Source organism: Ochlerotatus camptorhynchus, unplaced genomic scaffold (assembly GCF_037179485.1).
Source record: "Ochlerotatus camptorhynchus isolate MF236.1 unplaced genomic scaffold, CSIRO-AGI_Acam_v1.1 ptg000434l, whole genome shotgun sequence".
NCBI classification, from domain to species: domain Eukaryota; kingdom Metazoa; phylum Arthropoda; class Insecta; order Diptera; family Culicidae; genus Ochlerotatus; species Ochlerotatus camptorhynchus.
In genome coordinates, this window is record NW_027040920.1 from 7,939,242 (window position 1) to 8,011,330 (window position 72,089).

Here is a 72,089-nt window from a genome sequence, read left to right on the forward strand (position 1 = left end):
ACACAAGGCGCACTACATAACGTACTCATAAATCAGCATTTATTGGAAAACCACGATATCGGAAAAATCGACAACAGAACATTGCTGAACCGTAGGCAAATTCAACACGTTTATTTGAAGCAATACAACAATGAAATTTGGAGATGGAGCCTATTTGGAGGACTATCCGTAACTACAACGATGCTGATAATCTTAATTGCATTCCTTATTCTTTCTTATAGACGTTCAATAGATCATAGGACTTCGAGAGCACACCATACGAAAATCAACAATAACAAGGCTAGTTCGAACCCCGAAAACCCTGTTTGCTCAAGTGCCGAGGACGACACTTTTTCACCCCCCGGAGGAGTTATGTGCGCAGTTATCACCGAGTAAGCAGATTGCTGCAGCTCCGCCACGCTGGCGTATCGCACCACACCGGTCTTGCAGCGTCAGCAGAATAATATGATAAATAACCCCTACGACCACATGTTGCTCTCTCTTGGATTCTAGCAGTGATAGGAGAACGTAGTAATTAGTTAATTGAGTAGTGTTAATGTTCAATTTTTAATGTTCAAATGATTTATTTGTAATAAATAGTTGTTTAAAACTCGCTCTCGCAAACCGTATACATAATTATATATTCAGAACCTTCACGTTTCTTGCGCAAGAACAGCAGTATACCACAGAAGTGATAGGGTTCTGTACCGCTGTGAAAATATTGTGCCGTTACGTTATGTCCACAATAGAACTACAAACAACCATAGAAAACTAGGATGACGGGATGAAAGAAAATTGGGGAGAAGAACGGCCATTGCCCAAAATCAGCCTCTTTTAATATCAGGCGTCCGTGTGCGATGACGCAATTTAATTAGCTAAGTGCAGTGGTTGGTGTTTTAGAACGTGAACCAAGACTCCCCCTAGCATAAGCTAGGTACGCTAGGGCAAGCTAACGTTCAGGTAACTAAATACCTTGCACCAAAACCGTAAATTAATAACGTATTCGTCCGATAGGACCTCTTTTTTATATTGGACCTTAAAAAGGTCATCCGTCAGCACACGGCCGGCTCGAGAAATATTGGAAACAGTTTCCGAGCCTAATTGTTAAGGACCAAAACACTACTATCTAGCCCAACGTAGGCTATAATCGCTAAGGAGTTTTCCCTTCTCGGCTTGACCAAGGTGGCCTTGCCACGGTCGGCCGATCATCCGCTCGCTTCGCCAATCTGGCGAGAGTTCCGGCCGCACAGTAGGACAGGAGTCACTGTGTCGGCCATCCCGATTCACTATCAACGGCAGCAGCGGTATGTACCGGTACAGCGAACAACGCGATTAGGCTACACGACACATATTACACGAAACTATGAACACAGAACAACACGCACATAATACAGAAAGTGGCGAATAAATGCGTTTAAAGAAAAGTGAAAGTTCTTCGTTTTTGTATCGCGAAACCCTCTGATTACCCGGTAGCTAGCCGACCCTGGGTGTTCCGGAGCGTGCTCTTGTCGCCTGAGTCGACCGGGTGCTGTATGTTTGATCTCCGAGTAGGTAGTTGGTGAGTGCTGAGTTCTTACATCAGTTATGCTTGGCGCCCAACTAAAAGTCCGCGAAAGGTAATCAAGGATCCGTCGTAGCATACCAAAATCTAAGGATTTTTCCGACGGGAGGTGGCAGAGATCCGTGATTGCACGTATGTTTGTCTCCACTTCACTTTTTTGCACTTTGATGAAATTTTTGCGAAACTCTTTTTTTTTTTTACTTTAAATGATCTTTATTTCAGTTTAACTTGGATGATTGCCATATACATTTTTCTAAGTGATTTAATTGCTTTCTTCATCTTTAGGTATGGGCAAAATTCAAAATTTGTTTTACAGAATTATTTATAGACTTAAAACACGGTCGACCACCTTGGTGGGATTGGTTCGTTTTGTTTTTAGAATTTGAAGAGAAGCTACTTAATACTACTATTTACAGCTTAAAACTAACCTGCTCTACTATCTACTGTTAACCTACTATGTACAAATTGATTATTAAAGCATGTTAAGAAAGATTGCATTTTTGAATAAATTTGGTTGTCATATCCTCAATTTTGGAATCTACTTTGGGAATTTCTGCCTCTTGATGGAGGTCTGCTATTCTTGTGTCGAATGGACGATCTAGGATCATCCTCAACACTCTATTCTGTGCAACCTGGATTTTGTTCCTGTGGGTCTGAGCGCACGATTCCCACACCGGGGCGGCATAGAAGATCGCGGGGGCTATGATCTGTTTGTAGACAGCCAGTTTGTTTTGCCTTGAGAGGCGGGATCTGCGGCAAATGAGCGGATACAAACACCTAACCAGGGCGGAGCACTTAACTAGAGTTTTCTCTATGTGCGAGCGGAACAGGAGCTTCTCATCGAACAACATCCCGAGATAAGTAACATCAGCGGACCACTCGACCCTTGTACCATCCATTATTACGGTACAGGAGGGAGACGGTTTAAGTTTTAATGATTGTCTGTGAAGGAACATGATCGCTTGGGTTTTCGAGGCGTTGATTTTGATTTTCCACGTGGTGGCATAATCAGTAAAGGTGTCAAGGCATCGTTGGAGCTTGTTCGTAATTTCACGAGGCATCCTACCCTTGACGGCTATCGCGGTGTCATCTGTGAACAGGAAGAACACGCAACCGTCTCCTAGAGGAGAGATGTCTGACGTGTAGATGCTGTAAAGCAGTGGTCCCAGCAGACTCCCAAGCGGAACACCTGCTGGGATCGGAAATTGTTCCGAAAGGGAACTATTCAACGACACCCTGAATGACCTTTGCTGGAGGTAGTTACGGGTGATTTTCACAAGGTATGGTGGAAAGTTGGAGTTACTTCGGATGTTATTCATCACCCGCACTAGCTGATGATTGGTGGAATGCCCCTTGCGGAACCCGAACTGTTCCGGAAGAAGAATGTCATGTTCCTCCACAAACTTGTTCAGTCGGCTGAGGATCAATTTTTCGAACAGCTTGCTCAGCGCTGAAAGCAGGCTAATCGGTCTGTAGCTTGACGGTAGTGAAGGGTCTTTCCCAGGTTTGCGAATCGGGATGATTTTTGCCAGCTTCCAGATGCTTGGAAAGTAGTGCAGCTCCAAGCATCTGTTGAGGATGGCAGCCAGCAGCGAGTGCACCCTCGGGCTGAGATTTTTTAACGCTAGGTTGAGTATTCCGTCAAACCCGGGAGCCTTCATGTTCTTACTGTATTTCAGCGCTGAACAAATTTGTTCCTCTGTAATCCGTTCTTCTGGAGGGACGCACTGCGCAACCTGGTTCTCGAGTGGACTTGGGATTGTGGAGTCAAGCAAATGCGACTGGGCAATGTGCTCCCCAATCGCATTGGCCTTCTCTTCGTTGGTGATAAGCCGTTCGTCATTGACTGTAAGTGGTGGAATGGGCTTGGGGTGAGACTTCAGCACCTTGGCAACCTTCCAGAATGGTCTGGAACGGTCGTCCAGGTTCTGAACGAGCCGCCCGAAACTCTCGTTCCCGATTGAGACCATTCTGGAAGCGATCTGGCGATTCGGCCGATTCAGATCGACCATTTTGTATTTACGCTGTAGATCACCAGTCCGCTGAAACTGGCGTCTAGGAACATTTCTGAGCCGAATCAAGAGTTTGGTGTGGGAATCAATTGCTTGAAACTTACCCCTCACAGGAACTCGTCGAACGCACTCTTCGTCAGCCACGGATATGGCTTGATGGAGACCCTCCAGGGCCCGGTCGATGTCCTCCACGGTGTCGAGCGGTGGGTTGTCGTCGATCCAGTTGACTCGATGGTAGTCCTTCCGCAGGCACGGTGCAGGGGCCACGTTGCAGCCCAGCTCGGTCAGCACCGGTTGGTGGTCCGAACTCAGGTCGTTGACGGCAACCGGCTTGGCTAATCCAGTGTTTGCCAAGAACAGGTCCAGTGTCGGTTCGTCCGGAAACCAGACGGAATAGAGACCATGCTGGGAATGGTCGAATAGTAGGCGGCCGTTCTGGTTCTGCTGGCAGTTCCGCCAGGCCTCGTGCCGGGCGTTCAGGTCCCCTCCGATTACTAAGCGGGCATTGGTGCGGGTTATGATGGCAAGGTCGTTCTTGAACTGCTGTGCTGTACCATTGCTAACGGTACTTTGCCGGGGACAGTAGGCGGCGATGAACCTGACGTTTCCGGTAGATGTTTCCCCCTCTACGCCGACGCACAGTGGGACGAATTCAAAAAAAGTGGGACATGGCTATTTGCGACGAAACTATTGAGTATAGCTTTTTGTTGTCGTCTAGAATGTTTTCTTTATTTTTTATGTACTTTATTTAAGTAGTGAAAATTTTTGGTTAAGGAGGGTAAAAAAAATAACTTTTTTATGTATTGTTAAATTCGATGAACACCTATGAAAACATTGAAGATGAAGTCTTTTTAAGAAACTTTGTCCAAAGTGTAAACTTTCTATCTCTCAAGTGGACGAAGTTATAGGGTGAAAATGGACTATAAACGGTAGTTCCCCCTTAAAAAAAGTTTTCTCACCATAACTTTTTTCTTTGAATTTTTGACTCCAGTGTACACACTTCGGAAAATATACAAACAAATACGTACGTACGCTGAAACTAAAATACCTTAATAAAAAATACTCAAAAATACCTTGAAAATACTTTGTACACGAAAAATAAATTTCATAATGAATTTAGTACACCTTAATACAAAAATACACAAAACATAAAAATACGTAAATATGAAAAACTACAAAATACACATTTTCAAGTCGGGTAGATGAATCGAAAATACACAAGTTGACAGTAGACTGATGCAAATTTTGACATTTTCGCTCCACAGTGCTCAAACCGTTTCAAATGGGGTCCTGATAAGTCTCCCAAAATTTGAACTCATTTGATAAGAAACTGACTTGGCACAAACCATTTGAAGTTTATATGGAAATTACTATAGGAAAACCAAATGTTTTGTTCATATCCATCTAACAATTAACCATATCGCTCTGCTTTAAAAAATGACAACAGAGCTCGTAGAAAATTTTCTCAGCTACAACTTTGTGCTGAACCACTTTTCAATATAATGTAAGCATCAAAAGCTATCAATAATTCAAGCAACTAATGTCTTACGATTATGCTCAATCAACTGTTCAGCAGGCAACATTGGTGTTTCTGGCGCTTGGAATACAGCACAAAAATCATGGCTACTTTGTCACACTGCAAGATACAGTGTTGCTCACAAAACAGCTGCTGGATCATGCCATAAGATCATCAATCTCTTAAACAATTAATAACTATTTTATTTGACGTTTGGCTCAACAACTATATTCTGCTAAGTTGAAGCTGAGAAAATTTTCCATAAGTATATCTTTTGAATTTTTGAACAGTGCAGTATGGAAAAAGGTAAGAAGACAATGAACAAAAAGTTTGGATTTTCCATAGTAATTTCCATATAAATTTCAAATGGTTTGTGCCAAGTCAGTTTCTTTTCAAATGAGTTCAAATTTTGGGAGACTTATCAGGACCTGATTTGAAACCTTTTGAGCACTGTGGAGCGAAAATGTCAACATTTGCATCAGTCTAGTTGACAGCCCCTCGCTTTCAATGGACCAGCTTTAGCCCTTGATTTTATACGAGTTTAAAAAATAACATACCTCCAATTTTTTATATTATTGAGAATAACATACGCCCTCTCAAATGCTACAAAAAAACTTTTTTTTTTAGCCCGACCAGAGATATTAACATTTGAAAAGTGCATATTTTTAGTATACAAACGTCAATCAATCTTGATGGGCGAAACATATTGACGAGCTTTGTGTAGCAAAAATTTGCGCCTTCTTAAGATCTAAAAGTTATCGCAAGACACCTTTGCTGAGAAATTCGTAATAAGACAAATAGAGCAAAAAACTGTTTTTTAAGAGCCACCCTAAATCAATTGAAGAAAATAGCTCTAAATCGGCCAATTTAAGAGATACAAAAAAGTTATTTTTAACAAAGTTGCTTAAATTAGCTCAGCTATAACTTTGCCGAAGAATGTATACCTTAATTTATTCAAACAAAAAAGTTAGATTTTTGATTTTAATGATAACAGGAACCACCCTAGAATGCATGGTCTAGAATGAGGGCCTAACTATAAGAACAACTTTGTAGAAGAGGCTTTTAGTCTAAAGTTTCAATTTCAGGCTCAAAACATATCATTCCACCTAAATCTGCATTCTGGACCACTGTGCAATGGTCTATTCCATAACATCCAAGCCTGTTTTTCAAAGGACGGAGCCAAAATCCAGCTTGGCTAATCAAGAAACCCAAATTTCTATAAAAATACGTACTTTTGTGGATGTAAACCCAGTTTTCTCAACAATTGTGCTTGCTTTAAAAAAAATCTACCATCAGGTATGAACACACGAAGGTCCATTCTTTAAAATCTCAGGCTAATTTTCAAACGATGTGAATCTCACAAGAACGAGGAAGGCATCTAAGGGAGTGGAATCTACGTTAAAAGTTAGGTAAATCACTTCAGGAAAGCTCAGACTAACATTCAATATAATTCAATCACTCAACAGAAAAGTTTGGACTCCCTAAGCAAGGTTTTGAACCACTTCAGAAAAGGTTGGACACCATTTGGAAAATTTAAGCTAAAAAAATTGTCGGTTCACTTCGGAAAACTTTCTACACTTTCACTAAGCAAGACTGTGTCCTTGCCAAATGCCAAAGCAGGTAACAAAAATCTGGAGCTCACTTAGGAAAATATCAAACCCGTTCTGACTAGTTTGGTTTTAGTTCCGAAAAACTTAAATCAATGCAGGAAATCTTGGATTCATTTAGAAAAAGGATTAATCAGCTAATGTTGCCTCACTTCAGAAAATGGGAAACCAATTCTTTAAAGATTGGATTTGGAATATGTATGTTCACGTCAGAAAAGTTTTGACAACTTTAAAAAGGATTGAATAACATAACAGAAAAGTTTAGACTCAGTTAGAAAAATATTGATGACTTATTCGAAAGCTTGAACTCACTTCAAAAAAGTTCAGACTCTGTTTTGAATCTGCTTTGAAAAGTGTCACCTCGGTTAGGAATTTACTGAATCGTTTCTGATTTGGTCTCACTTCTAAAAATTTTAAACCAATTTTGAAAAGATTGGATTTAGCTCGGAAATTGTTGAAGAAGTGAATCATTAAGTATCATTGCAGAAGGTTTGTAAGTTAAGAAATGTAGATCGAATGCAAAAATCTGGTGACTACGGTGGGCTGGGCACATCGTAATAATGTCGGATAACGACCCACTGAAAATTGTTCTTTGTAGTGATCCGACTGGGACAAGACGAAGATGTACGCAACGAACAAGAGGGATCGATCAGATTGAAAGTGGCTTACCTAGTGAGTTGCCAAACAAGATTAGGAATGATATTCGATAAAATCCGTTTTCAACAACTGAAACCGGCTGATCCGATTTCAAGGACCTGTCATGCCGTACTGGTCAAGTACCAATTTATGTGAAAATTCTTTAAAAGAACAAGGTGATACAACAACAATAACAACAACAACCTAATAAAATCTAGCAAAGCGAGTATCCATACCCAAATGAAGATGCGAAAGTCTCAAGCAACGACGTCTGTCAAACTAAAAATACTTCTTTTACCCGATGACCGTGGCCGAACAATGCACACTAAGAATGGATTGCTAATCCCAAACCCCGTTCATTTGATTCTTTGTTCAAATTTCGCTGGATTTGGTCGATCACGGATGTCCATTCAATACCTGTTAATGAATCCGTTATGAAAAACAGCTATCAGCGTTTGTCAGCCAATCAATTTACACTGTTGATTGCTAGTAGAATCTCATGTTGGAACAAAATATGATATCTCGTGGTATCATCATATCTCCATCAACCGACTGCCTCTTAAAAAAAACATTAGTACTTTTGTTATGAAGTGAATTTTCATAAAAAAATCACCAAACCCATATCTTTTGCAATTCAATGACCCAAAAGTGCACCACCTGACAGGGTTGTATTCAAATTTAAACCAACAAAATATTCACTTTCTTACAAGATTTCATAAATCGTAAAATTGTTCAATTGATAAACTCCTTCGGTATCACCACTCTCAGTTAATTGCAATACACCCCTGGTTCTTATAGAAATGACTCAGCACTGATCTCGAACCCTCAAAGTATAAATATTCGCTCCCAATCGATTCCCATTCAATAGTCCTCTCAGCGTACAAGTTACCAGTAACGATGAAGGTCCCAGAAACATCGCTTGTGCTAGTCGTGCTGTTGGCGCTATCTGCAGGTGTATCCTGTCTTAGGTCTTCGTCGTCGTTTTCGGGGATTGCCAAACAGGTACTCGGTCAAGAAGAGTTGCCCATTGAGGACGATAATGAAGCGCAGGAATATCTGTCACAGCCAGGAAATGAAAGCAATGTAGAATGGGATCCAATGTGTCCCCTGGAAGGAAGCGGGGCTGTTTGCTTGGATTCCAGCCAGATCTCGGTTTGCTTGAGAGGAAAAGTGCTTCCGGCACGAGATTGTCCGAAGGATGCTCCTTATTGCGTGAATTCAGCGTTGGGAGGTTATTGCTCGGTGAAGCCGGACGAGGAACGGGAAGACGACCGAACTAATTTCCAGTGTTCGTCGGAGGGATACTTTCCAGGTAAGTCAAGGCTCTAAGCTATGGCGATGATTTCGGTTGATTTAACTGATTTGTACGTGAACAGATCCACACAACTGCAACTTCTTCTACCTGTGCGATTCGGATTTGAAGGCCACCAAGTACCACTGCATGTCTGGCTACATGTACGATATGGTGCAGAAGAATTGCCGTAGACAGACCTATGCGGAGGAATGCAAGAAACTGGACTGCGGGAAGTCCAACGGAGTATGGGTATATTACGAAAGCAACAAGCAGTACTACGGCTACTGCTACCAGACGGAGGCATCGGAAGAAGTAATACTGTTCAAGTGCACTGACGGGTCCGAGTTTGACGGGCAGCAGTGCCAGTTCAAGTGCAGAGCGGAGGGGAAGTTTGCCGATACGCAGGATTACACGAGATACTTCGAGTGCTACTACGTTGGATTTACACTGCACTCGCGAGTGAAGACTTGTGCCAAGGGAATGGTTTTCGATACCAGAGCCAAATTCTGTTTACCTTCTCGAGGAATGTTGCATCATTAACCCTTGTTCCCTATTTTAAATTGCCGCATCCTTTTCCTTTCTGATTTCTAAAATTTCAAATAATATTTAAAATAAATTGAGTGGACTTTCAGTTTACATTATCAGCCTTTTTTTGGAAGGGAGTATCTCTCGGGGGGAGGGGTTTATTGTAAAAGTATACCCATGAAGTGACATATTTTGGTGTTGGAGATCTTTATATCACGAGATTCCAACCATAAAGGGTTTTGCTTCCTTCTGCAAAGATATTAAAAAATGATCAAGTTGCACCATGTTAAATACATATTGCCGTCGACCCGTGGTGATAAGACCGTTTTTAATCTGAACACTATTTAATTTAAAACTCGCTAATCTGCACGCCGTGCAAACTAAAAATGGGTCAAACCTAAGAGGAAGAGAACCCAACAAACATTGCAAGCTGAGTAACAGCTTATTCAGGCACAAATATGCTTCTTAAGCTAAAAAATAGCTTATTCAGCTCAAATTGTTTGTTGGGAAGACAATACGGGGGCGAAAACGAACCACTTTTCTGTCAAACGCGAACCAGTTCGTTATTGGCCGATTTGAAGAGCGTAAGATAGAGATACAGATAAAAGAGTAAGAAGCTGTAGTATAAAGGTGCGATGAACGAATAAAATAAATCAATAAAATAAATTAGAAAATAATAATTGTACGAAACTTATTGTGATCGTAGCAACCCAGTAATTCGCGTCGCTATATGCACTTGTTATTAGTTGCTAAGTTTCTGAATAAAATTTTCATTCCTCTGTTCAACGTTAACCGATAAAGACGTGTTTCAATTACTCTCTACAATTGGTTATGGGCCCAGGATATCTAACCGGAAGACTCTAAAATTTCAAGACCAGAAGAAGTATGTCCACAGGCGGAAGTTTAGGATCCGGACAGCAAGGTCAAGGAGATGGAGGCGCCAACGGAAACGGCAGGACTGAAGCTGGAAGCGTTCACCAGAAGTTCCGTGGCACTGCCAGCCATTGACAAGCTAAGAGGCCGGGAGAACTACACGACGTGGGCATTTGCGATGCGGATGATCCTAATCCGTGAAGGAAGCTGGTCTGCCATCGACGGAGACGGAGAAGGTGTTCCTGAGGATTTGAAGTTGCAGGCTCTGGCTACGATTTGCTTAAGCCTCGAGAGCTACAATTACAGTCTGGTGCAGGATGCGGTTACAGCAAAGGAAGCCTGGACGAAGCTGCAATCTGCATTTCAGGACAGTGGACTAACCAGGAAGATTGGACTGCTCAGAAAATTTACGTCGGTACGGCTGATCAACTGTGCTAGCGTTGAGGCGTACGTGGACGAATTAATGAGCACAAGCCACAAGCTTGCATCCGTGGGCATTAAGGTGGACGATTCCTGGCTCGCGGCGATGTTGCTGATGGGTCTTCCTGATCAGTACGAGCCCATGATAATGGGACTCGAAGCCTCTGGAGCGGCTTTGACAGCGGATGCGGTGAAATCCAAAATTCTACAGGACGTTAAGCTGGATCGTGGTCCGGTCAGCAGCGGCGCGGAAGGTGCCCTGTACAGTAAAGCGAACCGGAAGAAGCCAAGCGAATCCAAGGACGGTAGCAAAGGCGAAAAGTTATGTTACACCTGCAAGAAGCCGGGTCATTTTGCTGCCAAGTGTCCGGAGAAGCAGCAGCAAGCGAAGACGAGCAAACACAAGGGTCTCTGTTCCATTTTTGCCATGGGAGACGTCAGCACCAGTGAATGGTATTTCGATTCGGGTGCCACTTGCCACATTACACGGCCGGATCAGAAATTTCTCGATGAAGTCAAGATGGACCACAACGTCGGAACGGCGAACAATGCCACTATGAAGGTCGTAGCGAAGGGTTCAGTCGTGTTGGACAGCAACGATGGTCGAATCGATGTCAGCGGTGTTCTGAAGATTCCCGACCTAGCCACCAACTTGTTATCCGTAAGTACGATCTGCAAAAAGGGCAAAGCTGTTATTTTCACCAAAGACAGATGCGAAGTTCGGGACGAAGACGGTGATCTGGTTGTCACCGGCGTCGAGGAAGGTGGCCTCTACAGAGTCAATTGGCCAGAGAAGACGTTTTTGGCAAGCGGCATGGAGCTCTGGCATCGACGTCTGGGGCATCTTCACGAAGGTGGTTTGAAGAAGCTCAAGCGAATCGCCAACGGAATAGATTTCCAAGATGGGTCGTTAGAAGAAGGCGCAACAATGTCTTGGCATCAGAATCACGAGGAAGCGTGAAGAAGGCAAGCTGTGGTTGGATCAACAAGCCTACATCGAAGACATCGCTTCGGTATGGCCGATGCCCACCCAGTTGCAACACCAGCAGATCCAAGCATCAAGTTGGACAAGTCGATGGCACCGAAGACGAAATCTGAAATGGAAGAAATGAAGTCAGTGCTATGGAAGCAGTCGGGTGTTTGTCGTTTGCAGCTCAAGTCACCCGACCGGATATTGCTTTTGCCGTCAACGTTGTGAGCCAGTACAGTGCCAACCCTGGCCGTCCTCACTGGGAAGCGGTGAAGAGGATAATCCGGTACCTGAAAGGTACAATAACCAAGAAGCTAGAGTACTCGACAAGCGGTCCAGCGGACATAGTTGGGTACAGCGATGCCGATTGGGGAGGAGATGCGGACGACCGGAAATCCACAACCGGTTATGAGTTCATGATGCAGGGAGGTGCGATCTCGTGGAACGTCAAGAAGCAGCCTACCGTAGCCCTTTCGTCCTGTGAAGCGGAATACATGGCCATGTCTCGCACGATCCAGGAAGCTATGTGGTGGAGTAATCTGCAGTCGCAGTTTTGCGAGGCCAAACCGATTTCCGTGTGCTGCGATAATCAATCGGCAATCAGCATCGCCAACAACGGTTCGTATAACCCCCGGACCAAGCACGTCAGTATACGGTACCATTTCGTGCATGATAGCCTGCAGCATGGTGTCGTCCAACTGAGCTACACGTCGACAACGGAACAGCCAGCCGATGGGTTCACGAAGCCGATGACCGTTCAGAAGCAGCAGAAGTTTCGGAAGCTAACTGGCGTTGCGGATTAGGGAGGAGTATTGTGATCGTAGCAACCCAGTAATTCGCGTCGCTATATGCACTTGTTATTAGTTGCTAAGTTTCTGAATAAAATTTTCATTCCACTGTTCAACGTCAACCGATAAAGACGTGTTTCAATTACTCTCTACAATTAAACTATTAACGAAGTCATGTTCCCATTAATCAACAGGTAACCAACATTACTAATTATAATAATTATAATAGTAATAAGAATATTTGAACTTCCCTGATAATAAAAATATTTGAACTTCCCTAATGCGATTGAATTCTCCTTCGCAATCTCTGATTGGTTGAAATGCAAAAACCTTCAGTTATTTAAATAGGGTGTACTGCCCATGTTGGTCATTCTCCATTCTGACGCTGAAAGGTAGCATCTACTTCGAAAGCAGGAAGGAACAGCAGCTAGATAACCAACCGACCAAACGACGGTAGCCAAGGCAACCCGACAGAACCAGCAAATCAACCAAGCAACTGCAGAAAACCGACCGAAGGACGAGCAAGCTAGCCCTCTCCTTCTTCTGGACGTGAGAGTCCCCAAGCGAGCCCTATGTCGACGGTAACCAAGGCAACCACCGAGTACCGATCACCAAAAACCAGCAGCCTACTACGATCGAGAACTTGGCACGGAAAGCCCTCTTATTTAAATAAGTAGCGCAATCCAGCCAAATTTCGAGTAGGATGATGCCCAGTTACGACAGAAGCCAGTTGTCTCCTCTTCCTCTTAGGGTCTAACTTATGGTCAACAGCTAATAATGCTACCAGAGACTACCTTTTCTGATGGTCATAGGGCTACTAGAAGTAAGGTGGCGCTAGTGTGACATTTATCTTTCATTGATTGCCCTAACTTATCATCTTGAGTAGATAGAAGTGCCCGTCTTGAGCAAAGTTGTTCAGATGGACAAGACCTATCCTAAGATAAAGAGTTCAGCTCATAATTTATTCACCAGGCAGTGCTAGGGTGACATTCATGTTTCTATGTTTGTCCTAACTTAACATATGGTTCCCGTCTTTGGTAAAGTTGTTCAGATGGACAAAAAATATCTTAGAGTAAAGAATTTAGATGAAAACTCACTCATTAGGTGGCGCTAGTGTGACATTCATTTTGAATTGTTTGCCCTAATTTAATATCCCGACTAGATAGAAGGTTTCCGTCTTCGGCAAAGATGTTCATACAAACAAGATCTATTCTACAGTAAAGAGTTCAGTTCAGAATTCACTCACCAGGCGGTGTCAGTATGACATTAATGTTTCATTGTTTGCCCAAGGTGTGGTCACTCTACACACTTATTTTGCGCCAAAATTTGTCTCAGTGTGCCTCAAGTGTGCCAGTCATCGAACTGACTTTGTTTGTGAACCTGGAGGATGAGGATAGGCCTCAGAATCTGACAACAGCGTGACTAGTACGGTGGACAATTTGTTTGGGCAGGTCATCAAGAATACTGCTACTGCGCAGCTAAGGCAAAGAGTTCAGCTCATAATTTATTCACCAGCCAGTGCTAGTGCGACATTCATGTTTCTATGTTTGTCCTAACTTAACATATGGTTCCCGTCTTTGGTAAAGTTGTTCAGATGGACAAAAACTATCCTAAAGTAAAGAGTTTAGATGAAAACTCACTCATTAGGTGGCGCTAGTGTGACATTCATTTTGAATTGTTTGCCCTTACTTAATATTCTGACTAGATAGAAGGTTGCCGTCTTGGGCAAAGATGTTCATACGAACAAGATCTATTTCATAGAAAATAGTTCAGTTCAGAATTCACTCACCAGGCGGTGCTAGTATGACATTATTTTTTCATTGTTTGCCAAAAGGGTGGTCACTCTACACATTCATTGCTCAATTTTTGAGCTTTTTAGAAAGTATTTTCGCTCGAGCTCTCGTTTCAATTTTGTGCTGTCGCGTTGCGCCGTGGAAGTGTCGCCACCTTCTCGCGTTATGGCAAGTTTACTTGAACTTGCAAACACGAAGCAAATGGTGCGTATACGTGCCAATGAGACAGCAGACTTCAAAGAAGGTGCTAATCAAGCCCAGCGCGTCGCAGGATGACGCCGGAAAACGGGTACTGCAATCCAACCAGTATGCACTACTCAGTTCCCATTGCTAGAAGAGAGCGAATTCCCCGACTTTTCACGCCGGCGAAGGATGTTGCCAAGCTGGGTGCCGAACTGGCAAAACACAAGCTGCTGCCTCGTTTCAAGCTTTGAACCAAAATCATGTGCTCCAGCCTGGAGGAGTACAAACAAATAGGATGTTTCCTGAAGGACAACAACGTGGACTTCCTCACGCATGATCTGCCATCGAGCAAGCCACTGAAGGTAGTTTTGCGTGGATTACCGTCGTTCGAGGCGGCTGCAGTGAAATCCGAACTGGGCTCAAGCTTGAGACAGTGTAACCGATGAACCGGCGTTCCAACCACAACACCAGCTTTCGTGACCAGTTGTTCCTGGCGCACTTCACGAAGGGATCCACCAGTCTTGCGGCTCTGAGATCCAAAATTCGGGACCTGTTTGAGGTCATCATCAGTTGGGAGCATTACAAACCCCAACATCGTGATGTTATGCAGTGTATGAACTGCCTCTCCTACGGCCATGGCACCAAAAACTGCCATATGAAGACAAACTGCGAAAAGTGTGGTGGAACTCACTCAACTGCGTCCTGTGGGCAAAATGATGACATCAGCTTCTTGTCCTCCATCTCGAAGCTGTTCAAAAAGTTGATACTCAGCCGTCTGCTGGTGTTTTCAAATGATAATAATATCTTTCTCAAAGAGCAATTCGGGTTTATGAAAGGCCACTCTACCATCCACCAACTCGCATGGGCTACTAACATCCACAAGCGGAACAAGTCTGTTTCCAATACATCTGCCATGGCATTGTTGGACGTCGAGAAGGCGTTCGACAATGTCTGGCATGATGGCCTAGTGTACAAGCTGCATCGATACAACTTTCCGATCAACCTCGTGAAGATCATCAACATTGTCGGGCAGATCATTCCAGGTCTACTTGAATAATGTCACCTCTGATACATTCAACGTTGATGCAGAGGTCCCGCAGTGTAGCCTGCTTGGACCTATCCTATTCATCATTTTCACGTCAGACGTTCCTCCCCAGCCGGGTGGTGGTATCGTGTCAATGTTCACAGATGACACCACCTGGTGAGGAAACTACAATCAGGCCTGGATGTTCTGTCCGACTATTTCAAGAGCTGGACGATCAATGCACAAACCATTCTGTTTCCACACTCGAATTCACCTCTGCTTATTCCACCTGCTAACGTCACGGTCCATCTTGATAGCACTCCCATTGAATGGTCTAGTGACCTTGGTCTCACCCTTGATAGCAAATTGCTATTCCGATCCCATGTGGACAAGATAGCCACCAAGTGTAACATCTTGATCTATGAAAATACCTTCTTTTGTGAATATTAACCAGGTTCGCCCTTCACGTATTCAGCAAGTTCCATTCTATAAAATCCAAGCACAAATTTCAAAAGATTGAACCGAAATCCAACCTGGCTTCAAAAAAATCTACCATCACGTATGAACTTACAATGGTCTATTCTAGAGTCGGTGTATAATGAGTCACGCCAAGAGAAAAACAGTTGAACTCGCATCACGGTTTTTGAAAGATTCCCTTTATTTTAACTTGGCAACAGAGGACTTCTGCATCAACTTCAAATGACTTCTAGCGAGGAAAAAAATTAACGGCTGTAGTAAATCATTATATCAGGGATTTTGTCGAATTATCTTAAAAAAAAATAGTTGAAATTGTCATTACTGATCATTACAAAACGTATCGCATGACAAACGTAATGCTCACTGCGTGTATATGATCATTTCTTCGATTATATTTTATATTTAATTGCAATACCTTTCGTGGACCTTTCATAGCATCGTAATGCTTGTTTACTTTGCACGATAGGTAGCCGGTTTGACAGTTCAATAGGTAGACTTGGCTTCACTCTTGGCGTGACTCATTATACACCGACTCTAGTCTATTCCATAACATCCAAGCCTGTTTTTCAAAGGACGGAGCCAAAATCCAACTTGGCTAATCAAGAAACCCAAATTTCTATAAAAATACGTACTTTTGTGGATGTAAACCCAGTTTTCTCAACAATTGTGCTTGCTTTTAAAAAATCCACCATCAGGTATGAACACAGGAAGGCCCATTATTTAAAAACTCAGGCTAATTTTCAAGCGATGTGAATCTCACAAGAATGAGGAAGGGATCTAAGGGAGCGGAATCTACGTTAAAAGTTAGGTAAATCACTTCAAGAAAGCTCAGACTAACATTCAATATAATTCATTCACTCAACAGAAAAGTTTGGACTCCCTAAGGAAGGTTTTGAACCACTTCAGAAAAGGTTGGACACCATTTGGAAAATTTAAGCTCAAAAAAATTGTCGGTTCACTTCGGAAAACTTTCTACACTTTCACTAAGCAAGATTGTGTCCCTGCCGAATGCCAAAGCAGTTAACAAAAATCTGGAGCTCACTTAGGAAAATATCAAACCCGTTCTGACTAGTTTGGTTTCAGTGAAGCGCCCAACTCCGTTGCGCATACATGTTTCACTCCCGTGCTGAAGCGCCCAACGTAGAGCAACAACTCGCGTGGATTTTCTTTCTCCGTAAAATGAAAGACAGTGCAATTCCAGTTCTACTGTATGGAAAAAGCTCTTTGATGAATCAGTTATCCTGAGGTTGGAACTGTGCTCGTCCGCACCTAGCAAACCTCGGATAATAAACTCATCAGAACAACTGCCCCGATTCTTTATTCTTCGAAACCTTTTATACATGAATTTGTTACTTAAACTCTACACAATAGTTTTTCTCCAGTATGTACATATAAAGCGAGACAGATAGTTTTTCTCTTGGAAAGTCGGTGTCTGTTTTTTTTTTAACACTCCGAATACGATGCCTCCGAAAAACGTGTAACGGCAAGTTTGCAGTGGCACAACTTAGCCATTTATTAATGAATTTCAAAAATTATGGTACCTTTAGAATTCCTAGGGTTTCTAAATTATTTTGATTGCAAAAAACTTGAAAATAGAGTCGTCTACTTTTTTAAAAAGCGAAAAGAGTTGTTACACGTTTTTTTAAAGGTGTGTTTGTAGGGTTTTGCAAGTGTCGCAAGATCTGTAATTTAGATTAATGGGCACAAATGTTCACAATTAGCCAGAATACAGTCATGGTTCCTATATATGGATCCTGGAGACAACGGAACGGTCCTCGAAAAATTCGGAACGTCCGTAAAAATGGTCAATCCATGATCCTGATCCTAGAGCTCTGCGGGTTTTTTTTTAAAACGTTAGGAACTGTGATACAAAAGAATATTTGGGGTCGTGACATAAACATGTACCTCGATGGCCATTGGACCGTCCTCCGGAAGATCCAGAACATCCGTAAAAGTGGACAATCCATGAAACTGATCCTAGACCTCCGTGTTTTTTTAACATTAGGATCTGTGAAATAAGAATGAATTTGGGTCATGGACCCAGATGGCCATGGCACCGTCCTCCGGAAGATCCGGAACATCCGTAAAAGTAGTAAATCCACGGTCCTGATCCTAAAGCTCCGCGATTTTTTTATAAACATTAGGAACTGTGATGATAGAAATAATTTGGGCTTGTGACATAAACATGAAACTGGATGTCCATAGGACCGTCCTCCGGCTGATCCGGAACATCTGTAAAAGTGATCAATCCATGAAACTGAACCTAGAGGTACGCGTTTTTTTTTAACATTAGGATCTGTGATATAAGAATGAATTTGGGTCATGGACCAAGATGGCCATCGGACCGTCCAGCGAAAGATCCGGAACATCCGCGAAAGTGGTAAATCCACTGGAACTGATCCTAGAGCTCCACGTTTTTTTATAAACATTAGGAACTGTGATGATAGAAAGAATTTGGGCTTGTGACATAAACATGAACCTGGATGTCCATAGGAACGTCCTGCGGAGGATCCGGAACATCTGTAAAAGTGGTAAATTTACGATCCTGATCCTAGAGCTCCGTGGTTTTCTTGAAAACATTAAGAACTGTGATGATAGAAATAATGTAGGCTTGTGACATAAACATGAACCTGGATGTCCATGGGACCGTCCTCGGAAAGATCCGAAACATTCGTGAAAGTGGAAAATCAACTAAACTCTAGGATCAGTTTAGTTGATTTTCCAGCTCCGTGGTTTGCTTGAAAACGTTAGGAACTGTGATATTAGAATGATTTTGAGATCGTGACATAAACATGGACCCAGATGGCCATCGGAACGTCCTCCGGAAGATCCGAAAAATCCGTAAAAGTGATCAATGTATGGAACTGATCCTAGAGCTGCACGGTTTTTTTCGAAAACACTTGGAACTGTCATATATAAATTAATGTGCAGTCGTGACATAAACATGTACCCAGAAGGCCATGGGACCGTCCTCCGCAAGATATAGAACATCTTTAAAAATGGTCAATCCTCGAAACTGATCCTAGAGTTCTACGGTTTTTTCGAAAGCATGTGGAACTGCGATATAAGAAATATTTTGAGGTCATGACATAAACATGGACCCAAATGGCCATGGGGCCATCCTATGGTAAGTCCAGAACATCCGTAAAAGAGGTTAATCAATGAAACTGATCCTAGAGCTCTGCAGTTTTTTTTCCAAAAACATTAGGAACTGTGATATAAGAATGAATTTGTGATCGTGACTTAAACATGATAGATAGCCATGGGACCGTCGTCCGGAAGATCAACAACATCCGTAAAATGGTCACTCCATAAAATTGAGAGGTGGAAGCATTACTATGACGAGCACCTCAACGGTGATGCAGCAGAAAACGAAGGTGGCACGGCAACAGACCTTGGAGCACGTGCAGAAGACGACAGGCTACTGGCCTCGATCTTCAAGAAGTTGAGGAGGAGATCGGTCGACTGAAGAACAACAAAGCAACTGGTGTAGATCAACAACCAAGTGAGCTATTAAAATACGGTGGTGAAGCACTGGCTAGAGCGCTGCACTGGGTAATTGCCAAGATTTGGGAGGAGGGGATATTACCGGAGAAGTGAAGCAAGGTGTTGTATGCCCAATATACAAAAATTAAAGGGTTGTGTCCTAGACACGACCGCAGTATGACGTAGAACCACACAAAATTGATTTATCTTAAAATTTTCAAGTATTTCAATGTTTCGGTTATGGTTGACTCAAAACAATTTACACATTTTTTTTGACAAATATCCATGTGAAATTCCACATGATTTTCATTTGACCACACATAAACAGAATCCACTCAAAAGTACACATGAAATTTACACGCAAATGAATAGTATGTGTGGTCACGCATGGTTTTTATATGTACATATATTAAGTATGTGGCCGACACATAGATATTGATTTGTTGATCACGTTGCAACAACTCATGTGTGGGACACATAAAAACAATATTTGAAATTTTGTTAGTGTTCAATGTTGGTTCAAGTATTTTTCCTGGAATGTAATAAATTATGAAAGTTCAAATGCATGGTCCTAAACAAGCCGTTACATATTTTGGCGTAGACACTGGTAACTGTTTGAATTTCCATTATATGCAATTAAGTTTTAAAATCAACTCTTTTAATTTTATTTGTGTTTTGGTGTGGGAAGACATTAAGGGAAAAACTTCCGTTTTTACTAATAATTGTGATTTAAAATTTATTATTATATTAATATATAGGGGAAATGACGGCTTCGGCATGCTAGACTATTTTCGGCAACCCAAATTGAAACATTATTTTCACTGGATTTTCCTACGAAAACACTTCGCTGAATGCATGCAAACGATTCTTCATGCTGAATTCAATTTGACTATATTTTTACCACTGAGAAAAAGCAATCTAGCAAGGTTTTCTTGAAATGAAACACACGCACTACAAATTGTAGCTGATTTCGAGTTGCCGATAATAGAACAGCAGATTTACATGCAGTTCGAATGGAACGGTTGCAGAAGAAAAACTGGTTGCCGACAATACTCGCTCTCACTAGAGAAGATTGGAGCTTTGTAAAAGCGTTTCAAAACAGTTTTTGACAATTCTTTCGACTGAAATTGTTAGAGCAGCTGGCAGCAAAAGATTGTAAACAAACCAATACTGCATATGTGTGCGTTCCTTAGAGAAAAAGGCTATAGAAAGAAGGTCGCTGCTTAGGTTGCCGAGAATACGTAAATTCCCCTAATAGAGATCGTCAAAGTCTATGTCTTTTTCAGATTATTGTTGAGGGGGGTTAGGAGAGGTTGTTGATGGGGGGGAGGGTAGGAAAGGTTGTTTTAGGGGAAGGGGGGTAGAAAAGGTTGTTGATGAATGGGGGGGGGCGGGTAGGAAAGGTTGTTGATGAATGGGGGGGCGGGTAGGAAAGGTTGTTGATGAATGTGGGCAGGGGGGGTACGAGAGGTTGTTGAGGGGGGAAGATTTTTGTGAAGGGGGGAGGGGGAGGGGTTAATGTGAAAGGGGGAGGGGGTTTACATATATTGCATTTCCTCATTGTGGTCACACCGTGATCCACCTTAAGCCGCTGATTTAGTCCTGCTTACTGCTGCTAGGACCAAGTGCCACGCCGTCCGAAGCGACAATGAGCAAAAGCATGACAGCAGCGCTGTTTTATATCTTTTCATGTTCAGAACCTGATAGAATTTCCCGCAGTTTTTTTATGAATGGGGCGGAGCAAAAAGTTTCTTTTGTGCAGAATATGTAATAAAGGATGGACTTTGTATGTTAATATAATTGCATATATAGAGGTACCAGATATGTTTTACAGTCAGTTGTTGGTAATTCATCGAGTGTAAAGGGTGATACGGTCAAAATTTGGTCAATATCAACTTGACGTATTTCTTTCAATTTTGCATTTAAAAAACCTGAACAACCCTCATTTTGAAGGTGTGTGTGTGTGTAGAATGTTGCTCCAATTTTGAATTTGGAATTCACTCTTCAGTTGTCAAAATGCCGTCCAAGCAAGAAGAGCAGCCAAAATTTTGCTCGCGCATCGCGAAAATCCGAGCTACTCGCACGCAAAGTTGGCAAAATCGCTAAAAGTTGCCAAATCAACCGTTACAAATGTAATTAAAGTGTTTGGGGAACGTTTGTCGACAGCCAGGAAGTCTGGATCGGGGGGAAATCGAAAACCGGAAGCCGCTGAGACAACAAAGAGAGTTGCCGGTAGTTTCAAGCGAAACCCTAACCTCTCTCTCCGAGATGCCGCAAATAAGCTGGGTGTATCGTCTACAACCGTGCATCGAGCCAAAAAACGAGCCGGACTATCGACTTACAAGAAGGTAGTGACTCCAAATCGCGATGATAAACAAAATACGACGGCCAAAGCGCGATCCCGGAGGCTGTACACGACGATGCTGACGAAGTTTGACTGCGTGGTAATGGACGACGAAACCTACGTCAAAGCCGACTACAAGCAGCTTCCGGGACAGGAGTTTTATACGGCAAAAGAAAGGGGAAAGGTAGCAGATGTTTTCAAGCACATGAAACTGTCAAAGTTTGCAAAGAAATATCTGGTTTGGCAAGCCATCTGTACCTGTGGCTTGAAAAGCAGCATTTTCATAGCTTCCGGGACTGTCAACCAAGAAATTTACGTGAAAGAGTGTTTGAATAAACGTCTGCTGCCTTTCCTGAAGAAACACGGTTGTTCCGTACTGTTTTGGCCGGATTTGGCATCTTGCCATTACGGTAAAAAAGCCATGGAGTGGTACGCCGCCAACAACGTGCAGGTGGTTCCCAAGGACAAGAACCCTCCCAACACGCCAGAGCTCCGCCCAATTGAGAAATACTGGGCTATTGTCAAGCGGAACCTAAAGAAGACCAAAAAAACTGCTAAGGGCGAGCAGCAGTTCAAGGCAAACTGGCTTTCTGCGGCGAAGAAGGTGGACAAGGTGGCTGTACAAAATCTGATGGTAGGGGTCAAGCGTAAGGCCCGGCAATTCGGATTTGGAAAAGCGGAAGCCTAACTGAATATTTTTCCTGAATTTTATACTAATTGAACTTGAAAAAGAAATTTAATTTGATTTTTTAAATAAACGATTTCACCGATTTACACGCGTTTTCCCTTGACCAAATTTTGACCGTATCACCCTTTAGTCTCCTATTAAGCAATTTTTTTTTTTTGAAAATGTTGGCTCTGCATGTAAAAAATTAATTGTTCATACATTATTGGGGTTTTGCTTAAAATTTATTTCTCGAAAAAAAATGATCGTCATACATAGTCCATGTCTTTTTCGGGTTATTGTAAAGGGGGAGGGGAGGGGGTTGTTAAGCGGGAGGGAGTTTTGCATGCACGTTTTTACACGTATCATTCATCATTGTGGTGGACACGCCGTGATCCACCTTTAACCGCTAACCTAGTCCTGCTTGATGCAGGACCTAGCGCCACGCCGTCCGAAGCGGTAATGAGCAGTGGCAGTTTTTTTTTTTTTTTTAGTTTAAATGATCTTTATTTCAGTTTAACTTGGACGATTACCATATAAATTTTTTTACTAAGTGATTTAATTGCTTTCTTCATCTTTAGGTATGGGCAAAATTCAAAATTTGTTTTACAGAATTAGTCCTAGACTTAGTACACGGTCGACCACCTTGGTGGGATTGGTTTGTTTTGTTTTTAGAATTTGAAGAGAAACTACTTAATACTACTATTGACAGCTTAAAACTAACCTACTCTACTATATACACTTAACCTACTATGTACAAATTGCTTATTAAAGCATGTTCAGAAAGATTGCATTTTTGAATAAATTTAGTTGTCATATCATCAATTTTGGAATCTACTTTGGGAATTTCTGCCTCTTGATGGAGGTCTGCTATTCTTGTGTCGAATGGACGATCTAGGATCATCCTCAACACTCTATTCTGTGCAACCTGGATTTTGTTCCTGTGGGTCTGAGCGCACGATTCCCACACCGGGGCGGCATAGAAGATCGCGGGGGCTATGATCTGTTTGTAAACAGCCAGTTTGTTTTGCCTTGAGAGGCGGGATCTGCGGCAAATGAGCGGATACAAACACCTAACCAGGGCGGAGCACTTAACTAGAGTTTTCTCTATGTGCGAGCGGAACAGGAGCTTCTCATCGAACAACATCCCGAGATAAGTAACATCAGTGGACCACTCGACCCTTGTACCATCCATTATTACGGTACAGGAGGGAGACGGTTTAAGTTTTAATGATTGTCTGTGAAGGAACATGATCGCTTGGGTTTTCGAGGCGTTGATTTTGATTTTCCACGTGGTGGCATAATCAGTAAAGGTGTCAAGGCATCGTTGGAGCTTGTTCGTAATTTCACGAGGCATCCTACCCTTGACGGCTATCGCGGTGTCATCTGCAAACAGAAAGAACACGCAACCGTCTCCTAGAGGAGGGATGTCCGACGTGTAGATGCTGTAAAGCAGTGGTCCCAGCAGACTCCCTTGCGGAACACCTGCTGGGATCGGAAATTGTCCCGAAAGGGAACTATTCAACGACACCCTGAACGACCTTTGCTGGAGATAGTTACGGGTGATTTTCACAAGGTATGGTGGAAAGTTGGAGTTACAAAGCTTGTATATAAGTCCGTCGTGCCAGACATTGTCAAACGCCTTTTCGACGTCTAACAAGGCCATGGCTGTGGACTTGGATACAGCTTTGTTACTCCGGATGTTATTCATCACCCGCACTAGCTGATGATTGGTGGAATGCCCCTTACGGAACCCGAACTGTTCCGGAAGAAGAATGTCATGTTCCTCCACAAACTTGTTTAGTCGGCTTAGGATCAATTTTTCGAACAGCTTGCTCAGCGCTGAGAGCAAGCTAATCGGTCTGTAGCTTGACGGTAGTGAAGGGTCTTTCCCAGGTTTGCGGATCGGGATGATTTTTGCCACCTTCCAGATGCTTGGAAAGTAGTGCAGCTCCAAGCATCTGTTGAGGATGGCAGCCAGCAGCGAGTGCACCCTCGCGCTGAGATTTTTCAACTCTAGGTTGAATATTCCGTCAAACCCGGGAGCCTTTATGTTCGTACTGTGTTTCAGCGCTGAGCAAATTTGTTCCTCTGTAATCCGTTCTTCTGGAGGGACGGCACAAGGGGAGGCATCTAACGTCTGGACGCACTGCACAACCTGGTTCTCGAGTGGACTTGGGATTGTAGAGCCAAGCAAATGCGACTGGGCAATGTGCTCCCCAATCGCATTGGCCTTCTCTTCGTTGGTGATAAGCCGTTCGTCATTGACTCTAAGTGGTGGAATGGGCTTGGGGTGAGACTTCAGCACCTTGGCAACCTTCCAGAATGGTCTGGAACGGTCGTCCAGGTTCTGAACGAGCCGCCCGAAACTCTCGTTCCGGATTGAGACCATTCTGGAAGCGATCTGCCGATTCAGATCGACCATTTCGTATTTACGCTGCAGATCCCCAGTCCGCTGAAACTGGCGTCTACGAACATTTCTGAGCCGAATCAAGAGTTTGGTGTGGGAATCAATTGCTTGAAACTTACCCCTCACAGGAACTCGTCGAACGCACTCTTCGTCAGCCACGGATATGGCTTGATGGAGACCCTCCAGGGCCCGGTCGATGTCCTCCACTGTGTCGAGCGGTGGGTTGTCGTCGATGTGGCGGTCGACCACGCGTCGAAACTGGACCCAGTTGACTCGATGGTAGTCCTTCCGCTGGCACGGTGCAGGGGCCACGTTGTAGCCCAGCTCGGTCAGCACCGGTTGGTGGTCCGAACTCAGGTCGTTGACGGCAACCGGCTTGGCTAATCTGGTGTTTGCCAAGAACAGGTCCAGCGTCGATGGGTTGCCCGTCGGTGATGTGAAGGTTGGTTCGTCCGGAAACCAGACGGAATAGAGACCATGCTGGGAATGGTCGAATAGCAGGCGGCCGTTCTGGTTCTGCTGGTAGTTCCGCCAGGCCTCGTGCCGGGCGTTCAGGTCCCCTCCGATTACAAAGCGGGCATTGGTGTGGGTTATGATGGCAAGGTCGTTCTTGAACTGCTGTGCTGTACCATTGCTAACGGTACATTGCCGGGGGCAGTAGACAACGATGAACCGGACGTTTCCGGTCGATGTTTCCACCTCAACGCCGACGGCCTCGATGATGGAAGTGCGGTAGTGGGGTAGGGTGCAGTACTTGATGCCTTTCTTGATGATGACCGCGACACCGCCCCCCCTGGAGCTGGTGCGATCAAGCCGGACAATGCTGTGGTCGGGCAGCCAGAAGGTGTCATCGGTCTTGAGGTGGGTCTCGGTGAGAAGGCCCACGTCGATGTCGTGCTTGCGGAGGAAGTCTGCAAGCTCAATGTTTTTCGCCCCTACGGAGCGAGCGTTCCAGTTGGCGATCTTTATGGGTTCACGGTCCATAATTAGCGACGAAGGAGATGATAGCTTGGAGCTGTTGTGTTCTTGTTGCGCAGGTGCGCTTGATGATGATGGCCTGGGCCAACAGTGTGACGATCTCATCCGTTGACAGCGGAGAATCGTCTGTAGCTTCACCGGTTGTACCGGCCAATCCCGGAGCAGGGGGATCCGTCGATGGGCCGGAGGCTTGACTGGGTACTGCAGCGGCAGCCGACTGGGCAGCAGCCAACTGTTGGTTGAGCGGGAGCGGCGCCAACACTGGAATTGGCCGTGGTTGGACCGGTGATAACGGAGGAAAGTTCTGCGCGTTGTTTTCCGGGACCTTCTTGCGACCGGGCTGGTTGTTGGACGAGGCCTTCTTCCGGATCTCGGCGTATTCGGCCCGCTTCGGACAGGCCTTACTCGTGGCCTTGTGGGCAGCACCGCAGTTGGCGCATGTGGGAGCGGCTTCCTCGATGCTGTCGCAGTCGTCGATCTTGTGGTTTTTGCCGCATTTGATGCAGCGGCTGGCCATGCGGCAGTTCCTGGTGCCGTGCCCGAACAATAGGCAGTTCGAGCACTGAGTGACGCCACGGTGGGTTGGCTTATACCACTCCCACTTCACTACGATGTGGAACAGTGTGCGTGTCGTATGGAGATCCTTCACGGTTGTGGAGTTCTTCTGCAGATGGACCAAGTAGAGCTGGTCACGATACTTGATGGCCTTGCTGCGGGTCATCTTGTGGATTTCGACCGGCTTGAGGCCGTTCGCCTTAATCTCGTCCATTAAGGTGGTGGTGTCCATGTCGTGGAGCCCGCGCAGCACCACTTTCAGCGGCTTGGTGGCCTCGACGTCGTGGGAGAAGTACTCCAGCTTCATCCTGTCCAAGAGGGCCTGGACTGCGTTGTAGTGATTTTCGGCCGAGACCATCAGTTTGTAGCCTTCCGTGCACCGTTGAATGGTGCAGCGAAGGCCCTGCTTAATGTAGAAATCCAGCTGCTCCCATAGCCCGGGAGGGAAGCCCTTCACATAGAAGGGTGGCAACTTAACTTTTTTAGGCACCGTCTCAGGGTCCGACTGCGGCTGGGCTCCGTTCTGCAGGGCGGAGAACGGATTGTTGCTCAGCAGCTTTTTTGCTGCCGATGCGGTGGCGCTGATGTCTTCAGGTCTGGGTCGTTTAGTTCCGGGAGGCCCCGGCTGCGGGTCCGCAACGCCTGTCGGGACGGGCAATGGGGTTTTCTTCTGCTTCTTCTGAGCTGGCTCGGTGGTCGCGCCGTCTCCTGGGAGAGTCTGTTTTCCCGGTAAGCCGGCACTCGCGTTACCGCGCGATTTCTTACCCATGGCTGGGTCAGCGAGAGCGTCACTATACAACGCGGAGCTAATTCGACTTGCGAACGCCCCCCGATTCTTTATTCTTCGAAACCTTTTATACATGAATTTGTTACTTAAACTCTACACAATAGTTTTTCTCCAGTATGTACATAAAAAGCGAGACAGATAGTTTTTCTCTTGGAAAGTCGGTGTCTGTTTTTTTTTTAATAAGAATTAATGCTCCTCGCGGTAGGAACATACGAACATAGCCGAAGATGTTTACTCATCAATGTTTACTTTGACCTTTCGCGAAGCACCGAGTTAAGCCAGCGCGCATCGCAGACGACGCGGTAGCAACTGTTTATAAACAACTGTCCCTGAAATGTGCGACATTGTCACTGCTGCTGTTAAGTTGTGTATTTTCTCCTACCGTATGGGGGTCTATTACTGGTTAATTTCTTACTCAGATTGATATTGGAATTTGAGGCCTTTGCATCAGTTCGGAAAAATTTAAATCAATGCAGAAAACCTTGGATTCATTTAGGAAGAGGATTAATCAACTAATGTTGCCTAACTTCAGAAAAAGCAAAATTAATTATTTTAAGCTTGGATTCGGAATATGTTGAATCACTTCAGGAAAGCTATTTGTTCCGGCCTTAATTGAAAAAAAAGCCTTCCCATGATAGATGTAGAGATGCGGAAGTCACAAGCAACGACGTCTGTCAAACTAAAAATACTTCCTTTACCCGAAGACCGGCCGAACAATGCACACTAATAGCGAATTCGTTTATTATCGGGGTTGGAACCAGTTCCAACCCAGTGCGAAACCGAACTTTTCGTCAGTGCGAACCTCAACCTGACCTAGGTTTTAAAAACAAACGAGCAAACTGACGTTTGTCAGAAAACAAGCAGACCCAATGTTGATACCCGATCCAGGTTGGAACTGAATAATAAACGAATTCGCTATAAGACTGGATTGCTAATCCAAAGCCCCGTTCATTCGGTTATCTGTGCAAATTTCGCTGGATTTGGTCGATCGCGGATGTCCATTCAATACCTGTAAATGAATCCGTTATGGGAAACAGCTATCAGCGTTTGTCAGCCAATCAATTTACACTGTTGATTGCTAGTAGAATCTCATGTTGGAACAAAATATGATATCTCGTGGTATCATCATATCTCCATCAACCGACTGCCTTCAAAGAAAAAAAAAACAGTAGTACTTTTGTTATGAAGTAACGTTTCATAAAAAATCACCAAACCCATATCTTTTGCAATTCAATGACCCAAAAGTGCACCACCTGACAGGGTCGTATTCAAATTTAAACCAACAAAATACTCACTTTCTTGCAAGCTGTCATAAATCGTAGAATTGTTCAATCGATAAACTCCTTCGGTATATCCACTTTCAGTCAATTGCAATACACCCCTGGTTCTTATCGAAATGACTCTGCACTGATCTCGAACCCTCAAAGTATAAATATTCGCTCCCAATCGTTTCCCATTCAATAGTCCTCTCAGCGGACAAGTTACCAGTAACGATGAAGTTCCCAGAAACATCGCTTGTTCTAGTCGTGCTGTTGGCGCTATCTGCAGGTGTATCCTGTCTTAGGTCTTCGTTGTCGTTTTCGGGGATTGCCAAACAGGTACTCGGTGAAGAAGAGTTGCCCATTGAGGACGATAATGGCGCGCAGGAATATCTGTCACAGCCAGGAAATGAAAGCAATGTAGAATGGGATCCAATGTGTCCCCTGGAAGGAAGCGGGGCTGTTTGCTTGGATTCCAGCCAGATCTCGGTTTGCTTGAGAGGAAAAGTGCTTCCGGCACGAGATTGTCCGAAGGATGCTCCTTATTGCGTGAATTCAGCGTTGGGAGGTTATTGCTCGGTGAAGCCGGACGAGGAACGGGAAGACGACCGAACTAATTTCCAGTGTTCGTCGGAGGGATACTTTCCTGGTAAGTCAAGGCTCTAAGCTATGGCGATGATTTCGGTTGATTTAACTGATTTGTACGTGAACAGATCCACACAACTGCAACTTCTTCCACCTGTGCGATTCGGATTTGAAGGCCACCAAGTACCACTGCATGTCTGGCTACATGTACGATATGGTGCAGAAGAATTGCCGTAGACAGAGCTATGGGGAGGAATGCAAGAAACTGGACTGCGGGAAGTCCAACGGAGTATGGGTATATTACGAAAGCAACAAGCAGTACTACGGCTACTGCTACCAGACGGAGGCATCGGAAGAAGTAATACTGTTCAAGTGCACTGACGGGTCCGAGTTTGACGGGCAGCAGTGCCAGTTCAAGTGCAGAGCGGAGGGGAAGTTTGCCGATACGCAGGATTACACGAGATACTTCGAGTGCTACTACGTTGGATTAACACTGCACTCGCGAGTGAAGACTTGTACCAAGGGAATGGTTTTCGATACCAGAGCCAAATTCTGTTTACCTTCTCGAGGAATGTTGCATCATTAACCCTTGTTCCCTAATTTAAATTGCCGCATCCTTTTCCTTTCCGATTTCTAAAATTACAAATAATATTTAAAATAAATTGAGTGGACTTTCAGTTTACATTATCAGCCTTTTTTTGGAAGGGAGTATCTCTCGGGGGGAGGGGTTTATTGTAAAAATATACCCATGAAGTGACATATTTTGGTGTTAGAGATCTTTATATCACGAGATTCCAGCCATAAAGGGTTTCGCTTCCTTCTGCAAAGATATTCAGAAATGATCAAGTTGCACCATGTTAAATACATATTGCCGTCGACCCGTGGTGATAAGACCGTTTTTAATCTGTGTGCAAACTAAAAATGGGTCAAACCTAAGAGGAAGAGAAGACAATACGGGGGCGAAAACGAACCACCCGAATAGAAATTGTAATGTAGGAAACATCAGCAGACATCTTCAATACATTAAATTTTAACGTGTATTGCTGTAATCTTAATGTATTCAGACGTCAGTGTGACGTCCAAGTACATAAAAATACATTAGCCTCAAACGTTACATCAGAATCAAACGTCTTGACGATGTAAAATTTGACATCAGAATACATCCAATGACAACAGAACCTAACGTTACATTAGAATCAAACATCATCACGATGTAATTTGTTGCACGCATAAAACATCAGAATACATCCAATGACAACAGAACCTAACGTTACATTAGAATCAAACTTCATCACGATGTAATTTGTTGCACGCATAAAACATCAGAATACATCCAATGACAACAGAACCTAACGTTACATTAGAATCAAACATCATCACGATGTAATTTGTTGCACGCATAAAACATCAGAATACATCCAATGACAACAGAACCTAACGTTACATTAGAATCAAACATCATCACGATGTAATTTGTTGCACGCATAAAACATCAGAATACATCCAATGACAACCGAAGCTAACGTTACATTAGAATCAAACATCATCACGATGTAATTTGTTGCACGCATAAAACATCAGAATACATCCAATGACAACAGAACCAAACGTTACATTAGAATCAAAGTTCATAACGATGTAAATTGTTGTCCCTCGGTCTCTCGCCGCATGCAATGTTTGTTTTTCCTGAGTCAGCACTACACGGCGAATGAGAACGACCCAAATTTGAGGTTAGTTCACTCATAAATCGCAAAAAGTGCAGGAACTCAGTTTTGAATTAATTTCCCTCATGTTCCGAATATGAGAAAAGCAAAGATTGGATTCTCTGGATTCTCGTAAATTTTCCTTATTTTAGGGCAGATTTTTGAGGTTTTCCACAGGAAAACATGCGGCAAATTTACTCATCCTGCACTTTTTTCGATATTGAGTACACTGTACTCAAATTTGCGTTGATCTCATTGGCCGTGTACAGTTTTTTTTTCGCAGTGGGAAAGAAGTTTTGGCTGTGGGCAATGTTTATTTGTATGTAAAACAATGCCCTGGTGACGTTACAGTGCAAGAGTTAATTAGTGTTTTAATTGATTATTATCGTTTCAATTGAAAACCGATTTTACTCTTGTTCTGTACGTTAAACATAACGTCGGCTATAGTGTGCTGTACACGCTAACTTGAAAGTACCTATTAATGGTTGAAAAAGACCCATTTTGAAGAAAAGTGGCTTAACTCATTAAATGAGTAAATTTTTTACCCATTAATGAGTATCTGTTACCCATTAATGAGTAATTGTTAATCATTAATGGGTAACAGATACTCATTAATGGGTAAAATTGTTTAATCATCAATGAGTTAAACCACTTTTCTTCAAAATGGGTCTTTTTTTACTCATTAATGAGTACTTTCAAGTTAGCGTGTATACCGCATCCGTGTATACGAACACACTTCCCTAATAAAAAATAACCATAAACGAACGATAACCCAAATCATTGAACTATTCCACAAATGGTTTGGATGATACCCAGAACACGTCGTTAAGCAAATTAACCATACAATTTTTATTAGGGTTACTACCCCTGTTGGGTGGTTTTGCTCCTCCGTTTTTGACAACATTAGAAGGAGAAAAGGAGACAAACTAGTCAAAAGTAGGTAAAAGTGAACTGGCCGTTGGGTACTTTTTTCTTACCGTGTACGAATACAGCACCCCACACGAATAAAGCCCTACAGTAAAAGTATGGACGACTGACACCACAAAACTGAAAAAAGCTGTTCCAATCCAATGAGCTGGATTACCGAGGTGAAGCAATCACTCACACAACCACTGTACGATACACGCAAGTACACGCAAGTAGTGACGTCACTACTTGCGTTTACGTTGATTTTTTGGTTTACTAATACAACCCTATTTCACGATCTGCGCCACCTCTCTCTGTACCTCATTGGTTCCAATCGAGCAAAGCGGTGCATTTTGACGGTTCGATTGGAACAACTTTTGACAGACGTCCATACTTTTACTGTAGGGCTTTACACACGAATTGCCGGCGACAAAGTGACGTCATTTGACATTGGGCGACTTAAAGACTGACGTTTTTAAATTGGTGTGTTTTTTTTTTTGTCGTGCGCTCAGCCATCTTGTCTGGTTTGTTTATAAACAAACTAGACAAGATGGCTGAGTGCACGGAGCGCACCGCAAATTCCTTCACCCGAGCCGCGAAGGAAAGTAGCAACTTTAACAGTAAGTATTCAAATATTTGTTATATTTAGTGTTATTATTTGTAATTTCTCATCCGGATTTCTCATGATGTAATTATTTTCAAAAATTGATCCGGTTGAGATAAGCATCCTTGCTGATGCAACGCATCAACAAGGATGTTTAACTCATCAGGATTCCTCCAGCGGATCAATTTTGAAAAATAATGACAAATTCTAACAAACATCCAAAATTTTGATTAATTTGTATTTTTTTTTTCAGCCGGCTGCTTCCAATAATTCCGGATTGGGACGTGTACGGAAATTGAATAGAGGTAGGTACAGTTTTTATTAAGTGTAATTATTTTTAAAAATTGATCCGCTGGAGGAATCTGACTGAGTTAAGCATCCTTACTGATGCAACGCATCAAAAAGGATGTTTCTCATCCGGATTCCTCCAGCGGATCAATTTTGATGTAACTTTTTTCCAAAAATTGATCCGCTGGAGGAATCCGACGGATTTCATTGACTGATGCAAAGCATCAACAAGGATGATTAACTCATCCGGATTCCTCCAACGGATCAATTTTGATGTTACTATTTTCCAAAATTGATCCGCTGGAGGAATCCGGCTGAGTTAAGCATCCTTGCTGATGCAACGCATCAACAAGGATGTTTAACTCATCCGGATTCCTCCAGCGGATCAATTTTGAAAAATAATTACAAATTCTAACAAACAGATCCAAAATTTTGATTATTTTGTAATTGTTTTTTTTTTCAGCCGCCTGCTTCCAATAATTCCGGAGGTGTTCGGGAATAGAGGTAAGTATTGAACAATTTGTTATTAAGTGTAATAATTTTTTTTTTAAATTGATCCGCTGGAGGAATCTGGCTGAGTTAAGCATCCTTATTGTAAGGATGTTTAACTCATCCGGATTCCTCCAGCGGATCAATTGTGATGTATTTTTTTTTTCCAAAAATTGATCCGCTGGAGGAATCCGGCGGATTTAATTGACTGATGCAAAGCATCAACAAGGATGATTAACTCATCCGGATTCCTCCAACGGATCAATTTTGATGTAACTATTTTCCAAAATTGATCCGCAGGAGGAATCCGGCTGAGTTAAGCATCCTTACTGATGTAACGCATTCCGATACCGGATCCCGATGTTTATGTTTAAGTTAAAGTTTTATTATAGTTAAGTAAAATTTAAAGTTAAGTTAAATTAAGTATGTAACAACTAAATTTAAGTTAAAATTATGTTAAAGTAAAAGTTATGTTGATGGTAAGATAAACTTATGTTAAAGTAAAAGTTAAAATTTATTTAAAGTTACGTTAAAGGTAAGTTAGAGTTAAGTTAAGGTTACGTTTAAGTTAAGTTAAAGTTATGTTTAAGTTAAGATAAAGTAAAGTTAAAGTTATGTGTAAGATAAAGTTAAGTTAAAGTTATGTTGAAGTTAAGTTAACGTTAAGTTAAAGTTAAGTAAAATTTAAGTTAATGTTAAGTTAACGGTAAGTTAAAATTATGTTAAGTAGAAGTTTATTCAAATTTAGTTATAAGTTATGTTAACGTTAAATTTAAATTAAATTTATGTTAAAGTTAAGTTTAAGTTATGATAATGTTAAGTTATCATTAATTTAAAATTAAAGTTGTGTTAAAGTTAAAGTTATGTTCAAGTTAAGTTAAAGTTAAGTTATGTTACCGTTATGTTAAAGTTATCTTAAAGATAAGTTAAAGTTAATTTAAAGTTATGTTATGTTAAAGTTAAAGTTAAGTTTAAGCTATGTGAATGCGAAGTTAAAATTAAGTTATGTTAAAATTAAGTTAGAGTTATGTTTATGCTTAAGTTAAGTTAAGCTTCAGTTAATGTTAGGTTAAAGTTATGTTAAATTTAAGTTAAAATTACGTTGAGGTTATGTTAAAGTTTAGTTAGAGCTAAAGTTAAGTTAAAGATATGTTAAGTATATGTTAGGTTAAAGTTAAGTTAAATTTATGTTAAATTTAAGTTAAAATTTCAAGTTAAGTAAAGATTAAGTTAAGGTTATGTTGTAGTTTAGTTAAAGTTAAGTTAAAGTTAGGTTAAAGTTATGTTAAATTTAAAGTTATGATAATGTTAAGTTATAATTAATTTAAAATTAAAGTAACGTTCAAGTTAAGTTAAAATTGAGTTAAAGTTGAGCACAATTTAAGTTCATGTTTAGTTCAATTATGTTATGTTAAGGTTTATTCAAACTAAAGTATAAGTTATGTTAAAATTAAAGTTATTATAAAGTTAAAGTTAAGTTGATTTTATGATAATGTTAAGTTTTTTTGAATCATTCATTAAGTTTAAAAGTGATGTTAAAGTTAAAGTTATTTTGAAGTTAAAGTTAAAGTTATTTTAAAGTTAAAGTTATGTTTAAGTTAAAGTTATGTTAAAGTAAAAGTTATGTTAAAGTTAAGCTAAAATTAAATGAGAGCTAAAATTAAGATAAGAGTTTGTTAAAATAAAGTTCAAGTTATGTTAAAGTTAAAGTTAAGTTATAATTAAGTTTAACTTATGTTAAGGTAGAGTTAAAGTTAATTTAAAGTTTTGTGAAATTTATGTTAAAGTAAGTTTAAAGTTAAGTTAAAGTTATGTAAGAGAAAAAGTTATGTTATAGTTATTTTAAAGGAAAGATAAAGTTTTGTTAAACTTAAGTTAAAGTTATCCCTAATAAACGGATACCATACACTAACGATGTCATAGATGGTACGACCATACCGCATAAAGTTGGGATGATATCCCGAATTGGTGGTTAGGCGCTTCTTATGGTTATTGTTTATGCGGGATGTTAAAGTTAATTTAAAGGTAATTTAAAGGTAAGTGAAAGTTTTGTTAGAGGTAAGTTAAAGTTATGTTAAAGGTAAGTTAAAGCTAAGTTAAAGTTATGTTAAACTTAAGTTAAATTTGTGTTATACGTAAGTTAATGCTATCTTAAAGTTAAAGTTATGCTAAAAATAAATTAAATTTATGTTAAATTTGGTAAAATTTAGGTTTTGCTAAAATTATATTCAAGTAAAGTTAACGTTAAGTTTAAGTTAATTTAAAGTTAAAGTAAAGTTTAAGTTATTTTTAAGTTAAAGTTAAGTCTAGATTATTTTAGAGTTAAAGTTAAGTTTAAGTTATTTTAAAGTTTAAGTTAAGTTAAAGTTATGCTGAAGGTAAGTTAAAGTTAAGTTGAAGTTATGTTAAAGGTATGTTAAAGTAATTTTAAAGTTAAAGTTATGTTAAAATTAAGTTAAAGTTGTGTTATAGGTAAGTTAAAGCTATCTTAAAATTAAAGTTATGCTAAAAAGAAATTAAATTTATGTTAGATTTGGTAAAATTTAGGTTAAAGTTTTGTTAAAGTTAGGTTCAAGTAAAGTTTAGGTTAAGTTAAAGTTATTTTAAAGTTAAAGTTAAGTTTTAGTTATTTTAAATTTAAAGTTAAGTTCAAGTTATTTTATAGTAAAGTAAAGTTAAATTAATGTTAAAGATAAGTTAAAGTTACGTTAAAGTTGTGTCAAAGTTAAGTTAAAGTAATTTTAAAGTTAAAGTTATGTTAGAGCTTAGTTAATGTTATGTTAATCTTTATTTAAAGTTATGTTATAGGTAAGGTAAAGTTAAGCAAAAAATAAATTAAATTTATGTTATATTTGATTAAATTTAAGTTAAAGTTTTGCTAATATTATGTTAAAGTAAAGTTAAAGTTAAGTTTAAGTTATTGTTAAGTTAAAGTTATTTTAGCTTAGCTTAGCTTAGCTTAGTCTGACTGCACGTATCGATAGTTGCACTCCGTGATTGATCTGAACCAGTGAAATTGTACAAAGATTGTTAAGTTAAAGTTATTTTAAAGTTAAAGTTAAGTTTAAGTTATTTTAAAGTTAATTTTTTGTTAAAGTTAAGTTTAAGTTATTTTAAAGTTAAAGTTATGTTAAACTAAAGTTAAAGTTCTGTGATAGGTAAGTTAAAGTTAAGTTGAAGTTAAATTAACGTTAAGTTAAAGTTACGTTAAAGTTAAGTTAACGTTATGTTATGTTATGTTAAGTATAAGTTAACTTAAAGTTAAGTTTAAGTTAAAGTTAAAGTTAAAATAATTTTGAAGTTAACGTAATGTTCAAGGTAAAGTTAGGTGAAAGCTAAGTTAAAATTAAGTTAAAGTTATGTCAAAATTAAATTAGAGTTATGTTTATGCTTAAGTTAAGTTAAAGTTCAGTTAATGTTAGGATAAAGATATGTTCAATTTAAGTTAAAATTACGTAAAGGTTATGTTAAAGTTTAATTAAAGTTAAGTTAGAGATATGTTAAGTTTATGTTAGGTTAAGTTCAAGTTATGTTAATGTTAAATTTATTTTAAATTTAAGATTAAATTTAAAGTTAAGTTATAGTTCAGTTAATGTTAGGTTAAAGTTATGTTAAATTTAAGTCAAAATTAATTTAAGGTTTTGTTAAACTTTAGTTCAAGTTAAGTTAAAGTTATGTTAATGATAAGTTAAAGTTATTATAAAGTTTAAGTTAAGTTAAAGATCTGTTTAGTTCATGTTAGGTTATAGTAAAGTTCAAGTTATGTTAATGGTAAACTTATTTTAAATTTAAGATAAAATTTAAAGTTAATTAAAGTTAAGTTAATGTTAGGTTAAAGTTCTGTTAAAATTTAAGTTAAAATTAATTTAAGGTTATGTTAAAGTTTAGTTCAAGTTAAGTTAAAGTTATGTTAAAGTTAAGTTAAAGTTATTATAAAGTTAAAGTCAAGTTAAAGATGTGTTAAGTTAATATTACATTAAAGTTACATTAAAGTTATGTTAAATTTAAGTTAAAATTTAGTTAACAACAACGTTTAAGTTAAGTTAAAATTTGGTTAAAGTTATGTTAAAGTTAAAAATAAGTTAAAGTTTGTTAAAGTTAAGTTAAAGTAAAGTTAAAATTACGTTAGAGTGAAGTTAAAATTAAAATGATTTTAAAATTAAAGTAATGTTCAAGGTTAAGCTATGCGAAAGCTAAGTTAAAATTAAGTTAAAGTTATGTCAAAATTATGTGAGAGTTATATTAATGCTAAAGTTAATTTAAAGTTAAGTTAATGTTAGGTTAAAGTTATGTTAAAGTTATGTTAAAGTTAAGTTAAAATTAAATTAATGTTATGTTAAAGTTAAGTAAAAAAAGGTAAAGTTTAATTAAAGAGAAGTTAAAGTTAAGTTAAAGATGAGTTAAAGTTAAGGTTAAGTTATGATAAAGTTAAATTAAAGTTAAGTTAAGATTAAATTAAAGATAAGTTAAAGTTAAGTTAACGCTAAGTTAAAGTTAAGTTAAAGTTAATGCTAAGTTAAGTTAAGTTAACGTTAACGTTATCTTAAAGTTATGTTACAGATAAGTTAAAGTTATGTTATGTTATGCTCAAGTTAACCCGAAAAAAAATAACAACAAAAATACATTAAAAAACAATGTAACAATAAGACGAAAATTATTGTTTTAACAATGATTTATATTGTTACGTCTACAATAAATTTACCTTGATTTATGTTGTACAAAACAGTAAATTTCATGGTAAATGGAAAATTTACAATAAAAAAGGGGGGTTGTTAAGTATCTTAACAATGAAATTTTCGTGATTTTCCCATATAATTTTTTTTTCAATAACATAATATATTATTGTTATTTACTGTTGGTTGGCGAATTTATTGATTAAAAAAATAACAGTGTACTTTAGAGTGTATGTGTTGGCTTGACAGATCTACTTTATCGATTTTAAAAATAAATCGAAAAAATAAAACATTGCCCCGGGAAGGGAAGGGGGTGGCATGTCTGTTATGGGTGGTCCTTTTTTTTACTGGTTATGGATCGAGATTCGATCCGGAACTTGTGAGAAATACAGGCCAACTCCCCTGCGCTCGATATCCCTAGGTCACGTCTCCTTGGGGGTTGAGCGCCGTTGATAAGTTAATGCATTCGACTGGAGAGAATCGCCCATGAAATCAAGAGCAAATTTTCATTATGTCGTAAGTAACATTCGCACCAATCCGAGAAAAATAAAGTTTTGTTTTGATGACCGAAAATTTATTCCTATTTCCAAGTAAACACATATAATCTCATAGTGATAGCAATGTTTAACATATTTAGCAGGGTTTTAATCATACAAATGCAAATCGCTAGCTTTCATGCTAAAAAATACTGGTTTTTGAGTCAAAAGTTATTATACGTCGTTTGGTGGCCCCTATTGTTACTTAAGTCAAAGTGTATTTACCAGGATATTCGGGAGAATTATCAATTACGTCTCCTTACGTGCAGCCCATTCATCATTTTAGGACCACCGAAATCATCTTAGCAACAAACAGTTCGATTTATTCACTTTAATAATGAGAAAGCGAAACGACGAACGTACACTTTTCACGGGTTTCTCAGCGCTGTTACTTAAGTCAAACGGCATCTCCATAGAAATTGGGTGACTTAAGTAACATCGAAAACTATTTTGATCGGAAGGTGATTACGTCAAAAAGCAATTTGACTGGTAAATAAATTTAAAAATGGGATTTGATCCTATATTTGGACAGTATATAGTGTAATAGCAGGAGAATAGATTGACACTGATAGCTCGACTTTGTTTACCTTTGGTACATTCGACGTAATGAAAATTTGCTCTTGAAATATGCTTCCACCTGAGAGTTCCTTTCTGACATCTTCAAGTGGTGGAGTTTTTTATTATTATTGTATGATTATTCCCTAATAAAAAATAACCATAAACGAACGATAACCCAAATCATTGAACTATTTCACAAATGGTTTGGATGATACCCAGAACACGTCGTTAAGCAAATTAACCATACAATTTTTATTAGGGTTGACTGCACGGAAAAGGTCTCCATTAAGCTTTAGAGAGGGTCTAGGATAAGATATGAGCGGACGCGGACTGCCTGATTTTGAGCCAAACGAACTGTCAAAGCCAGAGCCATACGAGCAGCGCCTATCTTAGTTACATTGGCAGTGTTGCTGACCCTCTCATAGTCTGCATGCTTCAATCAGATTTATTTTTATTGTTCGTGAAGTAACCCACAATGAAAATACACCAATATTTAATGTAACAACAATTTTTATTGTAATTGAGTTGTTCATTATTGTTCATGATCGAATCATGTTAACAATAAAATAAATGAAAAATACGATAAAAATCATTGTAACAACATTTTATTATGTACATTCATTGTACATCTAGGTAGCAGTTTTGCCGTTTTCGGAAGAGTACAACATTATAACAATCATTTTTATTGTCGACAATAAATATGAATGTTAGAGCATTGTTTCCACTGAAAATTTCACTGTAATTTTTTTTTCGGGAAGTTAAAGTTGAAGTAATGTTCAAGGTAAAGTTATGTGAAAGCTAAGTTAAAATTAAGTTAAAGTTATGTTAAAATTAATTTAGAGTTATGTTAATGCTTAAGTTAAGTTAAAGTTCAGTTAATGTTAGATTAAAGTTATGTTAAATTTAAGTTAAAATTACGTTAAGGTTATGTTAAAGTTTAGTTAAATTTATGTTAAAGCTAAAGTGAAGTTAAAGATATGGTTAGTTGATGTTAGGTTAAAGTTATGTTAAAATTTAAATTATAATAAATTTCAGTTAAAATTAAGTTAAGGTTATGTTAAAGTTTAGTTAAAGTTAAGTAAAAGTTATATTAAATTTTCCTAAAAATCTGCAAATTACTTAGACGATCTTCGAACTTCCCTGAAGTTCTGTGTACTCCCTGAAGGTCTGTGAATTTCTCTGAAGATCTTCGAACTACCCTGAAGCATTAAAATATTAAAAATTTCTCTAAAAGTCTACAAAACTTTCCTGAATTTCTGCAATTTTTTTCTGAAGCAATAAAAATTTATCTGAAGACCTCCTTTAAGTTCTGCAAATTTCTCTGAGGATCAACAATCTTCCCTGAAATTCAGTATTTTTCCCTGACGTTCTGCCAATTTGCCTAAAGCTCTGTGAACTGCCCTGAAGTACTGAAAATAACTCTTAGATGTACGAGGATCTTTAAATTTATGTGATCTTCCCTGAAGTTCTGTGAGTTTATCTAAAGTTCTGCGAACTTCTCTGAAATTCTGTTCTATAAATTTCCCTTAGGAACTAAAAAATTATCTTTAAATTTACGAACATCACTGTAGTTCTGTTAATTTCTCTGAAGATCTTCAAACTTCCCTGAAGATCTGTGAACATCCATAAAGTAGTGATTATTTCTCGAAACGACGACAAACATTACTGTAGTGCTGTAAATTACTCAGAAGATCTACGAACTTCCCTGATTTTCTTTTGATTTCTCTAAAGATTTCAGTTTTTTAAAACTTTTCTGAAGTTTTTTTTTTTAATTTCCCTAAAGTTCTGCTAGTTTCTCTGAAGATCTACGACCTTCGGTGTAGTAAGATCTTCATAACAATTTCCGATTATTCTACGTTCTGAAGAAATTTTCAAACGACTTCAATTCGATTTTTTATCAGATGTTGGTCCTCAGAATAATTCCTGATCAACTTGACCTCTTCGAAAAATATCTCAAGATTTTAATTTCTAATCCTTATCAACCTGACCACTTCGAATATTTTCTAAATTACTTTATTTGAATTTCTGATCAGTTGTAGGTCTTCAAAACAATTCCTGCTTATTTTGATCTCTTGTAGTAATATCCGAAAAGTTTCGATTGATTTATTGATCAGTTGTAGGTTCTCAGAATAATACCTGATCAATTTAAACTATTCAAAGAATATCAAAAGGACATCGTTTGAATTTCTGTTCAGTTGTAGGTCTTCAGAATAATTATTAACTTAAATTAAATTAAATCTGGTATTTTTCTGATGTTTATAGAACTACCAACAATCAATACGAAACTAACGATTTTAAATTGGCTCACCACTTTAGTAGCCTATTGGTCCCAAGCAAACGATTAACGTACCCTATTCTAGTTGAAATTCTATTACTACACTATGTTTGTTTTGATTCGCTATGAAAGTTTGACAGATAACATCAGGGGTGTGTGGATTCATGCAGAACATGCAGGGGTGAGTGAAATAGCTTGGGACTGCTTGGGACCGTTGTTCTGGTACTGAGTGAGCCAAAAATAATAATGATTTTCTTCGGGACCCAGTGGTCTTAGAGTTACCTCTATGGAACTACCCTGAAGTTCTAGTAGTTCTTCTAACTAACCTTAAAATGTACATTTACCCCTATACCGCTATGCCGCTGTCCTGGTGTCATTGGGTTCGGCCCTTTACCTGGCTCGTAGACATTTCAAAGACAACAATGTCTGCATGATGTTTATACATCGGTTCAAACTATGCGTATTGATAAGTTTTCTGAAAAGATTTGGATCTAGGTGCATAGTTTGCTTTGATAGTCTTTCACAGTTTCTCTAGCATTCTCTAGTCTTAGCTCATCTAAATATTTACAGCAAAATCCCTGGATTAATCTTCAATTTGGCTTTGTTTTCTTGTTTATTTTCTATCGTTCTATGTTCTGCAACCGAGTGGCAACCACTTACGCCAGGGAGGCAATTGAACACCTAGACCTGGACTCATCAACGCAAGGGCCAGGATCCACGGCTGTGCTTCTTTTCGAAGGAAGGCATGACACCACCAAAGCAACCAAGGAAGTCATCAATCACCACCAACTGACGAGTTTCGTTTGTGGTTCGACACATGGACGGAGCATTTGTGTTTTGCTAAATTTTGCAAATTATTGGGGAATTTCCCTAAACTTTCACGCGGCCACCAGTTTTCACTCTTCCACAGGCCTTAAGGGTAACCCACATTAGATCTGCTTGCGTTGCGTTGTCGTAAATTTTATAGTTAGACAATATATTTAGCTGTCACTTTGCTGCATCGCGCCAGATCCGGATCTAATGTGGGTGGCCCTGTAGATTTGGAAACTTGATTATGTAAACACTAGGCATCTTTTTCTGGTAGTTCGTTCAAAAATGATACAACAATCGTCAAGCTCGCTGTAACGTCACCTAGTGCCTCGTCACCTACAAATTGGCGCCTATGTCAGTGGTCTAATAACTCTTAGCGCGCTAATGGCATAGTTCCCCTGCCGCATAGAGAGTTGCCGCAATGACATTAGGTTAGCTAAGGTCAGTTAACTGACTGGTGGGAAACGGGAGCTTACGCAATGGCTATTCTGTATGCATTTAAGAGATAGTCTACCAGAATGGATGATTTTTTTTGTACAATTTTATGTTTTCTGATTGTGCAAAACATGAGAATTAACTTTTCCAATGCTTTCAATTGTACAAAGCATTAGTGCTAGAAACATGATCTTGTAAACACTACACACCTTAACTGTTAGTTTGATTAAAAAATGCTGCAACAATCGTCAAGCTCGCTGTAATGTCACCAAGTGCCTCGTCACCTACAAATTGGCGCCTATGTCAGTGGTCTAATAACTCTTAGCGCGCTAATGGCATAGTTCCCCTGCCGCATAGAGAGTTGCCGCAATGACATTAGGTTAGCTAAGGTCAGTTAACTGACTGGTGGGAAACGGGAGCTTCAGCATTGACAGTTATGTACGCATTTTTATGATGTTATCTAACAACAATGGTGTGTAGTGTTTACACGATTATGTTACTAATTCTAATGTGTTGTAAATATAATTGAAAGCATTTGAAAAGTAAGATTCTAGTGTTTTGTATATCTAAAAACATTAGTAAACATCTACATTTGAAAACATTCAAACAACGTTTACTTTAAACGTTTTGTACATCTGAAAACATCAGAGAACAACAAACACGAAGTACAATTGAAAACATCCGAACAACGTTTAGTTCTAACGTTGTGTACATCCGAAAACATCCAAAAAACGTTTGGTTCTAGCATCGGGAAACATCTACATAAGAAAACATTAGAATACATTTACATATAAAAACATCCGAACAACGTTTAGTTCTAACGTTTTTTACATCCGAAAACATCCGAAAACGTTTGGTTCTAACATCGGGAAACATCTACATTAGAAAACATCAGAAAACGTTTACATATAAAAACATTTAAACAACGTTTAGTTCTAACGTTTTTTACATCCGAGAACATCCGAAAACGTTTGGTTCTAACATCGGGAAACATCTACATTAGAAAACATCAGAAAACGTTTACATATAAAAACATCCGAACAACGTTTAGTTCTAACGTAATGTACATCAGAAAACATCCTTAAAACGTTTGGTTCTAATGTCAAGAGATTGAAATTTTTGACGTCAGACCGACATTAGAATGGCAAAATTTTGTTCCAAAATTTCTGATGTATACACCATGTTACGTTGCTTAAATACAACTAAATCATAATGTTTTCTAATGTTTGACATCAGGCATACATTTGATTTCGATGCTGATGTAGACATCAAAATCAAACGTTGGGCTAATGTAAATTTCTATTCGGGCACTTTTCTGTCAAACGCGAACCAGCTCGTTATTGGCCGATTTGAAGTGCGTAAGATAGAGATAGAGATAGAAATAGAGATAAAAGAGTAAGAAGCCAGTTGTCTCCTCTCCCTCTTAGGGTTAAAACTTAGGGTCAACAGCTAATAATGCTACCAGAGAATACCTTTTCTGATGGTCATAGGGCTACTAGAAGTAAGGTGGCGCTAGTGTGACATTTATCTTTAATTGATTGCCCTAACTTATCATCTTGAGTAGATAGAAGTGCCCGTCTTGAGCAAAGTTGTTCAGATGGACAAGACCTATCCTAAGGTAAAGAGTTCAGCTCATAATTTATTCACCAGCCAGTGCTAGTGCGACATTCATGTTTCTGTGTTTGTCCTAACTTAACATATGGTTCCCGTCTTTGGTAAAGTTGTTCAGATGGACAAAAACTATCCTAAAGTAAAGAGTTTAGATGAAAACTCACTCATCAGGCGGCGCTAGTGTGACATTCGGTTTGAATTGTTTGCCCTAACTTAATATCGTGACTAGATAGAAAGCTTCCGTCTTCGGCTAAGATGTTCAGATGAACAAGATCTATTTTACAGTAAAGAGTTCAGTTCAGAATTCACTCACCAGGCAGTGTCAGTATGACATTAATTTTTCATTGTTTGCCCAAGGGGTGGTCACTCTAAACACTTATTTTGCGTCAAAATTTGTCTCAGTGTGCATCAAGTGTGCCAGTCATCCAGCCCAGTGGCAGGCGCGTAGGCAACATGTTATACCGTGACAGCGGGCCCAGTACAGCAAAATAAATGATTTGAGCCCGGGACATGCTGGCTACTGTCAAACACTACTGTTGATATAGGCCTTGTCACTGGCCTGCAGTCATCGGACTGACTTTGTTTGTGAACCTGGAGGATGACGATAGGCCTCAGAATCTGACAACAGCGTGACTAGTACGGTGAACAGTTTGTTTGGGCAGGCCATCAAGAATTCTGCTACTGCGCAGCACTCGGATTGGCCCAGCTCTGTCTCTAGTATGTTGCAGTGCGATGAAGATTTAATCCACGGAGAGTACAGCAAATATTACACGCTAAAAAGGCACACCGGGAAGGGCGCATACGGGTATGTGAAAACAGAAGTGATAGCTGAACTAGTTCAACTAAGCGAGAGCGCAAATCGGAACTGAGCGAGAGCGTTTGATTGCTGTGTGACAGCTGAGCTCAGCGTTGCCAGGTCATTTTCAGAAAAATCTGGAGCAGGTAAAATATAAAATCGGGAAAAATCTGGAATGCTCCAAAAAATCCTCTTTTTAAACTGTAACTTTTTTAAAAAAGAATGAGAAGCAAAGAATCAAGGAAATTTGATGGGATGGCTTCAAAGCCTAACATCGTGGAACTCATACACAGTTTACCTAAACTACGGATAACTCCACTATTCGCATGACCATTATGCCAAAGCATAATTTTATTATACAGATATACCTCGATATAACGTAACTGTCACTTTTGACTTCCACCAATAACAATTCAGCCATATAAATTGGCATGACCAATATATGGAGGATTGTCTCATATATCCTATGGTGTTATTACTTTGTTTGGTTCAATGAATGTTAGCTAGAAATCAGCGATGGAAGTCAAAAGTGACAGTTACGTTATATCAAGGTATACCTGTATTACTAAAATGAAATTCTGATAGTTTCATTTTTGAAGTCTCAGGATCTTGCAATGATTCTAAATCCCCGAATTTATATTTTCCTGCGTCCCAGATCATGATTTTTTTTTGTTAGTCTGAATTTACTTGGAACCTTTTTACAGGATATCTTCGCCTCTTTTTTTAGTTCAATTCGAATCATCCTAGAGTTCCATCCTATTTCTTTTCAATATTCCCCTAAACTAATCTTGAAAATATCTAAACTTTTCCAGTAACATTCTAATAGTTCTTCACTCTCCAATCCCACAACTTCCTCAAATTGGTAATAGTTCCCAAGAATTGGCTAAATTATGTGTCCATTTTTCTCTATGAAATTCTTAAAATATTCTTCTTGGTACGCTCTTCAGAATGACCGTCACACTCTTCTCAGACTCATCCAATAATTCCCTTTAAACTGCTTTGTAGGTAAGGTCAGAATTGTGTTGAAATCCTTTTCAGTATTACCTAAGTACTCAAGTACTTTGCCACAATGGTTTTGAAAGTCTCCCAGAAATTGCACTTAAAATTTTATTAAAATTAATCATTGGACAGAATTCCATTGAAATTAATCTCACGATTCGTATCAGCATACTTCTTAAGTTTCATCATAGGAATTTTCTATGATTTCTCTTCCGGATTGTATTTCCTTTATTAACAAAATCTCCATGCAATTGTCATCAGAGTTGATAAGACAATTGACACCGTCTTTGTTATATTTAAACTCAGTGGGAAGAGATTCACCACCTGAGGGCAGCAGTGGTTTATCAGAAATTATTCTGACTTAGACTCAGTGGGAAAATCACCACCTGATCCAATGAGAATTCTCAGAGGCGAATCTGCACCTCCTGAGATAAGCTCTCCTTTTACCCGCAAATAGTCTGTCATCAATATGACCACTTCAGAATGAGAACGCAGTTAGGAATATTTCCTACAACTAATATTCTCTATTATCAAAAGGTATTTATCAGATATCAGATACATTGTTATGCTTACATTGAGTGTATTACATTTCATGGTCCTGTTCTACTAGCGACTCATAAACGGTCCTGACTACTTCTATTATATACTTCTCTCTTCTTATGTATCGAGTGGCACATCGGCTGCCTCTGCGGTGTCAGTGTGTGTGTAACCTCGCGTTGGAAAAGCAACGTGCCTACCATCCTATATGCCCTCTTACAAATTGGAAATTGTATTTTAACAGTCTTCAACCAGAGGTTTCACAGACTGTATATTTAACACTAGACAAGGGACAACACACCACACCCAGCAGACCAGTAGGGAAATTTTCAGGTTGTCAAAATTTGCACCGGCTGGAGCGGGAATCGAACCCTCACTTCGTGGCACTCACAACACAAAACCCACAAAGATGGATGATGGAACTCTACTCAGAATTAGCTTGAAATTGTCGTTTGATTTCACAAGGAATTCACCTTACACTTCACTGTGAACTATTTTCAGAATTCCCTTAATTATGTAATGTCCAACGTTGATAGATGTTGAGTAGCAAGTTTTGCTTTTGATTTTTTGATTAGATGGTAAATCAATTGCACTGATATTTTTAAAGGAACATATATGAAAAATCTGGGAACATCTGGAACATATTTAAAAAATCTGGAAATATGCGTGGTCTGTCTGTGTATCTGGCAAGACGACTAAAAATCTGGAAAATCCAGATAAATCTAGAATACTGGCAACGCTGTGAGCTAGAGCTATGTTGAGCATGGACTGATTGAACTGAGCGAGAGCATTTGATTGTGACAGCTGAGCTAGAGCTATGTAAACGATTGAACAGAATGAGAGCACGAACCGGAGCTGAACGAAAGCGTCTGATTGCTGCTGCTAGAACTACACGGAGAGCAAACCAATTTTTACAGATGATGTTTGTTTTTATTGATAATTGAAATAATTTAATATTATTTTTAGTTGATTAATCCTAAGATTGTATTAAAGCTTTATTTTTTAAGCATTGTTCTTTTCTAACAACCTAAGCTTTGGTTATAACAATCTGTTTTTGTATGAGAATAACTTTGTCGATGATTGCATTCTACTCCCCTTCATATCGAAGCAATATGAATTTATGAATTGACTTCTACTATGAACGTCGTTTCAAATACAGACCAACTTTATTTCCAGTTTGAACTTACGTCATATTTTATTTATTTAAAACTAATTTTTTTTTTCTCTCCGTGATAGTTGACTGATGCTGACGGAAAATATCTGAGTGCTATTTCATGAATGAACCCAATATGAAAAAATGAATTATGACTGGCAGAAGAGCAAGAGCGTAAACTACCAACCAGCGCTGCCAGGTCTAGGCGAGTAAGAGAGGTGACACAGTCGGAAGAAGTGTTAGTTTGTTTACTAAAATGAACCATGCCCATTTTGTTATGGCAAGTTTGCTATAAGAAATGCTCCTCGTGTTTAATAGCGAAATTCACATCAAAGATTGATTAATTGCGTAGGAAATTAGTTTGGCACGGCATTTGTGATCAGCATACACCTTCCGGTCGTACGAAACAGGTCAAAAACAGTCCAAATCCGCAGATAAAAAATTTTGTTTTGAATTTCTGCATAGCAAAATAGTGAACTTTTCGTGAACATTAACGGCAAAGAACTCACCAACACTGGGAGACCGTGAGTTCCTGCCCACCTGTCATCTCCCATCTCGCTGCCAGGTGTACAGAAATGTATACACAAAAAGTGAGCTGCTGGTTTTAACTTCACCAAACCAGCATCATATTTAATATTGCGTGCTTTGATGTTGCTTCATGCAAAGAGTAGCCGAATTCTGGAACTATTTTTGAACTGGACATTGTTTACAAATTGATTCTATTATTGAAAATAAAAAAAGCGTCTGGTATGGGGCAACCATCAAGAAGTCCGCCTATGTGTAAACATTTGCAATGATGTGGCATCACTGAAACTAACAAACGTTTGTCTCTCACGCTCTCGTAAAGATTTTTCTTTGATATGTGATTTCTAATATTCTGCAATGAAAGAACACCCATGACTGCAACCTCTTGGAGCCAGTTTTTCGTTTTTCTGCATTTCATTCAGTTCAATACTTATTTGCCAATTAAAATTTTTAAAAGTGATTGTTTTCAACGTTGGAATTGCATTGATGCTGTTTGCAAAGTGGTAAGTCTATTATAAGGTTTTCGTTGCTTGCTGTCAGCAATTTAAAACATTCGATGATTTCTTATTGTAGATTAAAATGCTGCCCCTAGGAAGGATCACCAGTGATATCTGGTACCATTTCAAAAAAGAAGAAGGCAAAGGTATATGCCGTCACTGCTAAGCCAGCATCGCTATGTCATCAGGATCTTCGGGAAATTTGAAGAGGCATATCAGTGCTAACATTTGAAAACGGCCCAAAAGCCATTTGTAAACAAATGGTTTGTGGGCCCTTTACTCGCTACCCGAAGAACGCCCACGCAAACCAACAGCATCGTCAGGAAGGGGAAAATTTCCCCTACCCGATGTTGCTGTTGTGTCGCGTGGGTGTACTTCAAGTAGTGAGTAAAGGGCCCACAAACCATTTGTTTACAAATGGCTTTTGTGCCGTTTTCAAATGTTAGCACTGATATGAAAGGCAAACATCCATTCATCCCGCTGAACAGAGATGGAACACAGGAGCAACCGAAATTTTCAGCTACAACTGCTTGCACTGTCAACACAGAAGACGTACAACCACAACCTACTTGCCAGAATGTGAGTACTCAAAATCGAGAATCTACTACAAAATCCGACACTGCTGTTACTGGATCGTTTTCAATTTCGATACCATCTGCCTCACAGACTTCGATGGCACGATTTGTCGAAGTAATTAAACCCATACCAATCCAGAAAAGTAGACTCATTGACATAGGTGTTCCATCCGTTTTCAATTGTGGAGGATATGGAATTCAAGAAATTTGTTCAGCTACTTAACCCATCCTATGTTCTTCCAAGTAGAAAAACATTGTCCAATGGATTGTTGCCAGTTGTCTACAATGACTTGATGGAAAAGGTTAAAGCTGAGTTGATTGACGCTTCTGCAATTTGTTTAACCTGCGATGGTTGTACCAGCATTACCAACACCGGATTTTACGCACTTATCGCTCATTTTATTAACAAAAATGGTATTTTGACATCTTTCTTGCTGGAGTGCTCCGAGTTCATGCCAAGGCACACTGGTGAAAATATTGCGTTACCAAAGTTCTTCGTTCGTTCGACGTCGAAAACAAAATTACAGCAATTATAACTGATAACGCTTCGAATATGAAGTCGGCTGCAACTATTTTGCAAATGAGACACTTGGAAAGTTTTGCTCATTCATTAGACCTCGTAGTACAGAATGCCATAGCGAATTCCATCAAAGCCACAGTCGATAAGTGCAAGGCGATTGTGCAATTTTTCAAGAAAAGCAGTCATGCTTCTTTAAAATTGCAAGAAATGTTTCTAAACTCAAGCAGGATGTTCCGACCCGGTGGAACTCCTCATACAACATGTTGGAACGCATGTTACTTAACAAAGAAGCTGTAATTTCTACTCTGGCACTTCTGGACTTAACACGATGCACGTTGGAGAGTAATGACTGGGACATAATTCGGCAAAGCGTAAAAATTCTCGGCCTCTTTAATGAGGTTACGGTCGAGATTTCAGCGGAAAAATCTTTCGCTTTCTAAAAGCTCGGTGCTGGCTCGAATTATGAATGAGCAAGTCAAATTACTTGCAAATGACTACCTTCCGCGGTGTGTCAAGATGCTGGTAGATGAGCTAACTGATGGCCTTATCAAGCGGTTCGGGGACAGCGAATCTTATAAATTAGTAGCCCAGGCTACCCGTTTTAAGAAGCAAGGTTTCGCAGATGAGCGGCGTACCAAGATATTGTGGACAAAATGCGGCAGAATATTGGAGCAATGGATGAAATTGAACAGGCCGAGCCGCAACCTTCAGTTGCTAAATCATCGATTTGGGAACAGTTCGATCACACAATTAGCAAATTGCACAGAGAACAGGATCCTAAAGCTGCAAGCGTAATTGAATTGGATAAATTCTTGGCTGAGTCATATTTGCCCAGATCTGGTGATCCTCTAATTTGGTGGGAATCTAAGAAACAGGTCTATCCGAAACTTTACCAGATAATGAATGGTAAAAAGACTATGTATTCCTGCGACACCGGTACCGTGTGAACGGATCTTTTCCAAAGCAGGACAGCTAATTTGTGATAGGCGCAGTAGGCTGACGGCGAAAAATATTTCACAAATTATGTTTGTGAAAGTTAATCATACCTAAAGCTGGCTGAAATGTTACTTATTTTCTTTTCTTTATTAAATAAATATTGTATTAAAAGTAAAAAACCCTCATTTATTTCCAATAACATCTAATGCGGCATTGACACTACAGTTGGTGACACATAAAAGTTTTACAAAGTGAGCAAATGAACGGTTCAGGAGAACTAGCTCACTGTAATGAGCGGAACGGTTCAGAGGTGCTCACTTCATTGAATCATTTTGCCCACCTCAGAATCCGGTTGATGTCCCGAGACGAGAACATTGTCATCGATCACAATTTCCATATCAAGCTGATTGACTTCGGATCGACGACGTGATTCTTTGCTCGACTATCGAGCTTTTCAGTCCATATTTTCGCTCGAGTTCTCGTTTCGATTTTGTTTCGTTTTGTGCTGTCACGTTGCAGTTGATGAAGAGAATCGATCATCGCGTTTACGCCCTTATGCATGCTCACTGTCGAAGTAAAAGATTTGCACGGAAAGCCAAGAGAGAACTCAGTCGGACAGTCGTAGTTTCAGACCAGAAGCAACGCATTATGATTCGAAGAGATACAAGGATCTACCGGTGTTATAACTGTGGACTTCGCGACCACATCTCTTCTGATAGGAGATGTCCTGCACGGAATATAGTGTGCCGTGGATGTAAAATTACTGGCCATTTTGAGTCGTGTTGCCGTCTACGAAGTTAAAAGAAACCACCTCCCTTGGAGAAGAATCGAATTCGTGTGGTAGAAGAGGAGACAACAGAATCTGGACTCTCGGCGCAACAAGATACTGACAAAACTTACTACACCTAGTTGAAGATGCTAATTTCAAATAACAGACTGTAGTGGTAATTTTTATACGATAGATGGAGTAGATAAAAGCATAGAGTTGATAGTTCCGTTAGAGTACGGCAGTGTGAAGATTGTATATAGATATTAGAATAGCGAATATCTATATACAATCTTCACACTGCCGTACTCTAACGGAACTATCAACTCTATGCTTTCATCTACTCCATCTATCGTATAAAAATTACCACTACAGTCTGTTATTTGAAATTAGCATCTTCAACTATGTAAATCGTTGACTTCACGTAGAAGTAATACTAAAAACATATAGTCAAAGTTACTACACCTTCTTATTCTGGAAATAACACCAATGTTAATATGTATGAAGTTGGCGGAGTCGATTTGGATATTCTCGTTGATTCGGGATCTGATGCCAATCTAATTCCAGATTCAGTGTGAGAAAGGTTGAAACAAGCGAAGTTCGTTGATCGGCAATGCACCAAGAGAAGCTCTCGAATCCTTAAAGGCTACGCAAGTGATTCACCGTTGCTCATCATAGGAACATTTGTAGCAGACGTTACTGTAGAAAATAGTTCAGTTGAAGCAGAGTTTTATGTTGTAAAAGGAGGGCAGCGATCCTTACTCGGTGATAGCACTTCTAAAGAGTTGGGCTTTCTAAAGGTTGGATTGGATGTGTATCGGGTTACAAACGAAACAAAACCATTCTCTTAGAATAAAGATATCCAAGTGCAGATCCATATGGAACCGAATATGAAGCCGGTATTTCAATCCATTCGGTGAATTCTCATACCGCTTGAAGAGGCAGTTAACCGGAAATTGGAGCAGCTTCTGATCAAGGATATTATAGAGGTGAAACAAGGACCAGCATCTTGCGTATCACCAGTTGTAGTCGTCGGAAAAACCAATGGTGAACCTAGAATCTGCCTGGATCTGCGCCGTGTTAATCCAGCGGTTCTTCGTGAGAGACACCCGATGCCGGTCGTAGACGAATATTTAGCAAGGCTAGGCAAGGGAAAATACTGGAGTAAGCTGCACATCAAGGAAGTCTGTTTACAGGTCGAGCTAGCACAGGAGTCACGGGATGTAACTTCATTACTAACAAAGGGTTATTCCGTTTCAAACGGCTTCCGTTTGGCCTTGTCACTGCACCCGAGTTATTTCGAAAGGTCATGGATCAAATTTTGGTAGGTCGCGAAGGAACGTATTGGTACCTAGACGATGTAATCGTTGAAGGCAACGGACGCGAGGAACATGAAGAGCGGTTGAAAGAGGTTCTGAAACGTTTTGATGAGCGCAAAATCGAACTGAATTGGGATAAATGCGTATTTCGGGCTACAGAAATAATATTATTGGGTCACAAAATAATCTCCGATGGAATTGCTTCGGCAGATATCAAAGTGGATACCATCCGATCATTTCGACGGCCGGAAAACGAAGCAGAAGTCCAAAACTTATTAGGTTTAGCCAATTATCTTTACAAATTTATTCAAGACTTGGCTACTCTGGACGAGCTTTTGACCGTATTAATTATATATGATAAAAAATATGATTGATATTCTAAGGTTGGGGTTTTTTTTAATAAACATCACAGAACGACGATAATGGCAGATGCTACTCCCACGGGTCTAGGGGCATTATTGATACAAACTGATTCAGCAGGACACAGTCGAGTTGTTACTTGCGCGTCAAAATCTCTTACTGACACTGAAAAACGCTATTGTCAAACAAAGAAAGAAGCCCCACCGATCGTTTGGAGCGTAGAGAGATTTCAATTATACTTATACGGCAGGCCATTTGATATTTGTAAGGCATTAACCTATCTATTTACTGTAAGATCACGCCCGTGTTCCAGAATAGAGCGATGGGTTCTTCGACTCCAAGCTTTCGAATATTTAGTGACTCATATTTCCGGAGAGAAAAATTTGGCAGATGTACTTTCAAGGTGGAGTACGTTAGCACTTAGCAATAACTTTTTATTAAACAAGTTGTTTTGTCGGCTTCAACATCCGCTGTCCTTCGTTGGGAGGATATTGTTGAAGCGACTAAGGAAGATCTGAAACTGCAAGAAGTTTTAAAAGGTATCGATAACGGAAGTGTTGCCACTATATTTCCATATAATTGCCAATGAGTTGTGCCGATTTGGGGATATACTACTACGCACGGATAGAATTGTCATACCTAATTCGTTGCGTGACAGGGTAGTCAGGATCGCTCATGAAGGACATTTGGGAATGCGTACCATGAAGTCCCACCTTCGAGCCGCGGTGTGGTGGCCAAAAACGGATATTGCGGTGAAGGCATTTGCGAAAAAAGTGTCGAGGATGTCTTCTGGTTTCAACTCTCGACCTCCCGCAGCCCATGGTCAGGAAGAAGATACCAAACGGTCCTTGGGAAGATATAGCGATAGATTTTGTTGGGCCGCTTCCCAATGGAGAAACATTACTGGTTGTCGTAGACTACTATAGTCGAAATGTTGAGGTCTGTGAAATGCAACAAACCACAGCAAAACATACAATCGAAGAGCTAGGCAAAATCTTCAGTCGTTTTGGTGGGCCCAAGGGCGTAGCCAGGCTTCGAGCTAGGGAGGGATGAAAAAACTACAAGGGACAGCCCTACGGTGTTGTACGCAATGGTGACGTAGGACTACGTGGTCTGATCTAATAAATTTTATTTGTTAACTGCAGCAGGAGCTTGTGTTTTGTGTAGGAATAGGAATTTGAGCGGGGTTCTCTCTGTTTACACTCTTTAGTATGACGCGCTTGACATAGATGGCCCACATCGACTCACGAAGAGTTACTGATTCCGATCAATAGCTGTGCGGCTTCTTCCTCCTTCTATGGATGGTCATGTGGGCTGCAGCTCGCTGCTAGCAGGCAGCCTTTCGTTATGTACTGGAGAACACCACCACTCACCACGCTGTGATTATGAAACACCGACTTCAACTTTGAAATCTATGTTGGGGAAATCGCTTTTTCGCAGGCAATCGGTGATAATTTTAATTTTCATAGCAACAGTTGCACATTCAGGTAATTTTCAATAGTGACATTTTGAAAAATTATAAAGATTTCAATTTTACAGATGCGTATAAATATTTCTGATCGATTGGTGATAAAATTATTGAAATTGGTCCAGGGACAGCTGAGTTGTTAACGTTCAAAATCTTTCATAATTCTGTTACATGTTCCATTTTCGGTTTTCACAAAGTGTACCCCCATATAGAAATCACAGACGTAGTCCTACGTCAAAAAATTACTATGGAAATTTGGACAACTGCCATTTTACCGAACGCCATTTCACCGAAAGCCTTTGTGTTGCTGAGTTTAGGGGGGGGGGGGGGCAGTTCAGAAACAAGATACTCAGAATGATCCTTAACAGTCCACTGCGAAGTCGTAGTTCCGGTCGGTCACGAGGAGCGAAAGACGTCCACGCTGGAAAGGTTCAGATTCTCCTGTTTGCGATCAAACCACCAGATCATTCTTGATTTGGCAACCTAGTGTAGTTAGGTAGTGTGTGAGTGCAAAGAGCGCCCAATGTTTCTCGGTGAAGTGTGCTGAACATTCAGCACTATCACAGGGACTCGTAGTAAGCCATGATGAGCGTTGCGAGGACAACGAACTGGACACGGCATTTTCCTCTCTCAATCATCAACCACCGTGGAGGTAAGACGTTCAGCGATATCGGGCAGATTCCTTTCCGGCTGATGGTCAGTTATTCACAATGGCGATCCTGCCAGGAGTTGCAACAACCAACCTTTGCTGCAACGCAAAAATCAGAACCTCGATTAGAAGCCGGAAAGGAATCTCCCAAAATTTTCAACGCCGCACAGAAAAAAAAGAATATATATAAAAATAAAGTGAGGTTAGATTGAGTCGATTAAAAAAATCGCGCTTCGATTTTTTTTTTTTATGCATAAAACGCAAATCTATTGAGATTGTGCACAAGATGAGCGGATCAGATAGATCGCGCATTGGGGAAGCGGGCATAAAAAGTCGCGCAAGCGGATCAAAACGTCGCGCATTTGAAAAGCGGATCGGAAAGGTCGCGCATTGATGAAATGATGACAGGTCCTTAGCAGCGGATCTTACGATCGCGCACCGGACACATTGTGCATTAACAGAGCGGATTAAAAAAATCGCGCTGCGGATCTTATGATCGCGTGGACCCGAGAGCAGATCCTAGAAATATGACTGAGAGCAACGGCAGGTATGTTCGAGTGGTTGACGAACCAACCGGCTGCGTTGAGGAAGATGTTCAAATCGATAACAAAATCGACTCTGAGATGATTTCTAGTAGCGACAGCAGCAGCATCTCAGAGAGTGATGCTAGTGACTCCGATACCGGCACACACGATGACAAAAAAAATCGAACCTGGATGGTACATCTGCTTATTCATCGAGATCGCCATCCGTTAGCCCATCTACCCCTGAAGTAATCCCCACCGAAAACACAAGCCAGGACACACTGGAACACACCAGTAACGCCGAACGGATCGACCGTATGGAGAAAATACTCGCGGGTATAAATGACGCCCTGAGCCGTTTTCAGTCAAATTCTGGACCGACGATGCCTAGAAATGCTGATAACAGCTGGAACCTCTCCAGCGAAGTAAACGCTTATGCAAGTGTCGGTGGAAGTTCATCCTCCAGCATCCGCTGGGATCACATGAAACCATTCCCAAGTGGCATCGCCGCCAATAAAATGTGGGAGGAATGGAATCGTTACTTAGAAAACTTCGAGATAGGTGCTTTGCTCGGTAAAGTTAATATTCCAATTAAGAGGACTCAATTACTCTTCCTCTCCATGGGCGACGAACTGCAAGGAATCGTGAAAACCGCAAAGGCGCAAAGCTTCGCCCAAGCTTGACAAACCTGGACTGCTACCGAGTCTTCGTTAGGAACATCAAAACCTACCTACGGTCGATGACGGACACGGCAGCAGAGCACGAGGCTTTTTCTAGAATGAAGCAGGAAAACGGCGGTCGCTTTTCACGACGGGTTGATGTGTAAAGCACGATCGTGCAACTACAGCGTCCACGACGAGGACAGATTCGTGCGTGCACAATTATTAAGTGGAGTGAGGAACAGAGAACTCGTGAGACAGGGAAGGATCTATGAACATGAAACGAATTTTATGAGTGAAGGGAAGATATGTGTGAGTGCAAAGAGCGCCCAATGTTTCTCGGTGCAGTGTGCTGAACATTCAGCACTATCACAGGGACTCGTAGTAAGCCATGATGAGCGTTGCGAGGACAACGAACTGGACACGGCATTTTCCTCTCTCAATCATCAACCACCGTGGAGGTAAGACGTTCAGCGATATCGGGCAGATTCCTTTCCGGCTGATGGTCAGTTATTCACAGGTAGGTTCCTGTGCTCAAGTAGGTAGGTTATCAAAAAGGATCGGTGACGTTCGTGCAGGAAGGGTAACCGGAAATGTGGGCTCTCGGTGTGACACCGTACGTGCTGATGTTCTTCGAGACCCCATTCGTGGACGACGAGGAAATCCTGCAATCCTGAAGAAATTTTGCGAAGAATTGGAGTACTTGTTGCTTTCGCTGCTAGACAAGAATCCCAAAACCCAGATCATCATCCAGGAGCTACTGAAGATAGAATGGATGACGCAGGAAATCAATTGTTCACAGTTCAATTTTGCCAAAATCGTCCCCTGCAAACCCGTACGAAATTAATCCGTAGAAGTGCTACGTAGATGCGAATATCTGATCCAGCCTGACGGGAGTGTCCACGTCGCCATCGAAAGATGGTAGATGATGTCGATGGTGAAGATAACGATGAGCATGTACACAGAGATGATTCGTTCATGGATCCCGACCAGATGCTGGACGATGAAATTTTTCCTCTCTCGCACCATTATTGGTCCAGATGACGATATGAGAGATGCATATTCTTTGCATGGGCCTCACCAGTTTGTGTCTAAGAAAACCGGACGGAACGTGCATCAGTTTGTCCGATGGGGATCGGATTGGCCAACAATCAACAACAGGAGCTGTATTACTACTAGAAGACAATTGTGATACAGAAGATAGAGCGATACTGTTGATGGTGTTGGATGATGATGGTGACGATAAGCATGAGGATGGCGGTGGTGACAGATAAAATCAAAACAAAACACTTCGCGAGAGTGCTTCCAGTTGTCATGTTTGGTTTATTGAAGACAAGCCAAGATATTTGTTCCACAGTATTCTTCTTCTAAGAGCAGTAAAATTAATTAATTTTGAAACATTTTTTCGCAAATTAATTGAAAAAAAGCCTTCCCATGATAGATGTAGAGATGCGGAAGTCACAAGCAACGACGTCTGTCAAACTAAAAATACTTCTTTTGCCCGAAGACCGGCCGAACAATGCACACTAAGACTGGATTGCTAATCCCAAGCCCCGTTCATTCGGTCCTCTGTGCAAATTTCGCTGGATTTGGTCGATCGCGGATGTCCATTCAATACCTGTAAATGAATCCGTTATGGGAAACAGCTATCAGCGTTTGTCAGCCAATCAATTTACACTGTTGATTGCTAGTAGAATCTCATGTTGGAACAAAATATGATATCTCGTGGTATCATCATATCTCCATCAACCGACTGCCTCTTAAAAAAAAACATTAGTACTTTTGTTATGGAGTAAATTTTCATAAAAAAAATCACCAAACCCATATCTTTTGCAATTCAATGACCCAAAAGTGCACCACCTGACAGGGTCGTATTCAAATCTAAACCAACAAAATACTCAGTTTCTTGCAAGCTGTCATAAATCGTAGAATTGTTCAATCGATAAACTCCTTCGGTATATCCACTTTCAGTCAATTGCAATACACCCCTGGTTCTTATCGAAATGACTCTGCACTGATCTCGAACCCTCAAAGTATAAATATTCGCTCCCAATCGTTTCCCATTCAATAGTCCTCTCAGCGGACAAGTTACCAGTAACGATGAAGTTCCCAGAAACATCGCTTGTTCTAGTCGTGCTGTTGGCGCTATCTGCAGGTGTATCCTGTCTTAGGTCTTCGTTGTCGTTTTCGGGGATTGCCAAACAGGTACTCGGTGAAGAAGAGTTGCCCATTGAGGACGATAATGGCGCGCAGGAATATCTGTCACAGCCAGGAAATGAAAGCAATGTAGAATGGGATCCAATTTGTCCCCTGGAAGGAAGCGGGGCTGTTTGCTTGGATTGCAGCCAGATCTCGGTTTGCTTGAGAGGAAAAGTGCTTCCGGCACGGGATTGTCCGAAGGATGTTCCTTATTGTGTGAATTCAGCGTTGGGAGGTTATTGCTCGGCGAAGCCGGACGAGGAACGGGAAGGCTGCCGAACTAATTTCCAGTGTTCGTCGGAGGGATACTTCCCAGGTAAGTCATCAAGGCTCTAAGCTATGGCGATGATTTCGGTTGATTTAACTGATTTGTACGTGAACAGATCCACACAACTGCAACTTCTTCTACCTGTGCGATTCGGATTTCAAGGCCACCAAGTACGACTGCATGCCTGGCTACATGTACGATATGGTGCAGAGGAATTGCCGTAGACAGACCCATGCGCAGGAATGCAAGAAACTGGACTGCGGGAAGTCCAACGGAGTATGGGTATATTACGAAAGCAACAAGCAGTACTACGGCTACTGCTACCAGACGGAGACCGCATCGGAAGAAGTAGTACTGTTCAAATGCAGTGACGGGGCCGAGTTTGACGGGCAGCAGTGCCAGTTCAAGTGCAGAGCGGAGGGGAAGTTTGCCGATACGCAGGATTACACGAGATACTTCGAGTGCTACTACGTTGGATTTACACTGCACTCGCGAGTGAAGACTTGTCCCAAGGGAATGGTTTTCGATACCAAGGCCAAATTCTGTTTACCTTCTCGAGGAATGTTGCATCATTAACCCTTGTTCCCTAATTTAAATTGCCACATCCTTTTCCTTTCCGATTTCTAAAATTTCAAATAATTTTTAAAATAAATTGAGTGGACTTTCAGTTTACATTATCAGCCTTTTTTTGGAAGGGAGTATCTCTCGGGGGGAAGGGGTTTATTGTAAAAATATACCGATGAAGTGACATATTTTGGTGTTAGAGATCTTTATATCACGAGATCCCAACCATAAAGGGTTTTGCTTCCTTCTGCAAAGATATTCAGAAATGATCAAGTTGCACCATGTTAAATACATATTGCCGTCGACCCGTGGTGATAAGACCGTTTTTAATCTGAACAATATTTAATTTGAAACTCGCTAATCTGCACGCCGTGCAAACTAAAAACGGGTCAAACGTCATTCAAGTTATGGAATGAAATAAACCGAAATGGAACATTTTGAAACGGAGCGCATAATCAAAACAAAACAGGTAATAATGCTACCACAGAATACCTTTTCTGATGGTCATAGGGCTACTAGAAGTAAGGTGGCGCTAGTGTGACATTTATCTTTCATTGATTGCCCTAACTTATCATCTTGAGTAGATAGAAGTGCCCGTCTTGAGCAAAGTTGATCAGATGGACAAGACCTATCCTAAGGTAAAGAGTTCAGCTCATAATTTATTCACCAGGCAGTGCTAGTGCGACATTCATGTTTCTGTGTTTGTCCTAACTTAACATATGGTTCCCGTCTTTGGTATAGATGTTCAGATGGACAAAAACTATTGGCAAATCAAAGTTGCCACTCGTGGAGAATAGAAGAACTATGAGAGTGATGATGGTTTCAAAATTTTACACGGTGAGGTATACGAGTGCAATCTTAAAATGCTTTTATTTTGCAAATGGAGCATTTTATTTAAATCTGGTTGATGCTATGTTAGTAGAAAACTTAAGGACTACTCAATAGACAAATAATACAGAAAAATTAATTTCTTTTCAGATTTTTAGGTGTACACATAGATTTGAGCTTTTCTACCACTGTAGCAGCAACCAGATTTAAATAAAATGTTCCATTTGCAAAATAAAAGTATTTTAAGATTGCATTCGTATACTTCCCCGTGGAAAATTTTGAAACCATCATCACTGTTATAATTCTTCTATTCTCCACGAGTGCCAACTTTGATTTGTCAATTCTCGAGTAAAGAATTTAGATGAAAACTTACTCATCAGGTGTAAGAGATGAACTAGCCTATGGCTAAAAATCTCTCTAATAAAGAAAAAAAAACTCATCAGGTGGCGCTAGTGTGACATTCATTTTGAATTATTTGCCCTAACTTAATATCGTGACTAGATATAAAGTTTCCATCTTCGGCAAAGATGTTCAGATGAACAAGATCTATTTTACAGTAAAGAGTTCAGTTCAGAATTCACTCACCAGGCAGTGTCAGTATGACATTAATTTTTCATTGTTTGCCCAAGGGGTGGTCACTCTACACACTTATTTTGCACCAAAATTTGTCTCAGTGTGCCTCAAGTGTGCCAGTCATCGGACTGACTTTGTTTGTGAACCTGGAGGATGAGGATAGGCCTCAGAATCTGACAACAGCGTGACTAGTACGGTGGACAATTTGTTTGGGCAGGTCATCAAGAATACTGCTACTGCGCAGCACTCGGATCGGCCCAGCTCTGTCTCTAGTATGTTGCAGTGCGATGAAGATTTAATCCACCGGGTAGGGCGCATACGGGTATGTGAAGCTGAACTACCGGAACTCGGATAGGTTGCTGGTGATTTCGAAGTTCATACTGCAGGAGAAGCTCGTGCCGCAGTTTATGGTTAAGACCGAGGAGAACCGGGAAATTCCGATGAAAATGTACCTGTGAATACGTGAAGCATCCGAACATTATCAACATGTTCGATTGGTTCGAGAACGAGAAGTTCTTCCAGCTTGTGTTGGAAATCCACGGTTCCGGGATGGATCTGTTCGAGTTTATCGATCGGAGACCCGAGATGACGGAATAGAAAATAACCATAAACGAACGGTTATCCAAATAATAGAACTATTCTCTACATGGTTTGGATGATATCCGGAACAAGTCGTTAAGCGAAATAACCATAATAATTTTATTAGGGAAGCTGGGTTGTTGGATCTTTCAAAAGATTGCTAATGCAGTTGCATTCCTGCTCTCATTGAACATTCTGAACCGGTTGATGCCCCGAGACGAGAACATTGTCATCGATCACAATTTCCATATCAAACTGATTGACTTCGGATCGGCGACTTGATTCTTTGCTCGACTATCGAGCTTTTCAGTCCATATTTTCGCTCGAGTTCTCGTTTCGATTTTGTTTCGTTTTGTGCTGTCACGTTGCGCCGTGGAAGGGTCGCCACCTTCTCGCGTTAAGGTGTATTCAGACTTGAGCGAGAGCGAGAGTAGCGGAGCAGACTTCGGGTATTCGGGTGCACTCGGCTCTCTGAAGATGACTTGTTTGCTACCACGCCACAGCGGGCTTCAAAAAATACGTTCTCGGCGATAGCTATGGAGCTCCCGCTCGGCGGAGATTCTTGCTCTCAATCTATCTCTCCATAGCATCGGCCGAAGAGAACGAGAACTGACAAAATAAAAACAGCAAGACTGCTGGAGTGATTCGAGATTCAGGCGTAACTGTTTTTCTAATAATAGCTTCAATCACCAATTCCTTATGAATAAAAAACTCGATTTCGCAAATAAACTATACCAACTGCTAGATTAATCACTACTATATCTGATTATGTTGTTATATTGCGAGAATGAGTTTTTATTCGCGAGAAATCGGAGATAGAAGTCATTGTTTACAAAACACAGTTACGCCCAAATCTCGAATCATTACGGTAAGTGTGCATTTGTTGTGCTGTCATAAGAAATAAATTACCGTGTACAGAAACTTCGTAGTCACGAATTACGCGAATTTGTTACCAACAACTTGTGAAAATGGTCCGGCTCAAGGCAGGATGTTCAAGGAGGATAGTTAAGGTTAGGGTGAGTTCTTTTGTTTTGGATTATTAGGTTAGATTTGTATGTAAAGTTAGTAAATAAAGGACATATTTCAAATTCATAAATCTAGTACATTGGCACATATTATTTGTAAACTAAACCTAACATAAATATATAACCCATATAATTAGTTACCCAGCCCTGTAAATGAAAGTTTGTAAATCTATGCATGCAAATAAACAACTATATAAATAAATAAAAAAAAATGTAAATAAAAATAAAAGACGGCAAAGTCCGCATTAAAATTACCAAGTTAAAAATCCACTAACCCCTCGACAACGGTCATTGTTTACGTTTCGAGTTAGACGCTTTTCACACGTATCCCCTGATATGTTCCTGAACATGCTTTTTGTGCTTTTCAATAGGTTGCTGCAGCTCCATTTTTGACAATATTTATCTTTATGACTAGTAACTTCATGCAAAGCCAGCTTCAAGAATATAAGAGACCAACATCGAAAGTCTGTGAAAAATTGCATCATGCTGTAAAGAATATAAATTCAGCACGATGCTGGCCTTCTTAACTCCTACTTATAAGGAAAGACCCACTATGTCGAATATTCAAGCACCAACTGATCAAAACATCCCTGGAACGTCGGTTCAAAATTCAGCTGATCATGAAGACCTCGGTCCCGGACATAGATGAGTCTTCAGAAGAAGTTCGCAAGAGAAAAATAAGTAAAAAAAGACATCAGCCTGAACCGTCGACACCGAGACCTTCGTCAATATTGATGAAATATAGTCCAGAGAAACGCCAAACCGAGGACCATGTAGACATGTTTCTGGTTGCCATTGGAAAAACGCTGAAAAATCTGCCACTTCTGTTCCAGAATAGAGCCAAGTCGGCGATCTTTGCAATAGTGCAAAAGTATGAGTTGGATTATCTTCAGGAATACAACAAAGAAAGAAATGCTCCAGCCAACCTCGAAGACAGCTTCTCCAACATAAACGAAGCAAGCAATGCCCTGCACAACTTGGAAGAAAACTTTTCTGACATCAGCGAAGAAAGAAATGCTCCACTAAATCTTGAAGACAGCTTTCCTGACATCATCGAAGCAAGAAATACTCCAGCCAGCGTCGAAGACAGTCACCCATATTCTTGTTTTCGTTCGAACCGTATTTTTCATACAAAAAAAGTTTTTTCTTTGTTTGGAAAATACGGTTCGAACGAAAACAAGAATATAGGTGAGTATCTCCAATACCAACGAAGGAAGAAATACTCCACACAACCTTGAAGACAGCTTCTCCAACATCCACAAACAGAATGCTCAAACAAAACTTGAAGGCAGCTTCCCGGACATCAACAAAGAACGAGATGATCCATCCGATCTTGAAGACAGCTTTACCGACATCAACGAAGAAAGAGATGCTACAGCTACCCAAAAGATACTCTATGATGTGAAGCATCATACTAAAAAAAATCAGCATTGCATGTTATTGTTTACTCCATTCTTGAAATAGGGTCTGCTGGGGGCTGAAGCCGTTCTCTACCATATCATGAATTTAAATTTATTATAAATCAAAAGTTGGGCTTAGACAATACACGTCAATTGATCAACTCAGTTGAATTCAATTGGCTTGAAAAGTTAAGCCTGGTCCAATTTGTTTTTTTTATATCTTTATTAAGGAGACTTTCAGCCGTTGGGTGGCTCGTCTCCGACCCAATTTGTTTCAATACAAGTGAGTTGATCAAGGCAGTTGATTGGGCATTGTTCAAACGTACGTGTTAATTCAACTGATTTGATCAATTGACGTGCCTTATCTAAACCTGGCTTAAGTCAATCAATCAACTCACTTGACTCAACCGACTTGACTTCAATTCGATTGAATCAGCTTGCTTAAGCTTGGTTTAAAGGAGACAAGTCAGTTGATAATCTCACTTGGATTCAGCGATTCGTCCAAGGACTTGGTAAAGAAGTCAGCTAATTGGTTCTCACTTGCAATTGGTTCTATCAGCAGCTTCCCAGCGGTGACAAGATCCCGAAGAAAATGATTTTTGATATCAATATGCTTCACTCTCTTGCTCTCCACGTTCTTAGCCATGCCGATGCACCCACGATTGTCTTCATATATGGCAACTGGCTCGATCTGCTTTTCACCCAAATCGCCTAGGACACCAATCAACCATATTGCTTCCGATGCTGCAGCGCTTAACGCCACATACTCTGCTTCACTTGATGAAGTGGCGACCGTCGTTTGTTTTTTACTAGACCAGGCAACAGTCGATCCAAACACCTGGAAGACAAATCCGCTCACTGACTTCCTGTCCTCGGTATCGGTAGCCCAGTCTGCATCCGCGAACCCAACTAGTGGTTTTGCTTGAACATCCCGGGTTTTTTTTTTCCTCTGTTCGGGACATAAAACCACTGCGACCAGTAATTTGATCTATTGTAGTATATCCCGTGTCCTTAGTTTAGTGCATGTCGTATTACTCCATCACTATTGAGAAATGATGAAGTATTCGGTTTTGATACAGTTGTCATTCTTGCCTTTATCGCAAGGAATCGATTCTAATTGAAAGGTCCCGCTATTTATACCCTTCGGAGTGTTGAAACACCCTCCAAAGGCGCGCCCCTTTGTCAGTCAAAATTGGATTCCTTAGCAAAAAAAACAAGACATGACACCGATAATGATCATGCATCAGAACCCTAGTCTTAACCACTTCAAACTAGGAAACAACGAATAGAAGATTAGGAATCACATAGGTGAAGACTAACTAACTCATTTTTTCCTTGTTTCAAGATCATCCTCGGTCCACGCAACCCGAGGACTTATCACTATCAACAAGGCATAAAAAGTAACAAGGACTAAGATGTGTTCCTTTGATTACTGTAAAATCCTGTTCCCCTAGTTTGAAGTAGTCAAGACTAGGAATCGGTGGTAGATCTTACATCCCGTAACGTACCACGAAAAGGTGATCTACCCACGTTACGGGGAACATCCCGGGTTAAAGTCAAGCAATGATCCATCGTCCCTCTCAGGTAACGCACTACTCGCTTGAGCGCGGTCCAGTGCTGTTGTCCGGGTTGAGCTTGGAATCTCCCCAGGTACCCGACAGGATAGCAAATGTCCGATCTCGTTGATACCATCACGTACATTAAACTTCCTAGTAGCTCACGATACGGTACTCCATTAGCTTCGGAAACTTGACGATAAAGCTGCAACCCTTTCTCCATCGGGGTCCTTGTAGGATTGCATTCCAACATGCCAAACTTCTGGAAGATCTTTTCTAGGCTTGCTTCTTGAGACAGCATCATCTTTCCGTCTTGTCGATTGTAGCGTATCTTCATGCCAAGGAAATGGCTAAGCTCTCCACAGTCGGTCATGGCGAACATCCAGGATAATTCGTTCTTCAATTTCAAAATTGTTGACAGCTTCGCTCCCGCTATGAGAAGGTCATCAACATATAGTACGACGAAAATGGCATCTTCCCCCCTCTCGTCGGTACGGGTGTACAGGCAATAATCGTGCTTGGAACGAATAAAACCTAACTTCAGCAGCGCTTGATTGAACTTCTCGTTCCAGCAGCGAGGGGACTGCTTCAAGCCATACAGACTCTTTTTCAATTTGCACACCATGTCAGCTCTCGCCTTGACGCCGTTCGGAACCGCCATGAATATTTTCTCTTGCAGCTCACCGTGAAGAAACGCTGTCTTCACATCCATTTGGTGGAAATGGAACCCTTTTTGAACACCGACAGCCAGCACAATACGGATTGTCGTCAGCTTCGCCACAGGTGCGTAGGTTTCGTTGTAGTCCAAACCGGCTTTCTGCAAGAAACCTTTGACAACCAACCTTGCTTTATAGCGCACAGGGTTTCCTTCTTCATCCTCTTTCTTGCGGAAGATCCACTTTGACTGCAGCGGTTTGACGCCGGTTGGGCATGGCACCGATTCCCATACCTTGTTGGCCTCCAGGGATTTCAGTTCTTCATCGATTGCATCCAGCCACAGTTTTTGGTCATTCCGCGCGTTGATTTCATTTCATTTACCTGGGAGCCTGCGCTCCCGTTCACCACGCCTAGTGTTTGACTCTGAACAGTCTTCACCTCTTGATTGTGAAGGGAGCGCCCCAGGTTTTTCAAGTTGCTCCTCAGGTTGTTCGTCTAGTTCAACCTCATCCTCGTCATCACTTAGCACAGGCATCGCGTCTTCGAACTCAACTTGCTGGTCATCTGGCTGCTCTTCCAATTCAGCTTGCTGGTCATCTTCGACGGTCGGATACAGCATTGGAATCACCAACGGTACCCTCGAATCTTGACTGTCTTCAAAAACGTACGGTAATGAATTCTCGTCAAATTTGATGTCACGGGCTACGAGGATTTTTCTTGACGTTCTATCCCAAAGGCGGTATCCGTTGGGAGCATAGCCCACCATCACCGCCTCGCGACTCTTGTTGTCCAGCTTTTTCCTGAGTTGACCTGGCACCCATGCAAATGCTTTGCATCCGAAAATCCTCAATTTCGATAGATCAGTTTTCACACCGGTCCAATACTCAGCAGGCGTACGGTTGTCCGATAGAGCAGCAGTAGGGCAACGATTTAATATATACGTACCGGTAAGCACTGCTTCGGACCACATGTACTTGGGCATATTCGAGTCGATCAGCATTGTCCTTACCTTTTCAATTAGCGTTCGATTGAACCTCTCGGCAACTCCGTTCTGTTGCGGAGAATATGCTACGGTTGGCTGGATTTGAATCCCCTTTCGCTTGTAGAATGCTTTTTGTTCCTTAGAACCGTACTCACGCCCTTGATCCACGGTTAGCTTGCTGATTCGTTTTTCTAACTGGGCGGTCACCATCGCTTCGTATTCTTGAAAACGACCAAAAACCTCGGACTTCTTCTTCATCACATAGATACACGCAAAGTGACTATAATCGTCGATGAATGAAACAAAATACTTCGATCCATCCCAGGCCGGAGGATTGATTGGTCCACACACGTCCGAGTGAATCCGCTCTAGTAGACGACTAGCTCTTTCACGAGTTCCGTCGAAGGGTTCTCTGCATTGCTTACCGAGCACGCAAGTGTCACAGATCCCGATAGCATTGACCTTCGGACCAAATCCTTCCGCCACACTATACCGGGCCACCGTGTTCATCGTGGTCTGACTGGCGTGACCCAAACGACGATGCCAGAGTTTTCCAGCGTCCGATGCGCATAGATTTGCGGTAGCTCCTGACACGTCCAAGTTTAAATCCAATTCGTACAAATTACCTCGTAGATGCGCTACTCCAATTACTGAGTCATTCTTTTTCATCATCGCTTGATGCTTTCCACCACGGTTTGTGAATAGTACGTCGATTCCCGCTTGGGACATCTTCTTCACGGATAGCAGGTTTCCTCTCAGCTCGGGCACGAAAATCACATTTTTCATTTCAAACTTCACACCTTCTCTTGATAGTCCAGTAACTTCACCTTCGTAATTTCCGATAATTGAAACACCATCTTTGGCTACATCGATCACGAACGGTTGTTTGAGTTTCCTCACCGACTGCATGCATTCCAAAGTGTTCACCAGATGGTCGCTGCATCCAGAATCCACAACGAAAACTGACCTCTTATGTTCCGTCTTCGTCGGCATCTTGTTCACCATGAATGAAACTGATTTGCTGTTAACGGCCACATTCACCTTACCTTCTGGCTTCTTAACATAGCAATCTTTTTGCATATGTCCCACCTTTCCGCAACGATGGCATTTTCCGGTAAACTTTTTGGTCTTCTTATTTCGCCCTCCGACAAACGCTGCACTCCTATCTTCACAAGAATCTTCCATCCGATCAGACCGCTTGGATTCCTCCGCCAACAATCGTTGCTTCGCGGTTTCCAACGTCAGGTCCTTTTCGTTTATATTCTCCAAAGCTGTTACCATGGAGTCGTAGCTATCGGGAAGGGTCAAAAATAACTGTGATACCGTATTGTTCTCCTCCAATTTCGCACCAGCGGTCTTGAGCTGCCGTACGATGTCGTCGAACTGCTGGAAATGATGCCGCATTGAAGTACCCTCCTTCATCCGAAGTCTTGCCAGTTGCTTCCGTAACAGAGTCTGACTTGCCACAGACTTCTTCGCGAAGGTGTCTTCAAGTGCCTTCCACATATCGCGAGCCGTCTCCTTGTCCCGTACTATGCCAAGACATTCATCGGAAAGGAATCCGACCAGTAGTGACTTCGCTTTCCGATCTGTCTGCATAAACTTCGCTCTTCCAGCATCCGTTGCACCAGGAACTTGCCCCGTAAGCGCTTCTGAAACTTCCGCCGCATCCAGGTAGAGTTGAACGCGAAAACGCCAGTTCTCAAAGTTCGATCCGTTTAGCTGCGGAATTCCAGAGCCTTCCTTCTTAGACGAGCCCATAACCTAAAGGAATACGGTGCGGATGGGGCGGACAGGAAATAACCAGGACAACACTTAACAATGAACAAGTTTTATTGACGATAAAGTTATCTTGGTATGACTGCTCTCTTCAGTGTCTTGATATGGAATGACGCTAAAAAATTGATTGGAGTTTTCAAGACAGCAATCCAACGCCTACTTTGTTAACATAATTGAATTCATGTGAGTTGATCAATTGACTTGCCTTGCCTAAATCCAACTTTAAGCTGAGTTTATACGAGGCCACTTGACGTTAAATGACTTGAACACGATTTGAACCAAACCATGCAATTCAACTGACTTGATCAACTCATTTGACTTTAATGAAATTTGAATGAGATACAAAGAAGAAAACATACCGGAGGGTAACAGCTTGATCGCGCACGAAAGGACCCAATTTGTACGTTGTGTGATAGTAGAAAATAATGATTTACGATAGATTTACTGACCGTCCTGCCATGGCGGAGGTAAAAGTACTACAGACGTTTATTTACTGTAACATAACAAGAACAGTACATAATAAGCTATAACAATGATACGGGGACAAGTGGTGACATCTATGGGTAGGCACAGTACCTATTTTATGTTAAAGGTAGAGGCAGTAGTAGTCGCCTGCACGAACACTGCTAATCTTGCACGAGGTGATATAGCTGATATGAAAAAAGTGTCCTTTTTTTGTATGTATATTTTAATTTTGTTCAAAATCGCTTCGAAGCATTGCTCTGACATCCTGAAATATTCGTGGTATTTTCGCGGGTTTGCTACCAGCTCATGATACAGTGTAGCGAATTCACCTTCAGTAGGGTAGGGCGCTACTTCATCGTAATCGCCCATTTCCGTTCTATCGGTCAGAAAATATCACTAATATCAATGATTTCACCGTGCACAAATGAATAATAGGTTTGTTCCGATGCATTGGTTCATTAGCTACAACATTAATCCTATTAGAGCGCATTGTATGAATATTTACGCTCATTGTTCTCAAAACAAAAGAAGCCCTCCTAGTGAATCCCCTTTTTCTAAGTTGATCCGTAGGACGAAGGAAATCTAATGGCGTTTCAATGCGTTAGGACGGCATTGAAACTCGTAGGACGAATTTAGAATCAAGAAGCAGTATTAGATTTTAAACAATATCTCAACAATTTGTGACTCTTTATCAAATCCAACGGTCAGTATGGAACGGTGAATAAATTTAGAAGTCATATTTGACAGCAATATTCCATTTTTTGTTCAAACCCGTTTAAAAAAGAGAGGTTAAGCGCGGGTTGTGCTTAGTAGGACGGAAACTAGATCAAAAACCCTATTACGTTTTTTCCACGCATCATGGACCCACTTTCGTTTTTTAACTGGTTGCTCCTGGTCGTATTCTTCTTCCTCCTCTTCTAAAGCAATCGCAATCATTGCTAACTCTTCGTCTGAGAATTCGTAAAGCTCCATTCTACCTGTTTGATCTATCAAGCAAAACAAACAATTAGGATCTGTTGATACATGCAGCGATGCCATGTATATGGAATTTTCCTTAGATCTACAGAATTGGCCGAGTTTTGCGAGAATATGGATCGGTAGGCAAAATATACGGCATTAATGAGGTTTTTCACGCAGTCCTACAGAATTATGCTTTTTCAACGTCAAATATCCAGCTCGCGCTCATCACTTCCGACATATATCACATCTACGGAATGGCCTTCAAAGAAATATATGTATGTGCGCAATTCCCTACGAATTCGCAAATCGGTTTATTTTTGTATTTTTTGATTTGGTTGAAAATTTGCAGAAACATTCCTAATGACCGACTATGCCATTTTGTATCTTCATATCGCCAATATGGATCCAGCCTTATGTTACCTGCTAACTCAGGATAAGGGATTTCAGGGTCGTTTATCGCTTGTTCCTTCACACACACAACACTAGCATAAGAGCTGACACTTCGAGCAGGAACATACGGTGATGGGAAGACCATCCACAAGAGAAGCACAAACCCAAATGGGGTGAACAAACCAAACTTTACAACCATAAATGCTCAAAAGCTGCGAAATTGAACCTCACTAGAGTATTCTTGAACGACGAGGCTTGATGGTTCCGTTATGAACGCGGAAGAGCCAGAATATGGGGAGTGTATACTTGCATGCTTCTAGCTACTTCTTCGGATCCATGACGATATTGGTAGTGGTGATGATGGTACTGGTGTTGCCTCGGCCTCCAAGGCAATGTTGATGGCGGTCGGAAATTCTCTACGCTACGCTCACCCAACAGTCTGCAATGCCAAGGATGATGATGTGTTCACCGGACAGTTCACTAAGGCGGCTGAAGGATGACGGTCCCCAGAGCACAACACAATGACGGTCGGTGATGACCACGCGGTCTCTATTCGTGATGTCTCATGCTGGCAAAAGATGGCGACAAAATGGCGTGTCGATATTGTCCGTGTCTCATCCACTCGGTTGTCAATGTGTTCAGCCACGTCGGCCGGCCGCCACGCAGAGTACACCAGTCGCGCCTTACTAGTGGTAATTCTGTAGAAGAGACCAACAAAACCGAAAAAGGCCCACTCGCTGGACGTTTTTCTTTTTGGTGTTTCGTTTGTTTGTCGGATTTTCTTTGTATATAGTTTTCTGTCTATTCTTTGGTAGCGTACTAACTTTTCACCCTAACGATCCGTACTATTTTAACAACACTAACTTTTTAACAAACGTCCGTACTAGATTAGACTACCTACTCGGAAATATTAACTCTACACACGCGCGCACTTCTACTCCGTTCCAGAGTCAACGTAAAAAGGTCTAATTTCTCTAAATTGCCGAGCTTATATTGAAATCAATCACCTGACTGAGCCGAACAATAATAATAAAATTCCGAAGTTTGACATTTGGGCTAATAATAGGCTTGCTCACCCCTTTTACACTTGTGCGCTACCTGTGGGTGAGCTTCTGGGACAAGTGGCGGATTATTTTTCCCGTTCAACTGCTCGACTGTCAAACTCTCATGCTGCGAATCATGAAAGAGGAACAGGCTCACTCACTCGCCAAGCCACTCGTGAGTGCCACTGTTCCAGTGTGGTTAGTACTTTTGAAAAGGGTGTATTCGTTTTATACGGTAATAAGTATTATTATTATTATTTAACTTTATTAAAGAGGCTTTCAGCCTTGGGCTGGTTCGCCTCCAAACGGTAATAAGTATGTGGAGGAGCCTACAAGTAATAATTTGGAACCACTGGTTACACTTATTTTTGAAAAGGGCCTATAGAAAAGTATCAAGCTTACACGGGAAAAAAATCCAATCTCCGAAATAAGACAAATGACTCATGATTTCATGAACACAGCATATTCTCATGTTATGAAAATACACTATGAATAATATTCATGCTATCATGAGCAACTTTTGCGTAACGCAGCAAACATTCCCAAAATCATGAATCATCCGAGTTGAAATCATGAGCTAAATTCAAAGGTTTAACTTTTAACCAAAAAATGTAAAAAGAATAAAATAAAGCATCAAACTGCATTCGAACCAAAAACCTTGAGATCACTAAACCCACACTTTGACCACTAGACTATCAGTACTTGTATAAGATAGAAAAAAAATAAGGTAAGGTATAAATATAAGGTATAAGAGCTACCTATGTAGTGCGGTTTATGAACACGGTTTGCCAAGTACGTGTAACGTTTGTAGCGGTCTTGATTCCTCTGCATTATGAAATCATGAATCATTGTTACGATTTCATGGGATGGCAAGTTTTTTCATTTCATGATTTTTTATTCATGAAAATGGAAACGGATTTGTTT

The 72,089-nt window shown here is 40.7% G+C and overlaps 3 protein-coding genes across 3 annotated transcripts; all 3 read left to right on the top strand.

Annotated features, from left to right (window-relative positions):
- Nucleotides 1–11,545: 11,545 nt before the first annotated feature.
- On the top strand, nucleotides 11,546–12,196 carry LOC135711643 (uncharacterized). Its single transcript, XM_065234514.1, has one exon. It carries the CDS (start codon nucleotides 11,546–11,548, stop codon nucleotides 12,194–12,196), a length of 651 nt encoding a protein of 216 aa, XP_065090586.1.
- A 16,179-nt stretch (nucleotides 12,197–28,375) lies between these two features.
- On the top strand, nucleotides 28,376–29,312 carry LOC135711644 (uncharacterized). Its single transcript, XM_065234515.1, has 2 exons — nucleotides 28,376–28,790; nucleotides 28,855–29,312. Exons 1-2 carry the CDS (start codon nucleotides 28,376–28,378, stop codon nucleotides 29,310–29,312), a joined length of 873 nt encoding a protein of 290 aa, XP_065090587.1.
- A 2,573-nt stretch (nucleotides 29,313–31,885) lies between these two features.
- On the top strand, nucleotides 31,886–58,940 carry LOC135711645 (uncharacterized). The gene is made up of 3 exons (XM_065234516.1): nucleotides 31,886–31,955; nucleotides 57,969–58,412; nucleotides 58,480–58,940. Exons 1-3 carry the CDS (start codon nucleotides 31,886–31,888, stop codon nucleotides 58,938–58,940), a joined length of 975 nt encoding a protein of 324 aa, XP_065090588.1.
- The last annotated feature ends 13,149 nt before the right edge of the window (nucleotides 58,941–72,089 follow it).

Excerpts from the sequence above, each read along its gene's own strand:
- LOC135711643 (XM_065234514.1), top strand. The coding sequence starts at position 11,546 with ATGGAAGCAGTCGGGTGTTTGTCGTTTGCAGCTCAAGTCACCCGACCG.
- LOC135711644 (XM_065234515.1), top strand. The coding sequence starts at position 28,376 with ATGAAGTTCCCAGAAACATCGCTTGTTCTAGTCGTGCTGTTGGCGCTA. Across the intron at positions 28,791-28,854 it reads GTCGGAGGGATACTTTCCTG|ATCCACACAACTGCAACTTC; the intron begins GTAAGTCAAGGC and ends GTACGTGAACAG.
- LOC135711645 (XM_065234516.1), top strand. The coding sequence starts at position 31,886 with ATGGCTGAGTGCACGGAGCGCACCGCAAATTCCTTCACCCGAGCCGCG. Across the intron at positions 31,956-57,968 it reads GGAAAGTAGCAACTTTAACA|TCCTCTCAGCGGACAAGTTA; the intron begins GTAAGTATTCAA and ends CCCATTCAATAG. Across the intron at positions 58,413-58,479 it reads GTCGGAGGGATACTTCCCAG|ATCCACACAACTGCAACTTC; the intron begins GTAAGTCATCAA and ends GTACGTGAACAG.